A 70377-nucleotide genomic window follows, 5' to 3' on the forward strand; every position below is an offset into this window, starting at 1 on the left:
GACAAGGACTGAGCTCACTGCAGCTGGGGAGACGGCCAGGTATAAATAAAGGACCTCGCCCTTCTGGGGCTTGGTGAGCAGCGGGGGAGAGGCCAGAAGACTCCGGAGCTCTTCAAAGGCTCGCTGGCATTCTTCTGACCACCGAAAGTCTTTCGGCCGTTTGAGGCTCTTGAAGAAAAGGAGGCAGCGCTCGGCTGACCGAGAGACGAACCTTCCCAAGGCGGCGACTCGCCCTGCGAGCCGTTGCACCTCTTTAACTGTCTTCGGAGGCGACATCTCTTGCAGTGCCCGAATTTTCTCCGGGTTGGCTTCAATTCCGCGCTGGGTCACTATGAAACCCAGAAACTTGCCCGAGGTGACCCCGAACGCACACTTCGCCGGGTTGAGCTTCATTTGGTATCTCCTGAGCTTGGTGAATGTCTCGTTGAGATCGGCTATGTGGTGTTCCGCCGCTCGGCTTTTTACCAGCATGTCGTCCACGTAGACTTCCATATTTCGGCCGATCTGATCTTTGAAAATTTGGCTGACCAGCCTCTGATAGGTGGCTCCAGCATTCTTCAGGCCGAAGGGCATCACCTTGTAGCAGTAGGTGCCCTTGTCGGTGATGAAAGCCGTCTTCTCCTCATCTTCCGGCGCCATTCGGATTTGATTATACCCTGAAAAGGCGTCCATAAAAGTTAGCAGTTGATGCCCTGAAGTGGAGTCGATGAGCTGGTCGATGCTTGGGAGGGGGAAGCTGTCTTTTGGGCAAGCCTTGTTCAGGTCGGTGTAGTCCACACACATGCGCCATTTCCCGTTGGCCTTCTTGACGAGGACTACGTTGGCGAGCCAGTCCGGGTAGGAGACCTCCCGGATGAAGCCGGCTCCGAGGAGTTTGTCCACCTCCTCGGCCGCAGCTCGTTGCCGTTCTGGGGCGGAGCCTCTTTTCTTCTGCTTTACAGGCCTGCTAGTTGGTTTCACCTGGAGTCGGTGGACCATGACCTCGGGGTCAATTCCCGGCACGTCCGCGGGCGACCAGGCGAAGACGTCAGCATTGTCCCGCAGGAAGCTGACGAGGCGATCCCTCTCGCGGGCGCTCAGGCCAGAGCCGACCTGCACAGTTAGCTCGGAGAGATTTTGTTGTAGTGAAACTTGAATAAGAAGCTCACCGGTCTTTACTTGCTTCTTCCAGAGGGTGTCCCTCGCATCGAGGGTTTCTATGGGCAATGAGGGGCCCGTTGGCTGAATTGTCGCCTCGGTCGGTTGTTTTACTCCGTGGGCCGCCGTGTAGCATTACTTGGCGACCAGCTGGTCTCCGCGGACCTCGCCTACTCCTTGGCCGGTGGGGAACCGCATGAGCAGATGGCGGGTTGAAACCACGGCTCGAAGGGCGTTTAGCCCTGGCCGCCCAAGGATGGCGTTGTAGACCGAGGGCAGACGGACCACCAGGAAGTCCGTCCTCACAGTGCTCTCTCGGGGAGCGAGGCCAACTGTGACAAGGAAGCTGGCCTCACCTTCAACCGGGACCGAATCTCCGGTGAACCCGACCAGCGGGGCGTTGATTCTCCGGAGATGTCCTTCTGTCAACCCCATTTTTTGGTAGGTATGATAATACAAAATGTTGGCTGAGCTTCCATTGTCAACTAGGACACGCTTTACATCAAACCTATTTACAATCATTGAGATGACCACAGCGTCATCGTGAGGGGTCTCAACCCCTTCTAAGTCCTCGTCCGAGAACGAGATGACTTCATCAGTGCGTAGGCGCTTCGGGGGTGCTCCCTGGGCGGCCGTTCCTGCCGAGGCCCTCCCAATCATGTTGATGGTGCCGGCAATGGGCCTGTTGTCGTCCGAATTTTCAGACGGTATGGTATTCTCCGCCGGCCTCCTTTCTTCACGTCGGTTCCTCACGAACCGGTTGAATACTCCCCGACGGATGAGCGCTTCTATCTCGTCCCTGAGCTGGAAGCAGTCCTCCGTGTCGTGCCCACGGTCTCGGTGGAAGCGACAATACTTTCTGGGATTACGGAGAATTCCCGTGTCTCGCATAGGAGGCGGGGGTCGGAAAAAGTCCCGACCCTCGATTTTCATCAGGATCTCGGCCCGGGGAGCATTGATGGGTGTGTAGTTCTCGTACCTCCCTGGGTACGTCTGAGGCCGTAGCGGGGACCTCGGTCGGGGAGGTGTCCTCTGCTGAGGTCGTCCCTGCTGATGGGGCGGGCTCCTTAATCGAGGGAGATTCTTTTCATGGCGGGGGGATCGGCTCCTCTGTCAGCCGCACTCCTCGCGGCGTTTCTTCTGCTTCTTTGAGGCGGGCTCAATTGCTCCCCGCCTAGAGGCGACTGCCTCCTCGGCCTTGGCATACTTCCGGGCCCGGGCCAACATCTCAGTGAAGTCGGCCGGAAAGCTCTTCTCGATAGAGAAGAGGAATCGATAGGAGCGAACCCCAGTCTTCAGAGCCGACATGGCTATCGACTGGTCTAGCTCGCGAACCTCCCACGTGGCGGCGGTGAAGCGGTCCAGGTACTCCTTGAGGGACTCCCCCTCTTTCTGTTTGATGTCGAGGAGGGAGTCTGACGTCCGTCGCTGGCGCCGGCTGGCAGCAAAGTTGGTGGCGAACTGCCTGCCGAGTTGCTCAAAAGAGGACACCGTGTTCGGCTTCAGTCCAGAAAACCAAAGCCGAGCGGTCCCTCGGAGGGTTGCTGGGAAGGCCTTGCAAAGTATGGCCTCCGAGGACCCCTGTAGGGCCATGAGGGCCCGATAGCTCTCCAAGTGGTCGAGAGGGTCGGTGATTCCGCTGTAGGGCTCCACCTGAGGCATTTTGAACCTCGCGGGAACCGGCTCATCCTCGATCTGGCAGGAAAAGGGGGACTTGGTAGTGAACTCAAAGTCTCCCTCTTGCCTCGCCTTCTTGCTGTGGAGCGCCGCAATCTGGCGCTCCAGATGCTCAACTTTTCGGTCGAGCTCCCCCGCCCGCGGAATTGTTGCCGTGGTTTGCACCGGCTCACGGCGGTCCGGGGCTGACTCAGCCTCAGAAGGCTGGAGTCTTCTGTTGAGATCTTCCCCCGGTTGCCCTCTCTGGGGGGAAGTCCGTTCTTCGGTATTGGCTCTGGAGGAGCCATGTAGATTCTGGCCGGAGAAAACCGGGCCGTTGGGAAGAAATTCCGGCGGGACCTGGGCCCGCAGGGGAAGCGTTGGTAAAGCTTCCTCGCGTCGCAGGCCCTGAACGGCGGCGGCCAGGGCCTGGACTTGCTGTACTAAGGCATTGAACTGTTCCGGCTGGACTTGAGGAACTGGGTCAGCCGGAGTTGGAGAATTCTGGACGGAGCGTCCAGGACTTTGCGGGGGACGCCGGGAGACGTTGGAGGCTCCCTTACTTCTCAACTTTATGACTGCTACTCGGGCCCTTCCTCTGGCGCCAACTGTTGCTGGAAATTGGACCCAGGGGCAATCTTCGGTCGAGGAGAGGGAGCGGCGAGTCACCACGGCGGGGCGGCGACCAGTCGGCGGGCGGCGTCCTCCGTTTGGGGTGGCCGGGGAGAGGGAGCAGGAGGTCCTCACGGCGGGGCAGCGATCCGTCAGCGGGTCTGGGTGCCTGCAGACAAACCGGTGGCCGGGTTTTCCGGCGCCGGCCCTCCGACGCTCAAGTCAGGGAGGGGGCAAATAGTGTAAGGAGGAGATGAACAGTGTTTGTAGGGCACGGAATTTCCCAACCCCCCATCCTGAGAAGCCAAGGCTCCCTTTTATAGGTGGGGGTCGGTTTACCTGTGATGTAACAGGGCGAGGCCATAGCACGGCTCGGCATGTGGCTCAGGTCGGCGCACGGCCAGGCGAATCATTGTGCTGATGTCAGCGGTGGGGGCGTCGTGCGACCCGAACCGGTACGCTACCAAGCGAATTATTGCATTAGTGTCGGAGGTACGGCCGAGATCAGAGACTTATCAGGATTGACCAGACTCTGCTGGGCTAACTTGCCGTGGAGAGTTGAGAGTCCGTAGATGACAGGAGCCATACGCATTAAATGTGGAGTAAGCCGGAGATCCGCATTAATTGTGGAGTAAGCTGGAGATCCGCATTAATTGTGGAGTAAGCCGGAGATCCGCATCGATTGTTGAGTGAACTGGAGGTTTACAGTGGCCATGCGCAATAAATGCTGAAGCAGTGGCAGGGTATGGTCCTCAGTTGGACCTCGGAGGAGTACGGTCGTAGTAGGTGGCTAACAAGGGTAGACCTTGAGCACCAAGATTTTCCTAGGTCGGAAGTCTCGAGGTCGGATGTCTTGGGGTCGGGCGTTCCGAGGTCGGACGCCGACTTCGGCTGTTCAGGGTCGGCGATTGTGCGGCTTCTTGGGGGCATTCGTGTCACTTGGGGAAAAATCTTATTCCCCCAACAAGTATGAATGAGGACAGAAGAGACATGTCATTAACGGAAAAGGATGCGTTCTAGAAGCCGATTGGGCGAAGGTGGACATCAAGCTGTAGCGCTGAAAAATTACTTCAAAAATGGCGCCTCTTGACCTGGTGGAGGTGGATGAAACTTAAGTCCTAGAAGCAACAAGTCAACCGCAAATAGGAGTCAGCTGATGAATACTTATGTTTCGATGAACATATGAGAGAATTCCAAGCCCACAATGAGACCAAACATCCCCTTCGCCAGTAGACTCACGGAGAGGTGGAGGTCGCACCCCTCCATTAGCAATCATCACCAACGTGCGTTCAACTCCAAACATGAGACTCCAAAATTGACCAACTCCCTCTCACCTTGTTCCGACTAAAATTCAACAACTCCAACGAAGGAGGAGTAGCCGCCCAAATAAAATACTCATCGGGCAAAGCCTTTCGTTGTCACCGGAGCTCCGCCTCTTCCTATAAGACAGCCTCACCTTTTATGACCATCAAAAAGTTCGCCCTTTCTCTCCCACCATGGCTTCGGGATTCATAGCTTTCCTCGTCCTAACCACTTCCTCCTTCCCCTTCATCTCCAGAGCAGGAGCTTATAGGGCTGCACCGGCTGCAAGCCCCTCTTCGCCGGCTGGTCCTCCCGTCCGGGTTCCGGCCTGTGTCCCATCTGCAGCCATGGCCCCCGTCCCTCTCCCATCGTCGGCCATCAAAGCGGGCTACTGGCCCTCGGGACTCAACTCCACCTCCCCACCCTCCTCGATCAACCTCTCCTACTTCACCCACATCTACTACGCCTTTGTCGAACTAGATAACACCTCCTTTGAACTCGTCGTCACCCCCTCCGACGCAGGCATGCTCGCCGACTTCACGGCCACCCTCCACGCTCACGATCCCCCAATCAAAGCCATGCTCTCCATCGGCGGCGGTGGCGGCGGAGGCGACACCTTCGCCAACATGGCCACCAACTGCTCCACCCGCTCCGCCTTCATTAGATCTACCATCGCCGTCGCCCGCGAGTACAACCTCGACGGCCTTGACCTCGACTGGGAGTTCCCGGCGAACCCCGAGAAAATGGCCAGCCTCGGCGACCTCTTCATGGAATGGCGCGACGCAATCTCTCGCGAAGCGGCCGAGACTGGCCGACCGAGCCTGTTGCTCACGTCAGCCGTGTACTTCGCGTCGCACTTCTTCCTCCCAGGCGACACACCTAGATCTTATCCGGCCGACCAGATGGCGGTCAGTCTGGACTGGATCAACGCTATGTGCTACGACTACCATGGCTCCTGGGACACGTCGGAGACTGGGGCGCCTGCGGCGCTGTACGATCCAAACAGCAACGTGAGCACGAGCTATGGACTCACGTCGTGGGTGGAGGCTGGGATTCCACCGACGAAGGTGGCGATGGGTTTGCCATTATATGGCCGGACGTGGAAGCTCAAGGATCCGGCAGACCACGGCATCGGCGCACCGGCAGTAGGGCTCGGACCGGGAACTGATGGGGTGATGTTGTACTCGGAGGTGGTGGATTTTAACACGGAAAACAACGCGACCCAAGTGGATGATGAAATAACGGTGTCTGTGTATTCTTACGCCGGGACGAGTTGGATCGGCTACGATAACCCGTGGTCGGTGACGAGGAAGATAGAGTTCGCGCAGGAGCACGGCCTCGGCGGGTACTTCTTTTGGGCGGTCGGATACGACAAGGATTGGAGCATCTCTCGACGAGGTACACAAACGCAAGGCGACAAATGCCCTTTTCAATTTTACAATTTGTATTGGAAATATTATTCTACGTTGTGCAGAGATGGTAGGTTTTTTTTTATTTTTTATATGAATAACTTTTTAAAAATTTAAATTTACGTAAATACCTTTTTAAAATTTATATTTATTTTTATATCCTCGTAAAATACTTTTTTGCACAAATACCTCTAATATTACCGTTCTTCTAACACCATTAATAAAAACAATATTTATTTTAATTAAAAATAAAATAAATTTATGAAATTACTTATTTGTTCTCCATCACGAACGTTTTATAAATATTTCTTTTTACACATCTACCTATTAAAGATATTTTAGTTATTTTAATTTGAAACTCTTAATTTTTTAACAGAATTAGATGGTGTGGGTATATATATGCAAAAATAAGGATAAAAAAGGGGTAGAATAGCAAAATAAGAGTTTTATAAAAGTATACATTCAAATATTAATTTTGGAAAGGTATACATGAAAAATTTTATAATTAGAAGAGTATTCATATAAAAAAACCCTTTTTTTTGTCTCTAGCTCTTGAGAACTTGCCATCGTGCCCATAAATTGCACCTATATTTGATACATTGAGAAAAATTCTGTGATCGACTCGTGTCCCTCAATTTTAGCTATCAACTGTTTGTTTCTTTTACTAATTTTAGTAGACACGTGTCGATGATCAGGGTTAAGATATGCTTAATGGTGGGATTAGCGGCTGACATCTAATCTAGCACCGTTGTGTCGATGGCTTGTAACCCATCTCTCTTTTTATGCACTAACTCATAGCGTTTGTTGTTGGCAGCATGGGATGCATGGCAGAGTTGAGAGACGGCCTTCCTTCCGCATCTTCTTCAGCCATTGTTCTCTCTCTCCATTGGCTTGATGTAATAAGTATTTATTTGCTTAACTTTGGCTTTACCCCATACGTATCTTTGTTTCAATCTCTTTTAATAAAAGAACTTTGTGCGGTGCCAAAAAAATAAAAATTGTGATTTATGCTTGGAAATTGAGTTACAATTTTTCAAAAATTCCGAGGGGTTCCAACCCTACATCCTACTTTATACTTGGGTCTCCTCTTCTCTCTACCTAAACCGACATCCAAGCTAAACCTAACAATATGAAATATGCATACTAAGAAACAGAGGCTTAAAACAAAAGGTTTACACCCTTTGCCATCAAACTCTACCTCATGCCTCAAATAGCAAGTGGTGATACCATCCATCCATACTAATATTTGGTGATAATTAGATCACAAAAGTCCATGCAACATTGAGACAAGAGTCTCTCTTTCATGCTACAGAAGGATTCACCTTTCTTTACACAAATCTACCTCTGGATCATTTGCTTGTTTTGAGATTTCTACCAACGGATGAATGACAGAGTTTGGAGTGGTTTGAGATTTGCGCAATGAGTGATCCAACAATAATTTTGTATGATGAGTATTAATCATTCTTTCGCGCGAAATAGAAAAGAAAAATAATATTAAGTGACCCACAAAGAAGTACTTAGCAAGTATTTAACATTGTTTCTCTGAATCTTAGCACACCAAAGTTCATCTTTGAATTTCTCAAATTAACCATGTGTAAAACTAAGGACCGTACAGTACTCTCTCCAACATGGCTTGTGAGTACATAGCCTTCTTCCCTTTAGCAACCCTCTTTTTTCTCCTCCTACCTGCCATGAGCAACTCTTACGGTGTTGGATCGTCCACAAGCCCCTTTGTTCCCTCTATTCCACTAAAGCCAACCCTGGTTCGGCCCCTCTTCTTAGCGATCGAAGCCGCCTACCAACGTACCTATTACCACTCCTTTCCCTCCTTCGTCCATTGATCTCCCCTACTTCGCTCACATATTCTATGCTTTTGCCCAACTAAATGATACCTTCTTTGAACTCATCATCACCCCCTTAAATGTTGACTGTGAGGATATGTATGGATATACATTTAGTCCTACATCGACTATGTACTATGCAGATTTTGAATATATATATATATAGGACTCGGCGAACCCAGCAGTGTTCCATGTAGGCCGACACAGCTCCTTCCAATGGAGAGAGATATGCTCTCGAGCCCCCTTGGCAATCCCGGAAATCAGCTGGGAGATTGAAGATGGAAGAGCCATGGATGCCTTGAGCGACTGCTGGCTAACTGAGGTACCATTGAGTAGATGGCCTACTTTCGTTGACCCCGACGAGTTAGAGGGATGTAGAGTCCATGACTTGCTTGCCCCAGGAGAGCGCGCAGTTGGCAGAGAGGGTGCTGGCGGTGCCGATCCCGACAAGCGAGACGGAGGATAGGAGGGTGTGACACAGCACTGGCAAATCAGAGGTGCGGACTCAGGATCTCCTCAGGTTGATCAAGAGGCCTGCAGCACGGCAAATCGAGGGGAGATGAATTTGGCAGCTACACCTTCACCCCCGAGTGGCTCTGTTTATCTGAAAGGTTGCATGGAGATGTCTGCCCACTAGGGGGTGCTAGCCCGGCGGGGGATGGACATCTCCATGGGATGTGGGGTATGTCAGGAGGCAGAAGAGACTATCCACCATATTCTTTTCAGCTGCCAGCGGGCTAATCGGATCTGGGAGTGTGTGCCGGCTTTCGTCGCCTGCATCCGTGATAGTCATCGATGAAGGATTTTCTAATATTCCTGGCAGAGTCCTCTCGGCGACCTGGACTTATGAAGTAGGAGATTAGAGCAACTTATTTAGCGTACTATTGTTGGCTAGATAGGAATATCCAAGTATTTGAGGAGAGTGGAGCACCCCCGAGAGTGGTGGCAGATAGAGCCCTACTCCTAGTGGCGGAGGTCCTTGTTATTACTGCATTGTCGTGTCTTGGGTTGGCCAGAAAAATCTGGAGCTCTCACTATGCTCTAGCAGCGCCCAAGCTCATGCTTATATCCTGGGAGCCCCCACCTCCTGGTTTCCTCAAGATGAACTTCGACAGAAGTGTTAAGGAGGATGGCCGCTGTGGCATCGGCTTCGTCATCAGGGATCAGTAGGCCCGGCTAGTGGCGGCTGGGGGTCGGCGCATCTTCGAGCAGACTATTGCGAGCTCTGAGGTCCGGGCAACCTGGGAGGGGGCCTTCTATGCTAGACAGGTATTGGGGGCCGACAACATCCTACTTGAGGGGGACTCCACTATGGTGATGAGGGGATCATGGGGCCCAGGGGTGCCGCCAGGGGGATGCAGTTGCTGCATAATACCCGTCGTCTGCTACGTGAATGTGTCGCATTTCGGGACACCCACATCTTTAGAGAGGCCAATAGCGCTACGAATTGGATGGCATCCTACGCGGCTCATCCTTCCAAAGATTTTTAGAAGACCTACGACTCTATATTGCCTTCCTTGCATTCTATTTTATTGTCTGACTTCTTGGGTTGTGCCCACACATGGTGTGGGTGAGCTGCCAATATACCAAAAAAAAAGAATATATGTATAAGAGCAAAGAACCCAAATAATATATTCTGACTAGCACTTTTGGATGAAGTATTGGATTGATACAAAATGGTATTAGAATGGAATGGGCCTATAGCCCATGTAGACTAACATTTTTGGGAAAGTCTTGGGTTGTTACAAAATGGTATTAGAGTAGAATGGGCCCATGGCCCATGTGGACCATAAGCTAATTTTGGTGTTTGTGAGTAAATTTAAATGGATTTGGACTCGTTTAGCCTGGTGATAATATCAAAGCTTAAACATGAGAGGAGGACGAAGAGTATGCCTGTAGCCTGCGAGGCCCATGTGGACCATAAGCTATTTGAAGCGTTTGTGATTGAATTTAAATGAATTTGGGCTCGTTTAGCCTGGTGATAATATCAAAGCTTAAACAGGAGGGGAAGGGGAAGAGGATGCCTGTAGCCCGCCAATTTCATTACCACATTATACACCTCGCAACCCTCCTATCAGGACTATGCTCCCTATCGGTAGTGGCCATGGCAGGACCATGCTCCCCACTGGGTGGCCATAGCAACCCTACACGCTCGCACCCGGGTCCTCACATACTTTCCCCATTTAAGCCCTAACATCCTCGTCAGGCTAGGGGTCCAAATCAATTCAAATCTAATCACAAGCACCACGATTGACCTGTAGTTTGACCCATAGTTAGCCCCAATGAGCCCGTGTTGCAGTACTCCCTAGTCCACATGGGCATGGTTCGGTTCCACTTTGATATTATTTGTAGTAATCCAAAACCTCACCCAAAATGACTAACTGGAATATATTATTTGGATTTCTTGATCCTGTATAAATACTCCAAATAACTGTGGGACAAAATACACACCCACATGGATCCTCAAGTACTCCCTATTTAAGGATCCAAATCCCACGTGTAAGGCACGATGCTGCCATTCGGGATGCCACAGCCATTGGCCAGTCCTGCACGCCTCACAACTGTTGTCTACCTTGTATCCCACTTCTTCTTCCCCAGCTATATACCGAGGTTGTACCCAACAGAGATTATTGCCATTGAGTTCGACTGGATCAATGTGATGTGCTTCAACTACTACGGTTCATGGAGCACATTGTTTCGAAGTTTATGCAACGCTCAGCGACCAGCTGAGGAATGTGATCACCAACTATGGGCTCAAGATGTAACTTGAAGTGGGTGTGCCGCCAGAGAAAGCTAGCGATGGTACTGCCATGGTATGGCCGGACGTGGCAGATTAAGGGCCTGATAGAGCACGGGATGGACGCGGGCAGTCGGGGTTGGACCAAGAAATAAGGGGGCGATGAAGTACTTGGATGTAGTGGAATTCAAGAGGGAGAACAACACAACAGAATTCCTATGCTTAGGATGAGTTGCATCGGGTGCGATGATCTAAGGTTGATGACAAAGAAGATAGAGTTTGCCCGAGGGTCGGCCATGACAGGCGATCAGCTACGATAAGTACGGGAACATCTCTCAAGGACGTGAACAAATACGCATACTTCGTTTTTATAGATTGAACTCGTCCATAGAGGATCTCATTGTGCATATTTCTAATGGTATGGTCTCGGGATACATCAAAAAAATAAAGAGCATTTCTAACGGAGGATGATCCCTGCAAACGACTCCTGCACCACTCAACCTATCAACACTAAAGAAGATCTGTCCGTATTAAACTTGAGCCCATCATTAGGCGGAGGGTTCTTTCTTATCCAAAGATCCCTAGTGACAGGTCGGTCTTGGCCCATTGGCCGAGTTTTTCTAGGAAGAAGGGGTTTGGTCTATAGGGGAATGATCGTATGTATACGAGTCAAGTCCACGTCTTAACCAACTCTTTGCACTAAACTCATGCATATTGGCCAGAAAAAAATAAACTATGGATGAGTTTCTCTTTCTATTTATCACATGCCAAGAATTGGATAAAGCTCAAATCTAACGAGATCAGTTACGTACCTTGGCTGAACCAATCTTTTATTTTAGGACTGAGGACCACTCATGGGGTTGTAGATGACGTGCACTTTCAGTTTTCCATCTGGTGTTATTCTTTAAATGGCGGTGAAACCTTATAACTGAACATATACTTTTTCCATTTAAACCCTGGTATCCTTATCCGACTAAAAATGCAAATCCATTCAAATCACAAGCACCATAGTCGGCTCGTAGTCAGCCTCAATAAACCTATGCTGCAATGTCCTTTAATCCACATAGACAATGAGCCGGATTCACTCTGATACCATTTATAACAACTCGTAATCTCTTCTAAAAAGGCTAGCAGATAATATTTTTTGGATTCCTTAGTTTTATATAAGTATCCAATATCTCTTAGACAAATAACCGATTTAAGACCAAACATATGCTTGTACAAATCTTCCACTATAAGAAAATCAGACATTGTTGATGCTTTTTAATGTATATACTGAAACGAAAAAACGTCAGTTGTTTTATTTCCGACGTTTTCTAAAGTATCGCAAAAGCATCAACTTTGCTACCGTCGAAAACCAACTTAACAACGCATTTTGTTCGCATAGTAGTTATAAAATATGCCGATGCTTTTTAAAAGCATGGGCGATGAAACATCTTATATCAGCAACGCATATTTACGTCTCTAATTAACAACGCAAATAAGCATAGCTAATATACTTTAACGAAAGCGTGTAATAGTTAATTTTTTAAAAAAAATATTTAAAAAAAATAAAACTCTGTATATAAATATATACACCAAACACATACACAACAGAAGTCATATAATAACACATGTCACGATCAAACTGATCTTTCGAAATATTCATATTATCAAATATGATTATATTTACATTCTCAATTTACATTTATAATGTGGTTCGAAAAATATACAAAATATACATATAAAACACCTAAATAAATAGTCTAAGAGCTATCAGGGATAGATGGCATCATCATCATCGTCTCTGAGTACTAGAAGCATCAAAAACCTGCAAAAAAAAGATAGAAACTTTAGAAGTTAAGAATATCAAAATTATTAAACTTATACAAAAATACATAATAATTATGTAAAATATTCAAATATATGTAGTTATTTATCTGAGGAGGGATAAACCTATGCAACAAAGATGTAATCTGATCAAGCTGAGCCCTCAAAGATTGTATCTCTATTTGATGGCTCTGCCTCATCTCCTCCATCTCTGTCAGATGGCTCTGCCTCATCTCTTCCATCGCTGCCTTCAAACTACAAACCTATGTCTGGCATCTCAAATATATCTGCTCACTGTAAACAACTGAGTGGGGGTAACTCCAATGTCATAACCCCTCACTCAACCATAACGCTCCGATTCTATCAATTCGACGAACACCTAAACTTCGACATGACTGGTCTTGCCAGATAATGATTACTCCCTGACACGCTCTGCAATAAGGAATGTAGCCCTATCCTATATTTTAGGAAAAAAATAGTCACATATTAATGTTTAAAAAAATGAAACTAATAAGAAATCATTGTACAAATCGATTATCAACACATACAACTATCGCTCTCGACTCCTCCTAGGCAAAGCTGCCATACTTTCTTCCTATTAAAACAACTCCAGCTTCAGTACACTTGTGTTGTAGATATTGTCTTTCTTGAAATTTTTAGCTCTAGCCCATTTTACAGCATAAGAAATTCGTTACATAATCTGTTATTCAAACATCCTGCAAAACAATTATAAACATGCATGGTGTGGTTTAGGAGGTAGTCTGCGTATGCTTTCTTCAGTAACAAGCTCATGAAAATGGAAAAATTCCATTCATGTAAGTAAATATGTGTCAAATCTGTTCTTAAAAAATCATCATGTATAAAACAGATCAGTCAAACTGAGATAAATAGACTTTTCCATTGAAAGTTGAATTGGCAACCAAACTTGGTATTGAATGCGATACAACTATATCATTTCATATTTCAAGAAAAGGGTGCATCTGGGAGGTCAAGTGGTGGTTTAATCCATCTCAAAGTGTAACAAACCACAGAAAAAGGATTAGTAAGATGCAGATAGAGCGATGGTGGCACATAAAGAAAATGATGTAAATGATGCACAATGAGAAATTGAGGAAACAATTTATTTCCAAATAAGAACTAGCAAAGAAAATCACATTTCATCCATATTTGTCATTTAACAATCAAGTGAGATCAATCAACTAGGATATGGCATTGCATTAGAAACAACTTCAAGAAATGCATGGTTGCTATGACTTAAAGTGGAAGGAACTGGTCAAGCTCTTGGACAATTTCCTCAGCGCAAAATATGTGGAGGAAGTGGATTTATAAGCATAAATGAATGGTGAAGAAACAACTGAATGAGAACACAAGCATGCATTTTTTGCTTTGAATAATAACCTGAACGAGTTGGGGTCCTGCTAGCTTCAGAAAAGTAGCATTTGTCTGTGCTGCACATGGACGATCCATCAGTGTCTTCCCAGTTCCAGGTGGTCCATACAAAAGCACTCCTTTAGGTGGATGAATCCCTAATTTCTGAAACCGGTCTTTGTGTGTCATTGGCAGCACAATGGCTTCAACAAGTTCTTGGATTCATAGACACCAATAGAAGCATTTAGTAGCAGATACAATAAGGAAATAAGAGTAAGCATTTCTTAGGTAATAACCTTAGGGAGGACTCACGCAAGACTGCAATATCTATAGAAATAAAAATAACTAAGATTGAATCTGAAAGTTAGAATGGCAATTGGCTCTTTAGCAGTGGAATTTCATTACAAACACAAAAAAGCTCATACCTACGTTGTGGAAGTAGGGGTTACCTGCTTCTCAAGGCCACCAATATCATTGTAATCATCAGCTGGCTTTTCATCAACCTCCATTGCCTTTATTCGTGAGTCATATTCCGAAGGAAGGGTGTCCGAGATTAGGTAGCTGTCCTTGTTAACCCCAACCAAATCTCCAGGTTTAAGTTTATCAGGGTCGACTAACCCAACAACAGGAAGGAAGATGGTCTGAAATCACATAAAGAAGTTGTCACCAATACTTAATCACCTAATTCCATCAGATGGACGAATTTTTCAGTTGATAGAAAGCATCAGAATCCAAGGTCATGCCAAGTCCAAAAATCATGTCCTTCAAAATATAAACAAGGTGGCAATCTGACGACTGACTTTCAATTAGTAAAATAAAGAGAAACTTTAAAAGTCTTGTTGCTGAAAATTGGACCCGGGGGCGACCACGGGCTGAGAAGGAGGAGTTCCGGCTGGTGGTGCATCGACGGGCGGCGTCCTCCGGGGATCCTGCAAGAAGCCGGTAGCCGGGGTTTCCGGCGCTGGCCCTCCGATGCTTAAGTCAGAGGGGGCTATTGTGAAGAGGGAGAGAATAATTTCTGAAATTCTCAGAGTCCCCGATCCCCCGTTTAGTAAAGAGGTTTCCTTTTATAGGGGGTACAGGATTACCTGTGATGTGACGGGGCGAATTAAATGAGTTACCGTCATGATTGAGCACGATCGTGTGAATTAATGCGCTGCCGTGGAGGGCTGGACTGGAGCCAATGAGTTGCAGTGGGTGACTGGGCGTAGTTGAGTGAGTCAACTGGCTGTCGTGGAGGGCTTAAGATTTTGAGTAGGTCGGAGATCCGTGGAGGCCGTGTACATTAATTGTTGAGTAAGCCAGAGATCTGCGGAGGCCATGCGCATTAATTGTTAAGTAAGCCGGAGATCTGCGGAGGCCATGCGCATTAATTGCTGATAGTCGCCCAAAGCATGGTCCCTGGTTGATATGTCGTGGCATGGCTGGCGAGCGGAGCATGGCGCGGCGAGGTTGTCGCAGGGCGTGGCCGCAGCATGTGAACGATAAGGTCGGCCTTCTGAGGTCAGCTCGGCGTTTTGAAGTCGGGAATGTCGAGATCGGGCGCCTCCAGGTCGGGCGTCTCGGGGTCAGGTGCCCCCAGTCACGTGCTGGCGATGCGTTCACGTGTTTCGGGACGATCCATTTTTTCCCCAACACTACCCCCGACTTCTGAGTTCGAGCCGCTTACGAGCTCGGGCGAGGGAAATAGTTGCCTTTATTGTACTAGTGGGGGCCAGATAGCTTTAAATTATTCCGTCGTTTCACATGCTTCGGGGCGTCTTTAATGAGAGAAGACGGGGCGACGTCCTTTCGCTTTTCGAGGTTGCTTCACGTCGTGGGCTCATGATGAGGTTGCGAGATCCGACGGGACGCCGCCTCGATTCCGCTTTTGAGGTGCCGATCCAGGTTGGTACGTCGCTTCAATTTTCGGAGCAGACGCGTGTCGCGATCTGGACGGAAGGCGGGATCCGGTCTTGCTGATCTGGGCCGTTGGGAAGGTCTATATAAACCCCCTAACTTAGCCCTAGAAAGTTCTTATTTGGCCGCCACAGTTGCTGCTCTCCTCTTCTTCCTTTGTCTCCTTTCTTCCTTTCCCAGTCACGACTGTGTTTTCCTGGCGGCGCCCTGAGGCGGTTTTCGGCGACTCCACAGTAGGTCACTTTCTCACATTGGCTCGGGGGATTTTTCTTCTTCTTTTTTCTTCCTCCTTCATCCTTTGTTTTCTTCATCGTCTTTCTTTCTGGAATGGGTCGCGGTACAGGTGAGGTCGGGTCTAGCCTGACCGAGGAGCAACTGGAGCTGGTCCGCTCCCGATTTTTCCTCCGGCTCGGGTTTCGTCTCGAGCTTGCGGGATCGGAGGATCGGGTAATGAGACCTCCAGATTGGATCGGGATGTACATTGAGACACTCTGGGCCGGCGTTATGTTCCCCCTACACGAGTTTGTGAACGAATTGCTGGTGGCATACCAGCTCGTCCCAGCACAACTCACTCCGAACTCGTGGAGGACCATCATCGGGTTCCTATCCCTTTGCCTTGCGCATGGGATACCGACCTCGGTGAACGTCTTCCGCTGGTGCTTCATGTTGAAGTCTAACCCGGCAGATGGAGAGTGGCTCTACCTCGCCTTTCGGAGTGGTAGGCCATTCTTCCGAGGTGCCCCTTCCTCCATTCATGAGTGGAAGAAAAAAATTTTCTTTCTTTCCTCCGAGTTTTCGTGGGAATTTGACCCGAGATGGGGGCAGCCCCGGCTGAAAGCCCTCAATAATCTCCCCCAGCTTTCGGCGGACGAGCAGAGGATTCTCGACGCTCTGCATGGCTTCAGAGGAAATATCCTTCTGACCGACCTCCTAAGCGAGGAGGCCTTGGTGAACGTCAGCTTGAGCTCGGCGCGCCCCAAGGGTAAGAGCAGTCGCACTGCTCCTTCGTTTTGGTGTCTTTTGTCTTATTTGTTTCTTTCCCTCTTTTTTTGTGCCCATCTGACACTTGAAAAAAAATTTCTCTTCAGACGTTGCTAACATGGTGACCAGCAACACGGCCCTCTTCACTCGGCTCAAAAGGAGGGTGGCCGAGGCCGGTGGGGCTCATCCCGAGCCGAGGAAGAAGCCCAGATCAGCCTCGACTTCTGCTTCTACCGAGGCAAGGGGCCCTGGGGTCGGAACTTCCAGATCCGTCCGGGAGGAGACTCCAGCTGCTGAGTTTTACGCGAGCTTGGGTTCTAGGAGGGCAAGGGATTCGGCGCCTCCAGCCTGCCCCATCCCCATTTCTCAGCGGCCGGGTCGGCAAGTTGTCCGCCTGTGGCGCTCGGGCCCCGAGCCGAGCAGGGGCCCTGGGGTCCCGAGCGCATCTCGTCCTGTTGTTCTGAGCCCGGGCAGGCCAAGCTCGTCGGGGGCCAACGTCCCGAGCTCGTCCGGGGTCGGAGATCACTCTGAGAGGGGGTCTGACGACCCAGAGTCTCCGATCCGTAAGGGCGATTCGGTCCTCCATGACAGCAAGGTCGCGCGCGAGGTATTTCGCCGCGCATTGCTCCCAGCTAATTGGGCCGAGTTCGAGGCCATCGATCCCGGGAGCCTCGTCGATCAGACCTACTGCACTGCCGTCCGAGTAAGTCGTCTCCTCGCTTTTGCTTTTTTGACTTGATCGTTGACATCTCCTTGACCTTTACCAACTTTCGTTTTCTTTCTTTCTCCTCTTCTTTTTTTTAAAGCACCTTCATCAGCTCGACATGTTGGTGCTCATCGCATCGGAGTGCCAGAGTGAGGCTCGGAGGAGCCAAAGGCAGCTGGAGGGGGCCGAGAAGAAGCTTGCCGACTCTGAGGCCACACGGTGGGAGGCCATCGCGCAGATGGAGGCCGCCGAAGCCGAGCGACGATCGGCGGTAGACCAGCTCGAAGAGGAGAAGGCCTCGCACGCTTTGGCGAGGTCGAAGTTGTGCGCCTCCAAGGCGCGTCTAGCCGAGGCCCGCTCCGAGGCCGCCGGCTACAAGTATGAGGGGGGCTTCTCCGCCTGAAGGTCGAGCAGCTCGAAGCTCGAGAGAAAAGGGCGCTGGAACAGGCCCGAGACGCAGTGGTACTCTTCAAGGAGTCAGAAGAGTTCCGCGATCTGATGGAGGAGAAGGCCGTGGACGGATTCCTCCGCGGCTTCAAGAACTTTCGGAGGCAAATGCAGCGGTTTTGCCCCCAGCTCGACCTCAAGAGTATTCGGCCAAGAATGGGAGTCGGCGTAGAGAGCGAGCTCGGAAGCCTCGACGATGGGACCTGCGACGTTCCTGCAATTCTCGAGGCCGATCGGGAGGCTGTCGAGGCCGAGGCTGATGCGGCCAAGCAGGCGGCGCGGGAGATTCCCTCCGGGGAAGCCACCGGGGGTGCTCCCGAGGCCACTGGTGAAGCCCAGTCCGAGGCCGCTGGGGAAGGTCCCGAGACAGCTTCTGCCGAGGACCCCCAAGTGATCGTTGTGGACGACCCCGAGGTCGATACTGAAGCAGCCGCTGCCCTTTAGGACTTAGCCTCCTTTTTCCTTTCCTTTTGCTTGTTCTTTTGTAAACGAGGTCGACCTTTGCGGCCACTATCCGGCCAGGTGAGTCAACCTCAAGGTCAAGTTTTGTACTCAACCCTCGGGCTTTTATCAATGAAATATCCTCTTTTCAGATTCTGCGAGTATTTGTGCTTGCTTCTATTTGCATAGTTGATAAACTTTTATTTTCACTACTTGAGTTGGATTCCTGTCTGGCGCATTTCACCAAGTCTTCGAGCTCGACTAATTCTTTAGACCTGGCTCTGGTAGAATTCGGTAGAATTCGCTAAGTCTTCAAACTCCGCTTTTGGAGGAATTATGCTAAGGCTCTAGGCCTAGACTTTAGGAGGACTCGCTAAGTCCTTGTGCTCGGGCTTCGAAGAAGTCCTGCTAAGCCTTTAGGCCTATCCTCTGGAAAAATTTCGCCAAATCCTTGGGCTCGGCTTCCAGAAGAAGCTTGTTGAAGCTTCAAGCTCGGGCTCAATGACAACATAGGCCGAGGCTGGGCTATCGTCGGAGCTTTCATGCTCTTTGATTTCGAACTCGGCCGAAGCGTCATCAGGTAGAACTCGAGCTCATGGCCAATGACTCGGCATTTCCGAGCTCGGCCAGGGCATCATCGGGCAGAGCTCGAGGTCGTCGTTGCAGGCCGTCTCGGCTTAAGTCGATGTTCGGACTTGGCCGAGCCTTCGTCCGGAGGAGTATGGAGTAGGTGAAGATCGAGCTGGAGATTGGTGGTAAGGAGCTTCCCGAGCTTGGTCGGAAGATTATGCGCGAGGTCGAAGGAGGCTTGGCCCGCTGTCGACTTGATGTTGTCCGGCGGTGCTTTCCGACGTCGAGGGAGCTTGGGCTCGCTATCGACTCAACGGAACATCCCGACCTTAGTCGGAGGATCATGCACGAGGCCGAGGGAGCTTGGGCTCGCTGTCGACCCCGCTACGCTTTCCGAGGTCAAAGGAGCTTGGGCTCGCTGTCGACTCAACGGGGCATCCCGACCTTAGTCGGAGGATCGTGCACGAGGCCGAGGGAGCTTGAGCTCGCTGTCGACCCCGCAACGCTTCCCGAGGTCGAGGAAGCTTGGGCTCACTGTCGACTCAGCGGGGCATCCCGACCTTAGTCGGGGGATTGTGCACGAGGCCGAGGAAGCTTGGGCTCGCTGTCGACCCCGCTACGCTTCCCGAAGTCGAGGGAACTTGGGCTCGCTGTCGACTCAGCAGGGCATCCCGACCTTAGTCGGAGGATCGTGCACGAGGCCGAGGGAGCTTTGGCTCGCAGTCGACCCCGCTACGCTTTCCGAGGTCGAGGGAGCTTGGGCTCGCTGTCGACTCAGCGGGGCATCCCGACCTTAGTCGGAGGATCATGCACGAGGCCGAGGAAGCTTAGGCTCGCTGTCGACCCTGCTACGCTTCCCGAGGTCGAGGGAGCTTGGGCTCACTGTCGACTCAGCGGGGCATCCCGACCTTAGTTGAAGGATCGTGCACGAGGCCAAGAGAGCTTGGGCTCGCTGTCGACCCCGCGACGCTTCCCGAGGTCGAGGGAGCTTGGGCTCGCTGTCGACTCAGTGGAGCATCCCGATCTTGGTCGGGGGCTTTGATGGAGATCGAGACTGAGCTCGGCGTCAACGTAGCGAGGTATCCCAAACTTGGCTGGGGCATCCGAGCTTAGTCGGACACTCGAACTTGGTCGGCCATCCGAGCTTGGTCGGACATCTGAGCTTGGTCGGGTATCCTGAAGTTCATAAGCGTCCCAATATCAGGAAGAGTGGAATAATTAAAGGAGAGCTGCAAATAAATCAACATAAGAAGGGAACGAGAGTTGTGTTTCCAATCGTCGAGGACCCCTGGGGGCTCTACTGATAATACATCCGAAGATTTTCGAAATTCCAACTTCGTGGAATGAGGGTCCCTTCGAGAGACTCCAACTTGTACGCTCCGGGCCGCTGGACTCGAGCAATCCGATATGACCCTTTCCAGTTCGAGGCGAGCTTCCCCTGCTCGGTAGGCTGAGAAGCTCCAGCTCTCCTGAGGACGAGATCTCCCACCTTAAAAAGCTTGGCCTTTACCCTGGAGTTGTAGTACTGTGTCGCTTTCTGTTGATACCTCGCCATGCGGACTCGGGCGACCTCCCTTGTCTCCTCAATGAGGTCCAAGTTGCCCCTGAGCTGAGAAGAGTTGGAGGCTGCGTTGTAGTGCTCTACTCTTGGTGAGGGGAGTCCGACTTTCAGGAGGTGACAGCTTTCGTTCCGTACGCCAGGTTGAAGGGGGTATCGCCAGTGGAAAGTCGAAATGTAGTCCTGTAAGCCCAGAGAACATTGTAGAGGTCTTCGACCCATTGCCCTTTGGATCGGTCGAGCCTAGCCTTGAGCCCCTAAAGGATGGTGCGGTTTGTCACCTCGATTTCTCCATTCGCCTGTGGATGGACGACCGAAGTGTCAGATATAAGGATGCGGGGGAGTCCAAATCTGCAAATTATTGACTTCCAGACAAAGTCCCGCATCTTCAGCTCGAAGATCCGGACCACTGGTTCGGTTTCGACCCATTTGGTGAAGTAGTCGATGGAGACAACCAGAAATTTTCTCTTCCCGGTGGCCAGAAAAAATGATCCCAGGATGTCAATCCCCCATTGGGCGAATGGCCAAGGGGCACTTATCGAGGTCAGCAGGGCCGAGGGCCGGCGCTGAATGTTGACATTCCGCTGGCACCGATTGCACCTTCGGACAAAGTCCGATGCGTCCTTTTGAAGTGTAGGCCAGTAGTATCCTTGGCGCAGGATTTTGTGGGCCAGTGCTCGGCCTCCCAAGTAGTTCCCGCATATCCCTTCATGAACCTCTCGCATAGCATAGTCCGTCTCTGACGAGCGGAGGCATCTGAGGAGGGGAGAGGTGAACGACCTGCGGTAGAGCTTGCCTTCATATAAGATGTATTTGGAAGCTCGACGCCTAATTTGGCGAGCTTCAAGCTCGTCATCGGGGAGGATTTCGTTCTGCATATAGCTGACGAGCTCGTCCATCCAGCTCGGCTCGGTCTCGATGCAGAGGGTTGGCTCGGGCTCCTTTGTGCTGGGCGTTTGGAGGTATTCGAGTACTATTGTCTTAGAGAGCTCGCTCATGCGGGAAGTCGCCAGCTTCGACATTGGTCTGCCCTTAGGTTCTCTGTTCTGGAAATGTGCTGGATGTTGAAGGAGCCCAAGATGGATGTGAGGTCTCGCACCTTTTGGAGATATATCTGCATCGATGGCTCTCTTGCTTCAAATTCTCCCAAAATCTTGCTCACGACCAGTTGGGAGTCACTAGAGACCTTCAAGTACTCCACTTTCAGCTCCTTTGCCAATTTGAGCCCGGCAATGAGTGCCTCGTACTCTGTTTCATTGCTCGAGGCAGGAAACTCGAAGCGTAGAGCCTGCTCCGCGACTTCCCCATCTGGGCTAGTGAGAATGAGGCCTGCTCCGCTACCCCCCAAGGTTGAGGAGCCATCCACATGTAGAACCCATGGTTGCATCGGGGTCTCCTCCGCTGACGCGAGTGCGAGCTCGGGATCATCCGGCAAAGTGCACTCCACAATAAAGTCAGCAAGCGTTTGGGCTTTGATCGCCGGCCTCAGACGGTATTCAAGATCAAACTCCCCGAGCTCAACTGCCCACTTCGTAATCCTTCCGGCGCGATCCGATCGTTGTAGAATTTGCTTCATAGGCTGGTCAGTCAGTATGGCCACAATATGGGCCTGAAAGTAGGGTCGGAGCCTTCGAGCCGAGATGACCAGGGCAAAGATTGTTTTCTCCAGCTTGGAATATCGAGTCTCAGCATCCCTTAGGACTCGGCTGGTATAATACACTGGTCTCTGAAGCTTATTCTCTTCTCGGACAAGAACCGAGATTACAGCGACCGGGGAGACGGCCAGGTACAAATAGAGGAGCTCGCCCTGCTGGGGTTGTGAGTAATGAAGGAGAAGCAAGAAGGCGCCTGAGCTCTTCAAAAGCTTGCTGATATTCCTCCGACCATAGGAAGTTTTTCGGCCGCTTGAGGATTTTGAAGAATGGGAGGCACCGCTCGGCCGACCTGGAAACAAATCTTCCCAGAGTTGCGACCCAGCTAATGAGCCGTTGTACCTCCTTGACCGTCTTTGGTGGCACCATTTCTTGTAGCGCTTGGATCTTCTCAGGGTTTGCTTCGATTCCACGCTGGGTTACTATGAAGCCGAGAAATTTGTCCGAGGTGACCCCGAATGCACACTTGGCAGGGTTGAGCTTCATTTGGTACTTCCTAAGGGTGGAGAATGCCTCATTGAGGTCAGTTACATGGTGCTCTGCTGTTCGACTCTTCACCAGCATGTCGTCTACAGATCTGGCTGACCAGTCTTTGATATGTTGCTCCGGCATTCTTCAACCCGAACGGCATCACTTTGTAGCAATAAAGGCCCTTGTCTGTGATGAAGGCTGTCTTCTCCTCATCTTCTGGTGCCATTCAGATTTGATTATATTTTGAGAAGGCGTCCATGAAGGTCAGCAACTGATGTCCCGAGGTGAAGTCCACGAGCTAGTCAATGCTAGAAGAGGAAAGCTGTCCTTTGGGCATGCCTTATTCAAGTCGGTGTAGTCCACGCACATGCGCCACTTTCCGTTAGCTTTCTTCACGAGGACTACGTTGGCGAGCCAATCTGGATAGAAGACCTCCCGGATGAAGCCAGCCTCGAGAAGTTTGTCTACTTCCTCGGCCGCTGCTCATTGTCGTTCCGGCGCGGAGCTCCGTTTCTTCTACCTCACAGGTTTGCAGGTCGGTTTCACCTGGAGTCGGTGAACCATGACGTCGGGGTCTATCCCAGGCATATCCACGGGCGACCGGGCGAAGACGTCCATATTGGACCGGAGGAACTTGATCAGGTGGTTTCTTTCGCGAGAGCTCAGGCCGGAGCCGACCTGCACGGTTAGATCTGGGCAGTTTTCTTTTAAGGGGATTTGGGTAAGAAGCTCACCAGGTTCTACTCGTTCTTTCCGGGGGGCGTCCCGCACTTCCAGGGTTTCGATGGGCAGCGTCTGATCTAACGTTCGGGTTGGCGCCTTGGCTGATTGTTTCGCTTGGCTTGGTGCTTCAGCCGGTTGCTTTGTTTTGTGAGTCGCCATATAGCATTACTTAGCTATTGACTGATCTCCACGAACCTCGCCTACTCCTCGGTCGGTGGAGAACCACACAAGTAGGTGGTAGGTCGAGACCACAGCTTGGAGGGCGTTAAGCCCTGGTCGTCCAAAAATGGCGTTGTAGGCCGAGGGCAGGCGGACCACAAGGAAATCCATCCCCACGGTGCTTTCTCGAGGGGCGAGCTCGACCGTGACAAGAAGGCTGATCCCATCCTCAACCGGGACCGAATCTCCGGTGAATCCAACCAGCGGAGCATTCATTCTCCAGAGCTGGCTTTCTGTCATCCCTATTTTTTGGAAGGCATCATAATACAAAACATTCGCCGAGCTTCCACTATCAACCAGACACGCTTTACATCAAATTTATTTATAATCATGGAGATGACCACAGCGTCATCATGGGGAGTCTCAATCCCTTTTAAGTCCTCGTCCGAGAACGAGATAGCTTCGGAAGTACGTGGGCGCTTCAGAGCGGTTTCTCTCCCAGCTGGCTCTTCAGCCGAGCTTCCTTCGGCCGAGCCTCTCCCGATAGTGTTGATGGTGCCGGCAATAGGCATGTTGTTTGGATTTTCAGGCGGCGTGGCATTCTCTACCGGCCTTCTTTCTTCACGTCGGTTCTGCATGAACCGGTCAAGTACTCCTCAACGAATGAGTGCCTCGATCTTATCTCGGAGCTGGAAGCATTCCTCCGTGTCGTGGCCGTAGTCCCGGTGGAAGCGGCAATATTTTTTGGGGTTGCGCCGAGCCCCTGTCTCCCGCATCGAGAGTGGAGGTCGAAGATAGTTTCGGCCTTCTATCTCCATAAGGATCTCTGCCCGAGGTGCATTGAGGGAAGTGTAATTCTCGTACTTTCCCGGGGGCACCCATGGCCGAGGTGGGGATCTCGGTTGAGGCGGGGACCTTGGTCGAAGCTGTGCCCGCTGTCGAGGTGGACTCCTTAGTCGAGGCAGGTTCTTATCTCGGCGGGGAGACCGGCTTTTCGGGCGGCTGCGCTCCTTGCGGCGTCTCTTCTGCTTCTTTGAGGCCTGCTCAGTCGTACCCCGCCTGGAGGCGATAGCCTCTTCAGCCTTCGCATACTTCCGAGCTCGGGCCAACATCTCAGTGAAGTCGGCGGAAAAATTCTTCTCAATAGAGAAGAGCAACCTGTAGGACCAAGCTCCAGTCTTTAGCGCTGACATGGCTATCGACTGGTTGAGCTTGCGAACCTCCCAGGTTGCGGCGGTGAAACGGTCGAGATAGTCTTTGAGGGGCTCTCCCTACGTTTGCTTGATATCAAGAAGGGAGTCTGACGTTCGCTGCTGACGTCGGCTGGCAGCAAAGTTGGTGGCGAACTGCCTGCCGAGCTGTTCAAAGGAGGACACGGTGCTCAGCTTCAGCTCGGAGAACCAAAGCCGAGCCGTTCCTCGGAGTGTCGCAGGAAAGGCCTTGCAGAGCACGGCCTCTGAGGACCCTTGGAGTGCCATGAGGGCCCGATAGCTCTCCAGGTGGTCGAGGGGGTCGGTAGTCCCATTGTAGGGCTCCACTTGGGGCATTTTGAACCTCAGTGGGACCGGTTCATCCTCGATCTGGCAGGAGAAGGGTGACTTGGTGGTGAACTGAAAGTCACCCTCGCGCCTTGCCTTCCTGTGAAGCGCCTCAATCTGGCGCTCGAGCTTCTCGACATTCTTGTCGAGTTCCCCACCTTGGGGAACTGCCACGGTGGTCTGCTCTGGCGCTGGTTCGCCTGGAGCTGATTCCGTCTCCGAAGGCTGTGGCCTTTTATCTAAGCTCCTCCCTAGCGGTTCTCTCCGGGGAGACGCTCGGGTTGAGCCTTGATAGCAGCGTCGTTCTCCATTGTTGGCCGTTGATCCGTCTGGAGGGAGAACCGGCTGGGCCTGAACCTACGGAGGCGGCATAGGAAGAGCCTCCATACACTGCAAGCCTTGGACTGCTGTGGCCAAAGCCTGAACTTGCTGTACCAAAACATTGAATTGCTCCGGTTGGACTTGGGGGACTAGGTCCGCCGGAGGTCTTGGTGGTGAGATCTGGACAGAGTGTCCAGGGCTTGGTGTGGAACGCCGGGAGGCGTTGGAGGCTCCTTTGCTTTTTAGCTTCATGGCCACAACTCGGGCCCTTCCTCTAGCGCCAACTGTTGCTGGAAATTGGACCCGGGGGCGACCATGGGCTGAGAAGGAGGAGTTCCGACTGGTGGTGCGTCGACGGGCGGCGTCCTTCGGGGATCCTGCAAGAAGCCGGTGGCCGGAGTTTTCGCCGCCGACCCTCCGATGGTTAAGTTAGAGGGGGCTATTGTGAAGAGGGAGAGAGAATATTTTCTAAAATTCTCAGCCCCCGGTCCCCCTTTTAGAGGGAGAGATTTTCCTTTTATAGAGGGGTACAGGGTCACCTGTGATGTGACGGGGCGAATTAAATGAGTTACCGTAATGATTGAGCACGATCGTGTGAATTAATGCGCTGCCGTGGAGGGCTGGACTGGAGCCAATGAGTTGCAGTGGGTGACTGGGCGTAGTCGAGTGAGTCAACTAGCTGTTGTGGAGGGCTTAAGATTTTTAGTAGGTCGGAGATCTGTGGAGGCCGTGTACATTAATTGTTGAGTAAGCCGGAGATCTGCGGAGGCCATGCGCATTAATTGCAGACAGCCGCCCAGGGCATAGTCCCTGGTTGATATGTCATGGCATGGCTCGCGAGCGGAGCATGGTGCGGCGAGGTTGTCGCAGGGCATGGCCGCAACATGTGAACGGCAAGGTCGGCCTTCTGAGGTCGTCTTAGTGTTTTGAAATCAGGGATGTCGAGATCGGGCGCCTCGAGGTCGGGCGCTTCGGGGTCGAGCGCCCCCAGTCACGTGCTGGCGATGCATTCACGTGTTTCGGGACGATCCATTTTTCCCCCAACAAGTCTAAACATCAATAACTCTAGATAGGAGCAGGAGAATAAAACTGGATAGCATAACACATAAGTGCGCACATTATCATAATTATATAATGAAAAATCAAAAAAGATGAGGATAAGAGTTCCCTCATCAAGGTTATATATATATTCTTTTTGGATAGGTTCCATCATCGCATTGCCAAAGTAAGCTAACTTTGAATAGGTTCAGCCAAGACCATTCGATATTTCAACATTCAAGTCTACATTTAGGAGGCAAGATGAAGCAGAACTTACGCTCCATCAAGGGAAAAATAAGTAAAATATGGATAAATGAGGGCTTCTAGCTTACTTGTCGTGTAGAAGTTTTTAGAACAACACATTTTCCCTTTCTTTGTGAGTCTAGATCAACATTTGCACCATCTTCCTCGGCCTCATCTTCTGGATTCATCTCCAAAATCTAAAGATACCACGAAGGTCAGTTAAAAAAAGAAACAAATGATATGATTAACAATAAGGCGCATGAAGTGCAAAAGTTAATGTCGTAAAATAACGAGATTAAACTGTTTCCATCCTTCAAACCGCTAATAACATATAAATGGAAGCCCTGATTATCTAGGTGAAATATATTTGAATCTAATTATGAAATTTATGACAGGATCATCCAAAAGTTCATCATATAATGCCAATGAAGAGGGCTACGAGTCAAGAAGACAGTGAAAATCCATACTTCTTTTTCTTTTCCTTTCTTGTGCTAGAGTTTCAGGGTTTAATACATTGTTATCCTTCAGATAAATTGTACAACCCCCCCCCCCCCCCCCCAAAAAAAAAAAAAAAAAAAAAAAATCAAACAAAAGTAAAGAAAGAATGAAAAGGGGAATTAAAGGCTTGGAGACGAAGGGAACGCAGGGAGCAGAGAAGAATACCTCGACGATGTTACCAACGAGATAAGGGAGCTGCTTGTTAAGTTTTATCTTTTCCTGGTTCTCCTTTATCTTTTCCTTGAAGGATTCCAACTCGAGATTCGTCCGCTGTAACTCATCCTGCCGCAGATCACAGGATTGGAAAAATCAAGAACAACAAAAATTCTAATTTCTCGCAGAAAGAGCGTGTCAAGAGATGGGAAAGAGGAGGATAGAAGGGGACAAGAAACCCTAGATTGTTTGGGGAAAAGGATGGGATCTTGATTAGGGTTTTACCTTGAGGATCCGGATCTCATTGTCGAGGAGGCGAGAGGCCCTGATGATGTCGTCGGTGGTCATTGAGGCCAGCTGATCGTCTTCGAAACTGTCCTCCATCATAGCTGAAGCCATTGGAGAAGAGTGAGGAGCAAGAAAGAGATGACAGAGACGATGACTGGTGGACATAGGGAGACGAAGCTTTGCATTTTATAACACGTAACGTCGGCAATCGCATTGCCGACTTTATATTTCTTTTTCAACCCCTTCATTAAAGTTGCAATTTTCGCTTGCCGATTTCGATTTACATGCATTATTATAATTACGAAAAAAATCCACGGCTCACGTTGTTCTGTGTTTCGTTTTGCGAAGTCGGCGTTGGCTGGCGAGTTCATGACTCGCTTGGTGGAAGAGGAGAGGGAAAGATCCGGTCAAGAAATATCCCAAATTTAGTTGAAATTTTAAAAAAATAAAAAATTAGATTCTATATAGCAATAAGATTTTTATATTTTATAAAAAAATATATGGGACATGAAAAGGTTTAATTTTTATTAGTGAAAATTGAGATATTTTTTTTCTAAAAATGCCCACTTTTAGATAGAATGAGATAAGATTTTTTTTTTATTAAGGACATAACAAATATTCTATACGAGCCATTTTGAAATATATCACTTTTTCATGGCCAACCAAATATGCAAATTTTCAGGCATTAGCTTTCCAAAAAACATATTTCAGTAAAAAAAATTCTTTCCGAACCAAACAAATATTAAATAGTTTATAGTCTCTGTTAAATTAGATATGACGAGTTATACATGGTTTATAGTCTTCAATTAAATATTAATTATTTATAAGTCTTGGAATTACAATCTTTCTATGAAGGGTAAGCTTAGTCGACGACCATAATATACATATTTGAATGCAACCCAGCAGAGGGTCTTTGTAATTCATTAAAAAGAAGCAGTGAATCGCATGCCCTGGGCGTGACCAACGCCTTAGGAATTTAAACTACCAACCTGTGTCAAAGATGCAGTAAAACTAGAGAGTTGGCAAGGTACTTAGACTGGGGACGTCTATCACTGGTATCCTAGAGATTGGGAAGCAGCAAGGTACCTTGAGATATCTTGGGATCCTGATCACAAGTTGGTGCCTCCATAGGGTGGACTGTTTTCCCATAGAGCTGGGTATCAGACGTAGGCTAGAGAGTTGGCAGGTAGGTGCTCTGTCTATGATGGACAGAGTTACATTGGTACGGTTAGTCCTGAGCTCGATCCCTATTTATCTGTTATCCCACACTTTAGTGCCTCTCGCAGCTTTGCGGTGCATGGAGCGACTGCTCAGAAATTTTCTCTAGGGCAGCATGGGGGCAGCAGTGGTGTTCATCTATCGGCCTGGGATACCATCTGTCAGTTGGCCAGCAGTGGTGGGTTGGGGATCCACTCCTTGATTGAGCGTCGGGAGATCCTTGCGACCAGGCTGTCAGTCAGGTTTTTTTTGGAGCCGGAGAGTCTTTGGGGTTCTTTGATGAGGGCCAAATATAGGGCTCAAACCGACCCAACAGCTTTCCATACCGGTCGACGCAGTTTCTTTATTTAGAGAGAGATCTGCGCCCATGCCCCGGCGGTTCTCTCAAAGATCAGATGGAAGATCGAGGATGGATGGGCTATCGATGTCTTAGAGGATAGCTGTCTCTATGAGGTGCCACCGTGTGGCTGGCCTACCCTAATCGACCCTGTTTGGCTGGAGGGATGCAGAGTCTGTGATCTATTTATCCCAAGTGGACGAACATGGGATGAGGACCTCATCCGATGGGCATTTGGGGAGCAGCTGTCTGAGCGAGGTTTGTCATTGCCGATTCCTGTAGGGAAGGTTGCAAACAGAAGGGTCTGAAGAATGACAGGAAGGTCAGAGGTAAAAGCCCAGGAGCTACTCGGGGTGGTCAGGATAACTACGGCTCAGCAGATTGATGAGGGCTGGATCTAGAGGCTTCGCATCACCTCCGAGTTGCCCTGTTTGTCTAGAAGGTGGCATGGAGGTGCCTGCCTACCAGAGGCGTGCTAGCTTGGCATGGGATGAGCATCCCTCCAGAGTGTGTGGCCTGCTCGGAGGTGGAGGAGTCTATATTCCATATCCTCCTCGGATGTCCACGGGCCGGTCAGATCTTAGGTTGTGCCTCCGGTTCCCCTATCCCTCGGAAGGGGTGAACGTCGATCGAGGATTTTTTGTACTTCCTAGAGATCTCTTCATGGAGGCCCGACCTTAAGGAGCGGGGGATCAGGGCTGCCTATCTTGCCTATCATTGCTGGCTAAAAAAAAATGTCCGAGTTTTCAAGGATAGCAGAGCACATCCGAGGGCGGTGGCAGACAAAACTCTACTTCATGCGGCAAAGGTTATTCGATCCACTATGCCATCATCTCTCGGAACGGGGGGGAAATCTGAGGCTCCCATTCTACTCCTATAGCATCCAGGACTGTATTAGTCTCCTAAGAGCCCCATCCCTTGGCTTTCTTAAGGTGAACTTTGATGGTAGTATTAGTGGAGGAGGAAGCATTGGAGGTGTAGGATTTATCATCAGAGACCATGATGCTAGACTGATAGTGGCAGGAGGTCGGTGGATCTTTGACATGTCTGTCGTCAGTGCCGAGCTCAGAGCCGCATGGGAGGAATTCACCTATGCGATGCGTGTGCTGAGGACTGACTGCATCCTCCTCGAGGGAGACTCGGCCACGGTGATCAAGTGGATCCTCGGTCGAAAGGGATGGTGGTGGGCCGTTGCTCTACAATATCCGCGGACTCCTACATGAGTATAGTTCCTATCGGGCCACACATGTCTACAGAAAGGCGAATAGTGTTGCTGACTGGGTGGCCTTTTATGCGGCTCACCACTCTGGAGGTTTCACCTGGGAAGACCACGTAGGTGTGCCTTATCCTTTATACTATCTTCTCTTTTCTGATTTTGTTGGTTATACCCACACCCATCGCGTGTGAGCCACCGTTGTCCCAAAAAAAAAAAGGAAGAATGTCACGATCTAAATGCCATACCCTCCTAAACATCATGATGCTAACCAATTGCTGGATTAGTTGCATCAAATTGTAACACCAAGTAATGGTCCCAGCTTAATGTAAAATATATTGAACCCCATATCCTTTTATAGTTAATGCAACTATAAGCAAACAACGGGCCCAGTTGACTATAATCCTCATCTTATTAAACCCGTCACTTATTCGCTACGTACGTACCTCCAGCACCATGTCAGTCCTTTTTTTTTTTTTTGCTAAAATAGAGGAAAAGGGGGGAGGAAGGGACAAGCCCACCCCCGCGTAGCAGCCCCCACTGGGCCCCCCACCACACCAGGAGAATGTTCGATGCGGACAAACCGGGTCGTATGTTGGGCACGCCGACCTATTTTACTTATACCCTCCCCACCCGTGAGCCAGCTCGGTTACCCGACCCGACCCTCCGTGTGAGTACGTCACACCTGGCACCACCCAGGCTACCAGCCGACCAGTAGCACTTTCAGACCCCATGTCCAGGCGTAGAGCATTCGGTCCCCAAATTTAATCGACGCCCGCGCGTTTCGAACCTGGAACCACTTGGTTGGAAGCAAACGCCCCGTTCCAACTGGGCTACCATACAAAAGACATTGTTTCATTATATTGGCATTGGATGTTTGTTTGCTTTTTACTTCTTAGCCAGGGAGAATATCTCCTTCCTTTATTAAAGCCATCATCAGCCCACCACATATCGAACAGAATCATAAAGGCAATATAATATAGTATGATGTTGGACCTTACTACGTTCGCATGGAACCATCCTCAAGTTTATTGCTCCCAAGTAGCACCACAACAGAATGTTCTCTTTTTTTTTTCTTGTATTCTCACTCCTTTATTACCTGGGAAAAGAATCAAGAAAGTTGGAGGTAAAATTTCTGTTGGCCACTTATAAATAGCTACTGAATGATTATGTAGCATTCTTTCCTATGCTGGTACTAATGTCGGCATATTAATAATGATATAGCATGATAGATGAAAAATTTTATTTTGATGATACAAGCGATGATGAGGCATACAACATGTGCCACAATTAAATTTTTTGTCCAAAAGTGTCCACTCGCTAAGTATCGTATCATCACCCATATAGCATAAATTATATTTTTGATCCTTTAAGTTTCACAAATATTTTTAAACGGTCTTTATAGTTTAAAAATCTCTAATTATGTCCATCGAATTTCAAGTGTGATTGTAGCCTTTCGGCCGATTTCGACCAGTTTCTAACATCAAAAATATGCGGGGATAAAATGCCACATCACCAAAATAAAAATTTCTACCTGCTTTGCTATGTCATCACCCATATGCTTACATTAGTGTTAGCAAGGAAAAGAACACCACATATACATCACATGCATGTTGCAACTTTTTATTTTTAGAAATTGGCTAGAATTGGCCTGAAGGACGAATTAAAAAAACAAGTAAAATTCTAAGGATTTAATTAAATAACTTTTAAAAAATAAAAAAAATTGCATGCATGAAGATAGGCCATCTGCCTATATTCTCTCTTCTTTCTCATTAAGCCACTTTCTATCCATTCTCTTCCTTGTCAAGCCATTTCTTTCATTCCTGAGGCCTTCCTTCTCTTTCCTAAATCCCCTTCTCCTCCTGTAGCTATGATCATGGTAGCTGCGGTGAAGTAGGCACGTGTATCAACGTCTAAGCCCACAGTAAACATATGATGAGCCCGCAAGTCTAGGATAAATCTCTCTCCCTTTATCAAGATCAAATAAACTTACAGTGTATACTGGTGAACACCATACTCTAAAAACTATATATCGATTTATCTAAAGATATGTATTGAGATGCCGGATAACTATTTTGTATTGGACGAGAGGAAATGCCTCATGAGGAAGAAGAAAGGATGTGGGCAGATGGCCTCTATGTTCAGGCATGATTTCCTTTCTTTTTTTGTTTTTTTTAAAGTCATGAGAGTGACACATTTTATTGGTAGGAGAAATCTTGTTCTAATTTGTTTTTTGAGTTTCCTCTTTAAGATGGATGTTTAAGGAAATGTGGCAAAATAAAAAACCCAATCTATTCGATATTCGCTGGTGCACATACCAGAGGATTTTTGTTTTTGAGATTTTGGGGTCGCCCCAAAAGTTCCCACATGAGTGTAGCATGCGGCGGTCAATACCCATCTTTTCTTTTTTTCCCCTCTTTTTCATTGTTGGGGCGCATGGAGATGGTGCCTCCCACTGCTAGCACCCGCATATGCATGGTCTTCAAGATCCCACGCATGCACCTGCATAATTTTACCGAAAAAATATATTCTTTTAAAATATTTCGCCCTCACTCGCTCTCACTATGCAAGATTTACATATTCAAAATTATTTATGGTAAAAAATTATTTCTGCCAGATTTTTTCTGCTTAATTTTGCAAAAAAAAACTCTATTTTTTTTAAACAAATTGCCAGCCTCACTCTCTCTCACTATTCAAATAACCCATTTTTTCCTAAAATTTTAAGAATTCCAATTATTTTTTTACTATTTTTAATTACACATATATTTATTATATATATATATATTTAATTTTATTTTATTTATATTTTATTTTCGAATATTCATCTATTCTTATGCTCATTATATTTTTATTGTTTTATATAGTTTTGAATTTATGCTTTTATTTTTTAATATATATATTTGCTATAATTTATTTTCATTTTCATTTTATCTTGTTTTTATTTTAATATACTTTCTTATATCCTCTTATATATGTACTTTCATGTTTATAAGTTCTTATTTTGTTCCAATCTATGTTCTATTATTATTTTTTAAATATATATATATATTTATTTATTTATTTTATGTATCTTTGATTTTATTTTATTTAGACTTTATTTTTGGATTTATGTTTGTTCTTATGCCCATTATATTTTTGTTGTTTTGTATAGTTTTAAATTTACACTTTTATTTTTTAAAATATTTATATTTGTTATAATTTATTTTTATTTTGTTTTGTTTTCTCTGTTAATATATTTTCTTATATCTCCTTTTACTTCACTTTCTAAATTTTCTTGTTAATATGTTTTCATTCTTATATACGTGCTTTCATATTTATAAGTTCTTATCTTATCCAATATATTTTATTAATAGCATTTATTTCATTAATAACATATTGCCGGTGGCAGTGACGGAGGAGGAGGGCAGTAAGGTTCGCGTGGGACCATGCGAAGGCAGCACAAGTGAGAAGGAAGGCGGCCTTGAGGAAGTTGTGGGATTGGAGAAGGGAGTGGAGGATGTAGGAAATCTATTGTTTGTCCTACTTGTACTAGGATTCTATTCTTAGTTTATCTTTGTTTTCTATTCCAATACTAATTGGAATAGTTTGTCTTTTAGTGGTAGTCATACTTTAGTTAGGTTGAGCCTTAGGTTTAATATATTTGAGTTGTTTTTTAGTTGGAGTATAATATTGATACTTTCATTTTTTAGTGGAGAGAATATGGTTTTGCAAATAGGGGAAAAGAGTTGAATGAAAAGCGGGAGAGAATTTTTTTTGAACGTATGGAGCCTGTTAACTAAGGCATTTTTGTGAGAGGAGTTGAAGTTTCGGCCTTTATTTTTTTTGAATAAATTTATTTTCTCTCCCAATGTTTTTCTTCCTCTATTATTTTTTTCTTGCAAGTCTTTGCAAATATTTTTTGTGTTCGATATTTGTTCAAGATTTTGAGCTAGGATGTTCGATCTACTTTGAGTAACATGCCGTTCTACAGAGGATGTGAGAGCTGATGAGGGTGACAGGGAGGGCGGGAGGCAGTGGGAGAAGAGGCAAGGAAAGATGGCAAGGCCATCAAGCTTATTGGTGGAGAAGAGGGTGGAGCAATCAAGGAAGAAAAAGAGGAGGAAAGAGTGATGCAGGACAACTGCAGAAAGGAGAGGAAAGAGAGGAGAAGAGGAGGGGGAAGAAGAGAAGGGGGAGAAGAGGAGGAGGGAGAAGAAGACAAGGAGGCTAATTTTTATTTATCATTCATCAAAAATCTAAACATGAGGGTGAACCCATATAAATAGGATCACAAAATAACAAATAGATCCCTACAAATAAAACAATCCCGAAAAGGTCCTAAAATGACAATTTGCAAATAAACCCAAATGACAATATGCAAATAAATCCAATCAACATAAAATAAATCAATCTAAAATAAAATCAGGCTGGCTGAATCGGCTGGGATCCGCACCAACTCTCCTCAGGTGGAAAGAAGTCGACCTCGACGAAAGTGGCTCGGTAAAGCCTCGGTAGTACTCCAACAAGTCGAGGTCAATCGACGGTCTCTCCTCGTGCTGGATCCAAGTATAACCGGACTTTGGTCGTCCACGCCAACGAACCAGAAAACGTTGGATGCCTCCATCACTGTCAAAAACTATTTGCTCGGCTAAAATAGAATCAATATACTCTTTTTGTGCTCGATGGAGGATAAAAGGAAACGAAGATGGCATGGAATCAATAATAGGATAAACATCGGGCGCAGGAGAGTGTGCAACAAAAGAGTCTTCAGGGATTGCAACCAAATCTTTAATATTAAGAGTAAGGCTATGACCAAAATCAAATGGAAAGTCAATGGCATAGGCGTCAGTGCCATCCTTGTGCAACACCCTGAATGGTCCAATGCTAAGAGACTGCAATTCCTTAAGACAAATCATTACGTAACCCCAAGTTTGAAATTCTTTAGCATGGAAATCAGCTTGCATCTTATATTGAACAGGACATGCATGAATGCCCTTATAGATTTCCTGATACAACTTATGAATGTGTTGTGTAAATGCATATGCAAGCTCAGAAATCCTAACATCAGTTTCGATGGGTTGTGCGAGGGCATATCCAACTATACTCATGGTAGATTGGTCAGACTCGCTACCTGACTGTGCAAGCGAGCTAGGTGTAGTGTGGGTGCATCCTAGGGTTTCAGGTTTGTCATCACTCTCTTCCTCAATGTCCTGAATGTCATCGAGGTTTGGTTCATAGATTTGCTCCTCTAAGTCATCTATGTCACCTCCCTGATCTTGCTGAGCAATAACGAAAATTTCGTTAGCACATTGGGAGATAACGTGTCCAAAACCTTGGCATTTGTGACACCGAATTTTGGAATGTGTTTTGGGAGGCTCACCAAGGATTCCCGTGCTATTAGTGTCTCGGCCTGGGACATGGGCAGGAGGAGGGGGCTTATGAGTAGTGGACCCTACAGGAGGTTTGGACCTTAAGGAATTAAGGCCCGTAGGAGTACTCCATGTGTCAGGGCGCCTTACAAATGTGGACTTAGTGTTCCATCGGTTACGGAGATCGTCTTGGTAGTTAAAAGGCAGGTATTTTTCTTTAAGTCTCTCTTTCATCTCTACCCAATCAGTTATTTCATGTTGTTGTCTCCTAGCTAACAGTTGTTCAGTGTTTTGCCAAAACAGCTTAGCTCGACCAAGGAGTTTCATTCTAGCGAATCGAACTTTTTTATCCTCGGACAGATTGTACCACTCAAAGAAGTGGTCCATTTTGTGTAACCAATCGGAGAAGACTTTCGGGTCAAGACGACCATCAAAAGTGGGGGCTTCAACCCTAATGCCTCGCATTACATCTTCATCAGGGTCACGAGGTACTCTGGGTTCTACGGTATGTCGGTGACCTCTATCAATATGAGGAATGGGACCAGGTCCATTAGGGCGAGGATAGGCATAATGGTGACCTGGAACAGACCTATTATCAAAGTTGTCCTGCCGAACCGAGCCTTGTTGTTCTAGGATTTATTCTTGGGTGTCGTCCTCTTCAAGTCCCGGTATATGGGGAGTATTAGCTCTTTGGGAACCAATAACCCTCTGAAGTGAAGCCTCAATTAAATCGAGTCGGGCATTAACCTGGGTGGACATTGTGGTTAAGTCATGAATTTGGGCATTGTTTGCTTGAACTTGGGCATTGGTATTTTGGACTTGAGCATTAGTTTTTTCGACTTGGGCATTAGTGTTTTGGACTTGAGCATTAGTGTCTTGGATAGCTTTTAATAGGGCTTCGATTTTGGAATCCATGCTTAATTGGGACTCAGGATGAGATGCGTCACGACCACTACGTAGATGCATAAAATGAATGACAAAATGTATGATCCGACCAACTATAAATGTTCCTAAGTAGACCTAATGCATGAAATGAATTCAAAATTGCAAAGTAGATACTCAATATAATCGGAAGCTAACTCAAGCAATTGAAATTGGCTTTGAATTACGTAACAAATTCAGATAAGTAGTTGCAGTCAAATAGTACTAGTTTTCAGTGTGTTGCAGGGTTGCACAGAGCCTCAAAGAACTTCCAAAGATTAGGTAGCCCTACAATTAATAACAAAGATAGGCCACTACTAGGGTTTTGGTGTTGTTTGGAGTGAATGTGTTGAATTGTTAGGAAGCAATATCAATAGAGCACATAAGAGTTAATTAATTCTAAATTTAGACAAATAAATAAAATTTGTAGTAAGGGAAGAAACCTGACCTAGGTTGGGGTGACGACCAGAAACGCTGCACAGTAAGTAGGCTTGTCAAACGGCTCCAGTTGGGGTTGATCTCAGCAACACGGCAGGTCGAAATGGGCTCTGCAGTGGCGTTGCAGGCCGACGGGCTTGGGCCTGTGAGGAGGAAATCGGATTGGGCGCTCGGGAGGGGCAGTGCCCCTTTCCTTGGATCCGGATGAGATCGGCGACCGGGGATGCACGGGAGCGTGTGGAAGCGGGATACGATGGAGCGTCGATGAGTGATCTGGCCACGGACGGCGACGCCGAGATGCAATGGAGCGTGGCGGCTGGCGACGGGGACGCAGGCGGAGCTGAGCGCGTCCTCCTCTCTTCCGTGCTTGGGTACGGCCACGGTTGGCCGGTGGCTCAGGGAGATCCTCTTCGTCGGGTCGCAGGGCGCGCGGTTGGTGCTCTCGGTAGCGGTTGGGACGGCGTTGGAGGTGTCGGACGTGCGCGGGGTGGGGTGGGGGAATCGTCTTAGGGGCTTTTCCCTTGGGAGGATGATGGCCACGTGAACAGGGATTCTTTTTTCTTTTTTTTTTCCTCTCGTCCGTAGCCTGACCCACGGCAGCCCAGAAAAGAAAAGGGTTTTGGCAACAGAGGCAAAACCGGGTGCTATGATACCAAAGCTGATGCAGGACAACTGCAGAAAGGAGAGGAAAGAGAGGAGAAGAGGAGGGGGAAGAAGAGAAGGGGGAGAAGAGGAGGAGGGAGAAGAAGACAAGGAGGCAAATTTTTATTCATCATTCATCAAAAACCTAAACATGAAGGTGAACCTATATAAATAGGGTCACAAAATAACAAATAGATCCCTACAAATAAAACAATCCCGAAAAGGCCCTAAAATGATAATTTGCAAATAAACCCAAATGACAATATGCAAATAAATCCAATCAACATAAAATAAATCTAACTAAAAGTAAATCAATCTAAAATAAAATTAGGCTGGCTGAATCTGATGGGATCCGCTGAGCTGGCTGGATCCTGTGGCGACCGGCTGACCTGGCACTAGTGTCCGCACCAAAGAGTGGATGAGGACGAGAGTATTGACAATTGGTGAAGGGCGGCAATGGTGGGCTCCAGGCTTCAATGACGGGGTGACGGCTAGAGGGAGACCTTCAGCGGCTTGGCAACCGAGGTAAGAGAGGGATAGTTCAAGAAGGAGAGGGAAAGGGGGCAAAAGCCCGTGGGTTTTAGGATTTGTCTTCTTTTAATTTGGTTAAGACTAGAGAGTACCCATCCCTTGAAAATGAAATGCATAGCCAACAAAACCTCACATCGATGGATCTACATCCGTTTGTATTTATCATGAACAAAAAATAACAATAAATATTTGCATTATCATAGCGCTCTTTTGACACTATCACTGGCTACATCTTCTCATGATTTGTGCAGAGGCACATTTTTGATGCCTATCATGAAAAAAATACATACAAGGTGTTGTAGCTTCAACCAATATCATATCCTTATCTTTCTTATTTCTTTCATTGGCATTTCTCTTATATTTGTGTGATTTTGTATCTATATATATATATATATATATATATATATATATATATATATCTAAAAATATTATTGTTATATATTTCTGAAAAAGATTAAAATAATATTTATATTACTATTATGTTTTTGTTTGGTATTTTTTGCTATCGTTGAATTAAAGTTCCTCCACCGGCCAGCCAGTTCATATGAAATTAGAGGCTTGCTCTCCGGATAAGATCAAGGAAGGGTATGAATGAGGACAAAAGAGACATGTCATTAACGGAAAAGGATGTGTTCTAGAAGCCGATTCGGCGAAGGTGGACATCAAGCTGTAGCGCTGAAAAGTTACTTTTTCAAAAATGGCGCCTCTTGACCCGGTTGAGGTGGACGAAACTTAAGTCCCAGAAGCAAAGTCAACCGCAAACAGGAGTCAGCCGATGAATACTTACGTTTCGATGAACATATGAGAGAATTCCAAGCCCACAAGGAGACCAAACATCCCCTTCGCCAGTAGACTCACGGAGAGGTGGAGGTATCACCCCTCCATTAGCAATCATCACCACCGTGCGTTCAACTCCAAACGTGAGACTCCAAAATTGACCAACTCCCTCTCACCTTGTTCCGACTAAAATTCAACAACTCCAACAAAGGAGAAGGAGTAGCCGCCCAAATAAAATACTCATCGGGCAAAGCCTTTCGTTGTCACCGGAGCTCCACCTCTTCCTATAAGACAACCTCACCTTTTATGACCATCAAAAAGTTCGCCCTTTCTCTCCCACCATGGCTTCGGGATTCATAGCTTTCCTCATCCTAACCACCTCCTTCTTCCCCTTCATCTCCAGAGCAGGAGCTTATAGGCCTGCACCGGCTGCAAGCCCCTCTTCGCCGACTGGTCCTCCCGTCCCGGTTCCGGCCTGTGTCCCATCTGCAGCCATGGCCCCCGTCCCTCTCCCATTGTCGGCCATCAAAGCCGGCTACTGGCCGTCATGGATCAACTCCACCTCCCCACCCTCCTCCATCAACCTCTCCTACTTCACCCACATCTACTACGCCTTTGTCGAACTAGATAACACCTCCTTTGAACTCGTCGTCACCCCCTCCGACGCAGGCATGCTCGCCGACTTCACGGCCACCCTCCACGCTCACGATCCCCCAATCAAAGCCATGCTCTCCATCGGCGGCGGTGGCGGCGGAGGCGATACCTTCGCCAACATGGCCGCCGACTGCTCCACCCGCTCCGCCTTCATTAGATCTACCATCGCCGTCGCCCGCGAGTACAACCTCGACGGCCTTGACCTCGACTGGGAGTTCCCGGCGAACCCCGAGAAAATGGCCAGCCTCGGCGACCTCTTCATGGAATGGCGCGACGCAATCTCTCGCGAAGCGGCCGAGACTGGCCGACCGAGCCTGTTGCTCACGTCAGCCGTGTACTTCGCGTCGCACTTCTTCCTCACAGGCGACACACCGAGATCTTATCCGGCCGACCAGATGGCGGTCAGTCTGGACTGGATCAACGCTATGTGCTACGACTACCATGGCTCCTGGGACACGTCGGAGACTGGGGCGCCTGCGGCGCTGTACGACCCAAACAGCAACGTGAGCACGAGCTATGGACTCACGTCGTGGGTGGAGGCTGGGATTCCACCGACGAAGGTGGTGATGGGTTTGCCATTATATGGCCGGACGTGGAAGCTCAAGGATCCGGCAGACCACGGCATCGGCGCACCGGCAGTAGGGCTCGGACCAGGAACTGATGGGGTGATGTTGTACTCGGAGGTGGTGAATTTTAACACGGAAAACAACGCGACCCAAGTGGATGATGAAATAACGGTGTCTGTGTATTCTTACGCCGGGACGAGTTGGATCGGCTACGATAACCCGTGGTCGGTGACGAGGAAGATAGAGTTCGCGCAGGAGCACGGCCTCGGCGGGTACTTCTTTTGGGCGGTCGGATACGACAAGGATTGGAGCATCTCTCGAGGAGGTAAACAAACGCAAGGCGACAAATGCCCTTTTCAATTTTACAATTTGTTTTGGAAATATTATTCTACGTAGCGCAGATGGAATTTTTTCTTTTTTTGATTTTTTATGTAAATACTCTTCTGAAAAATTCAAATTTATGTAAATACCTTTGTAAAATTTATATTTATTTCTATACTCTCATCAAACACTATTTTTGCATAAATACCCCTAATATAACAGTTCTTCTAATGCCGTTAATAAAAAGCACATTTATTTTAATTAAAAATAAAATAAAATTTTAAAATTACTTTTTGTTTTCCATCGTGATTGCCTTATAAATGTTTTTTTTGCACATCTACTATTAAAAATATTTTAGTTATTTTAATTTGCAACCGTTAACTTTTTAACGGTATTTAATGGCATTAGTATATATGCAAAAATAAGAATAAAAAAATAGAATAGCAAAATAAGTGTTTTACGAAAGTATACATGTAAATATTAATTTTAGAGGGATATTTATTCAAAATTTGATATTTAGGAGAGTATTTATGTAAAAAAATAGCTAGCTTTTGAGGTACTGTGCTCCTGCTCATGAATTGCACCTAAATTTGATACATTGAGAAAAATTTGGTGATCGACACGTGTCCCTCAATTTTAGCTATCATCTGTTTGTTTCTTTTACTAATTTTAGTAGACACGTGTCGATGATCAGGGTCAAGATATGCTTAATGGTGGGATTAGCGGTTGACATTTAATCTAGCGTCGTTGTGTCGATGGCTTGGAACCCGTCTCTCTTTTTATGTACTAACTCATAGCGTTTGCTGTTGGCAGCATGGGATGCATGGCAGAGCTGAGCGACGGCCTTCCTTCCGCATCTTCTTCAACCATTGTTCTCTCTCTCCATTGGCTTGATGTAATAAGTATTGATTTGCTTAACTTTGGCTTTACCCCATATGTATCTTTGTTTCAGTCTCTTTTAATAAAAGAACTTTGTGCGGTAGCAAAAAAAAAATTGTGATTTATGCTTGGAAATTGAGTTACAATTTTTCAAAAATTCCGAGGGGTTCTGGCCCTATGAAACATGTGTACTAAAAAATAGAGGCTTAAAACAAAAGGTTTACACTGGGACAGGAATGTCTCTTTCGTGCTAAAAAAGGATTCACACGAGCAGTGCTTTCTAGTCTACATTGGCATGTTCTAGGTCCGCTCTATTAGTGAGATTCGAGATCCTCCTATTGAGAAGGAAAAAATTGTCATTGACCCATAATTTATGCTCTTCCCTTCCTTATTAGTGAGATTCGAGATCCTCCTATAGAGAAGGAAAGAATTGTAAATAAAGAAGAAAAAAATTGTCATTGACCTGTGATTTATGTTCTCCCCTTCCTTGTATTTTTTTCCAAAAACATATTGTAATTACCTCCTATAAATAAAACACACGGCATGCCACACAAGATATGCGAGTTTCTTGCCATTACTCAATTCAGCATTCTCTCTTTCATGATATCAGAGCCTTCTAAATGACACACGTCGTCACCATGTCCTCTCTCTCTCTTCCAGCCCAAACATGCTCCACCCACCACTACTCAAAACACCATTCGTACTACCAACCAACCCAACTTTCCTCAAGTTTCTACCCCGATCAGCATGCACAACCTTGTCACTGTCAAACTCACCACCAACAATTATCTTCTTTGGAAAACTTAGGTCATACCCTACCTACTTGGCCAACAATTGTTTGGTTATGTTGATGGAAGCTTTTCCATACCTCTGCAATACATTCAGCCATCTTTCACCTCTTCATCACTCTCTACCTATGCACTCAATCCAGCCTTTCAATTGTACTTTCAAGAAGACCAAGTCTTCTTGAGCACCCTCATGTCCTCTCTTTCCGACAGTGTCATGGCCAAGATTGTTGGCTTGACAAGTTCTCAGGCCCTTTGGGTGGCTTTGGAGTGCATGTTTTCTTCTCACTCTCAAGCTCGTGTGATACAAATCCGCTACTAGCTTTCGACCATCAAAAAGGGCAACTCCTCCGTTTCTGATTATTTTCAGAAAGTTAAATCTCTTTTTGATGTTCTCGCCGCTATTGGCTAACCTCTTCAAGATTTTGAAGTTGTCCAATATCTTTTAGCGAGACTTGATTCTTTCTATGAATCGCTAGTTACGGCAATCAATACCATAGTTCATGCTATGTCTCTTGAAGATATTTATGGTCATCTTCTCAATCACGAGCTCCATCTTGATCACCTCCATTCCATTGCAGAGGTGAATGTCAGGTCAGCAAATATCACTACATGCAACAATTTCAATCGGAGAAGGTGTGGCCATTCCAATCAGTAGCATCAACGCGCCAACCCCCATAACAACAATCGTGAATGAAGTCGTGGTTGTGGCCAGCCCTCCTCTCCTTGCCCAACCTGTCAAGTTTGCAGCAAACTTTGACATACTGCAGTCCAATGCTACCATCGGTATGATGACACTTATCAAGGTGCCTCTCCTCCTCCTATGGCGACCTATATTGCTACGCCTCAAATTCAAAGAGATCATAGTTGGTATCCAAACATAGGAGCTACCAATCATTTAACCAATGATTTACAAAATCTCAATCTTCATGCTGAGTCGTACCATGGAACTGATCAGATTCAAGTGGATGATGGTATAGGTTTGAAAATCTCTAATGTCGGTACGACTCATTTATCCTTACCTCCATCTGATTTTCGGCTTAATCAAGTTCTTCATGTACTGGAGATTAAAAAAAAATGATCTCTGTTAGTCAGTTTACCAATGATAATAATGTTTTTCTTGAATTTCATTCTGATTATTTTTCTGTGAAGAACGAGTTCACATGGAAGGAGTTGTTCAAAGGCAAGACTAAGGAAGGGCTCTATCCTTTTCCATCCAATTCCATCCAAGCCAATAGCCCTCAAGCTCTTGTTGCCCAACGTGTTCCCTTGGAGGTTTGGCACTTACGGCTTGGTCATCCATCCTATCAAACAGTGAAGCAAGTCGTGTCTCAATTTTCTCTTCCAATTTTCAATAATAAAATTTCTGCCATGTGTGTTGCATGTCAACAAGGGAAAAGTCATCGTTTAACTTTTTATTCATTTGAATCTAAATATGTGGCCCCCTTGATTTAATATATTCCGATGTATGGGGACCCTCTCCTATCATGTCCATTTTAGAAAAAAATATTATGTTTCCTTTGTCAACAATTTCTTTAAGTATGTTTGGCTTTTTTCTGTAGCAAGTAAATCCAATATTCTTCCTATTTTTAAGTCTTTTCAATTACATGTTGAATGGCTTTTTAATCGCCAAATCAAATTTGTCCAAACCAATTGGGGTGGCAAATTTCGAAGCCTTCACGTATTTTTTAATTCCATTGAAATTATTTATCGTATAACTTGTCCACACAAGTCTGCTCAAAATGGAGTTGTTTAGAGAAAACATAGGCACATTGTTAAAACTGGCTTCTCTCTCTTGTCCCATGCCTCCATGCTGCACATTTATTGGGAATATACTTTTTAAATGGCTGTATTTTTAATTATTCGCCTTCCCACTTCTCTCTTAAATTTTGGCACACCCTATGTCAAACTTTTTGGTCAACCTCCTAATTTTTTTACTCTTAGAATTTTTGGTTGTGCCTGTTACCCATTTTTATGGCCATTTAATCATCATAAAATTGAGTTTCGGTCAAAACAATATGTTTTCTTAAGATTTAGTTTGAATCATCGTGGCTATAATTGTCTTGATCTTTCTACGATTTTTTTTTTTATTTCTAGGCATGTCATATTCGATGAAGGAGTCTTTTCTTTTTCAAAATCCAATCTGTTGCTGGTGGTCCAAACCGAGAACGATTGGCACCGCGGTGTGAACGGGGTTCCGTTTGGGTTGCCTTGGTTGGTGTTGATTGCGCTCCACTTTCCACCGGAAAACCTGCAAGCAAGCCTCGCACCACCACTGGGGTAGTGGGGGCCCTCCGACGATCAAGTCAGAGGAGATTGGAGGAGAAGGAAAGATAATAGTAGCAAGTAGGAGAATGCTCTGGAAGTTCTTGCTTACCCTCCCCCTTCTCCCTCCAGCCGCATATATACCAGGCTGGGGGGTCCTTTTGGGGGGTTGGTCATCGTGTAGGCACGATGGAGCTGCCACTGACATGGCCGTTACAGGGCGTCGTGGGGCAGCGCTGGGTACGGCCATGACAGGGCGTAGTGGAGCTCCGCCTTTGTACGGCTGTTACAGAGGATCGTGGAGCAGCGCCGGATACGACCGTTGCTGGGTGTAGTGGAGCAGGAGGGCCGCGGCGTGCCTCTGGGGAATAGCCTGTCGTTGTCGAGAGATGTCCGACTCGGGGTCGGGCTGCGGAGACGAAGATGTCCGACTCGGGGTCGGATTGCTGGATCAAGGGGCAGCCGACTCGGGGTCGGGCTGCGGAGACGAAGATGTCCGACTCGGGGTCGGATTGCTGGATCAAGGGGCTGCCGTAGTCTTCCTGGGCGCGCGTGCCGGTCACGTGGGGCATGGTGGCTAAGTTCCCCCGTAACAGTAGCCCCCCACTTTCGAGCCTGGAACCAGAAGGGGAACGGGTGAAGGGAGTGATGCTTCGAGATTGCCGCCATCCCTCGGAGAGGCGCGCGCGCTTCGAGCTCCCCGCCTTCTTTATGGCGTATGGCGGTTGTTGCTGACCTGGCAGTCTGAGGATTTCGGCGGACATCCTTCCTTAATGGCGTCGATTCGCCTTTGGGGCGCGAGCGACCCTTCAGCAGCCAGGCGTCCTCTGGCGTCACCCACCTTTCCGCCTATTTAACCGGGGGCCCTCCTCCGTCCGCCTTTCTCTTTACAGACATCTTCGAGTTTCTCCTTTGCGCTGCCGTCATTGCCGTCGGACTGTTCGCTTGCTCCTCCTTTGACGCTCTCGGAGCCGTTCTTCCTTCTCTTCCGGTGAGTTGCCCCATTCTTCAATTTAAGGCTCTCCATACTTTCTCCTTTTGTATTAGGGTACTCCAGTCATTCCGGTCCTTTCCCCCTTCCTGACCCCGTCCTGACCGTAGATTCACTGGCCATTAGGGATGGGCGAAGTGAGAGCAGACCGCATTAAGTCGGAGCTGGTCGCTGAAGACCTAGATAGGTTCGTGGCTCGATACCACCTTCCCGAGGCCTGCAATGTTACGCTCCCGGGGCCTGAGGAGAGGATGTCCCATCCTCCTCCAGGGAAGGTTGCCATCAATGAGGGCATTCTTCAGGCTGGGTTTCCGCTTTCCCCCCTCGGACTTAGTTGTTCAGGTGCTTCGGGGTTTAAGAGTGGCGCCGACGCAACTGGTGCCGAACTCATGGCGCGCCCTGACGGCCTTCCAGGTTCTCTGCCGCATGCACGAGGTTCCCGCCACCCTGAATGTCTTTTGGGAATGCTACGGCCTGAGCGGCCACCCCCAGGACAAAGGGTGGTGGTGCTTTGCGGCGCGGCGAGGGTGCGGCCTCGTCAAGGAGGCTCCTTCCTCCATTCACGGCTAGAAGGAGCGTTTCTTTTTCGTTGACGCAGATCCCTCTTGGGAAATCAGGGCTACCTGGGAGACGCCGATGAAGTCCCCGATTGGCCTATCGAGGTTGTCGAGGGAGGAATCCGATGGCGTCGCCGTCTTGAAGGGGTTGGTTGCCGAGGGCCGGCTCCCCCCGGTGGCTTGCCTCATTTCCGAGGATACCTTGGTGAACGTTGGTCTGAGCTCGGTCCCCACTGACCGTGAGCCCGCCACCATTTCTTTTTTAGCTCTTTTCTCCTCTTTCGTCTCGTTCTTTCCTTCAGTTTCTCAACCTCCGACCACCTCGTCCTTTTTGCAGAGATCGACGACGTCATGCGGTCGGACAAGGCAACGGCTGTTGGTAGGACGTCCCTACTGGAAGCAGTCCGGAGGAAGAAACGAGCTCCTCCGAGCGGGGCCCCACCGGCGAAGAAGTCCTGCCGGCATGCGACTCCGATGCCGACAGACGGGTCCGGACCCACCGATCAGGGGGACGCCGCGAGCGCGGACCGGGAGTTGACGCTATATCAGCCCTCCGATGCCGAGACTACCGTTTCTCCGGAGGCATCACCCGGGCGCGCCCGAGATGGACGGGTCGGACGTGATCGGTCCCCAGCCCAGCCTTCGACTCGGTCGGCTCCGGATGATACGAGGAGGGACGCGCCGAGGCCCCGGCCGAGCGGGACCCTGTCAATTCCAGGGGCGGTCCCCGCCCCGAGCATGGTCAGCATGACTCTTCCCCAAGCGATGGGTAAGGGTAAGGCTGCAGAACCACCGTCCGACTCCGGGGAGAAGTCGGGGTCGGCCTTCACTTTCGCCGGCGCCCGAAACCTCATCGAGACGGTACTGCTGGAGAAGGACCGCAGGCAGGTCCGGGAGATGAGGGTCCCTGACATTGGGGCTGCCAGCTGCGTCTGTCTCATGTCGGTGAGTGTTCTTTTGGTCGCTTTCATCATTTATAGGCTCTGTTGATCCCCGCCTGACGCCCTCGTTTTTCCTATCTCTTAGCTCGCCCAGTACATGATCCGCCTGGAGGAGTGCTACGGGGAACAGGCGAGGCTTTTGGCGAGGGCCGAGAGCCAACTGAAGGCCGTAGAGGAGGGAGGTCAGGCTGCGGCGGGGAGGACGACCAGGGACCTCGAGATGAGGCTCCAGGTGGCCGAAGAGCGGGCACTCGGCTTCGTCACCCTCGAGAAGCAACTGTTGGAGGCTCAGGAGCAACTCAAGGTTGCCTCGGGTCTCGAGGGCGAGATCAAGAAGGCGGAGGAGCGGGCCGAGAAGCAGTCCCGGAAGGCTGCCGACTACCGGGAGAGGTGGGAGAAGGCCCAGCGGTCAGCCGACAACGCCCGCAACCGAACCCGGTCTCTTGAAGCCAAGCTGGGCGAATTGGAGTCGGCCTTGGAGAAGTCCCGCGCGAGCGACCAGGAGCTTCAGTCGCGCCTGGAGGAGGCTGAGGCTGCTCGCATTGCTGCCGAGGCGAAGCACAAGGAGGCTCAGGCTGATCTGCTGAGGATCTCCTCCGAGGCGGACGACCGGATTGTGGCGAAGGTCTTGGAGGCGAAGGCTCAGATTATGGAGCGGGCAGAGGCGGCGCTGGCCGAGAAGAGTGCGGAGATCGGGCGTCAGGCGGTACAGGCTTATCGTCAGTCCGCCGAGTTCACCCGTGATATGTCGGAGGCGGTACAGGCCTATCGTCAGTCTGACGAGTTCGTCCGTGACATGTCGGACGCGGGGTCCGACTCCTTTGTCTTAGGCTTCGAGGAAGGCCTGGCAAGGGTGTCGGCTAAGTACCCCGAAATTGACCTGAGTGGGATCTCCCTTCTTGACTCCCCTCCGGCGCCATTGCCTGCTGCTTCTCCAACCGTCTCCCTACCCCCTGCGGACGTGGCCGGCGTTCCCGACCCGGGGGTTCCTCCAAGCTGACCTTCTGTATTTTCGTTCTTTTCTTTGTGTGTTGGCGTTTTGCCAAGTTGTATGGGTCTCGGCCCTGAAACAATGAAAGTTAATGCAAATAGAGTTTCTTCATTTCACTTTCGTCCTTCTTCTTTTTAACTCTTGGTAGCGTCTCGCTGACTCCCGACTCTTAAAATTCTTCTGGTGCTAGGCCAGGTATCTGAGGGCTAGGCCTCAGGGAATTCTTCCGGCGCTAAGCCAGGCATCCGAGGGTTAGGCCTCAGGAACTTCTTCCGGCGCTAAGCCAGGCATCCGAGGGTTTGGCCTCAGGAACTTCTTCCGGCGCTAAGCCAGGCATCCGAGGGTTAGGCCTCAGGAACTTCTTCCGGCGCTAAGGCAGGCATCCGAGGGTTAGGCCTCAGGAACTTCCTCCAGCGCTAAGCCAGGCATTCGAGGGTTAGGCCTCAGGAACTTCTTCCGGCGCTAAGCCAGGCATCCGAGGGTTAGGCCTCAGGACTTCTTCCGGCGCTAAGCCAGGCATCCGAGGGTTAGGCCTCAGAAACTTCTTCCGGCTCTAAGGCAGGCATCCGAGGGTTAGGCCTCAGGAACTTCTTTCCGGCGCTAAGCCAGGCATCCGAGGGTTAGGCCTCAGGAACTTCTTCCGGCGCTAAGCCAGGCATCCGAGGGTTAGGCCTCAGGAACTTCTTCCGGCGCTAAGCCAGGCATCCGAGGGTTAGGCCTCCGGAACTTCTTCCGGCGCTAAGGCCAGGCATCCGAGGGTTAGGCATCAGGAACTTCTTCCGGCGCTAAACCAGGCATCCGAGGGTTAGGCCTCAGGAACTTCTTCCGGCGCTAAGCCAGGCATCCGAGGGTTAGGCCTCAGGAACTTCTTCCGGCGCTAGGCCAGGCATCCGAGGGTTAGGTCTCAGGGAATTCTTCCGGCGCTAAGCCAGGCATCCGACGGTTAGGCCTCAGGAAATTCCGCTCGTTGGTCGGCCAAGGCTGGCGCAAGCCGAGGCGACCGGTCGGGGCTTCAGGCTAGTCTGCTCCCTGGATGATCATCGGTTAGCCTGGCATCCGAGGGCCGAGCCTCGGGAGATTTCCGCTCGTTGGTCGGCCAAGGCTGGCGCAAGCCGAGGCGACCGGTCGGGGCTTCAGGCTAGTCTGGCTCCCGGGATGATCATCGGGTTAGCCTGGCATCCGAGGGCCGAGCCTCGGGAAATTCCGCTCGTTGGTCGGCCAAGGCTGGCGCGAGCCGAGGCGACCGGTCGGGGCTTCAGGCTAGTCTGCTCCCGGGATGATCATCGGGTTAGCCTGGCATCCGAGGGCCGAGCCTCGGGAAATTCCGCTCGTTGGTCGGCCAAGGCTGGCGCAAGCCGAGGCGACCGGTTGGGGCTTCAGGCTAGTCTGCTCCCGGGATGATCATCGGGTTAGCCTGGCATCCGAGGGCCGAGCCTCGGGAAATTCCGCTCGTTGGTCGGCCAAGGCTGGCGCGAGCCGAGGCGACCGGTCGGGGCTTCAGGCTAGTCTGCTCCCGGGATGATCATCGGGTTAGCCTGGCATCCGAGGGCCGAGCCTCGGGAAATTCCGCTCGTTGGTCGGCCAAGGCTGGCGCAAGCCGAGGCGACCGGTCGGGGCTTCAGGCTAGTCTGCTCCCGGGATGATCATCGGGTTAGCCTGGCATCCGAGGGCCGAGCCTCGGGAAATTCCGCTCGCTGGTCATGCGCCTGTCGCTTGCCGCCCGACGGGATTTCTCCGTGGCCAGCTGCGATCGTGTTTCTCCTCCTCTCCAAGCGTCGCCTGGAGAACACCAGATGGGCATTAAATGCTAATTGAGGGGTTACCTGGGAAATCGGATCGCCAGTTGCTGCTTGCGAGGAGTGTCAGTTAAGCGGCCGCGATACGCGCGTTCTTCGAGGCGGATGCGGCCTGGGCGCGAGCGGAGATATGTGGACCTAGGGGTACAGGCTACCCGGAGTGTCCTGCACAAAGAATGCGATTAAGGAGAATAACGCTTAGGAAATCGCGGGAAGATACGCCTCGAGAGCCGGATCGGCTCCGGATTCAATGCGCCCGCATTTATTGGAGCCACCCGCAGCGGAACGACCGGGGGGCCGCAGTTTGGCTATAAATATAGGTGCAGGTGCGATGGAGCCTGCCAAGCCGGAGCTGTTCAGGTTGCCATGGATCGTGGGCCTCCTCTCCGGCGCATGGTTGAGAGACCCCTATCGAAGGAATGGGAGGCGCGCCCTTCGTGACTTCCGCCAACTAGCCGTTTCATCTGGGATCAACAAGGAGGTTCTCCCCGGCGGAACTCCGCTCTAGGCGTTTCATCCGGGATCACGTCTCCCCTCTTTGAAGTTCGGCCTCCCGATTGAGCTCCGCACCAGGCGCTTGATCCGGGACCGCGCCTCCATATGCTCTTCTCCCTTGTATTCCTTCTCTCCCCTAACACTGGGGAGGACCGGAATATCCCTTGGAGGTGGCGTTCCCCTGGAGGCAGCGGGAGCTTCGTCTGCGGCGGCTCCTCGTCTTTTTCGTGAGGCGTGGATGGCGCCTCTGGGTAGGAGCAGTGTGGACTTCTCCTTCGTCCAGTTCTTCTTCATCCGCGCCGGCTCTTCGTCTTCTTCGTGAGACGCCGATGGCGCCTCCGGTTGGAAGCACCCACTCCCGGTGGGATTGCAGCCGCTTCGGATGGAGGTTTCGGGATCCCAGATCTTCAGCTCCTCGGAGTCTCCACCTCTTCTTTACTTTCTTTACACCCTAATTCCCCTCTGAGAATTCCTTGTAATCACACGAGCACGCCATTGTAACCAGAAATTATTGAAATGAAAAGTGTTATACATTTTCGAACTGTCTTTCTGGCATTGTCGTTCTACTGGTAATACATCCGCAGGTTAGCGGAATTCCAGCTCCTTGGAATTTCTCGACCATCTAGGGCCTCCAACTGGTAGGAGCCAGGTCGGTTTACCCAGCGAACCCTATACGGGCCTTCTCAATTTGGCGCTAGCTTCCCACCTTCCGCAGGTTGAGATGCTTTAGCTCGCCTTAGCACCAGATCTCCGATTCTGAAAAGCTTCGGTCGGACCTTGGAGTTGTAATATCGGGCTACCCTCCGCTGATACATCGCCATCCGAACCTGCGCCATTTCCCTCACTTCTTCCAAGAGATCCAGGTTCCCTCGGAGTTGCTCCGAATTGGCCTCGGGTCGGTGCGCGGCCACCCGAGGTGAGGGGAGTCCGAGCTCCACGGGGACAACGGCTTCCGTGCCATAGGTTAGGCTGAAAGGCGTCTCCCCGGTAGGGGTCCGATGCGTGGTCCGATACGCCTAAAGGACATTCTCGAGTTCTTCGACCCAAGCTTGCCCCGTCCGACCGATTCGCGCTTTGATTTCTTGGAGGATTGTCCGATTTGTGACCTCGGCCTCGCCGTTGGTTTGGGGATGCGACACAGATGTGAACCGATGCTCGATCCCGAACTCCTCGCAGAAGTCACGGAAATGCTTGTTGTCGAACTGTCGGCCATTATCCGAGATGAGGACCCGAGGTACCCCAAATCGGACAATGATGTTCTTCTTCACGAACTTCCGGACTTGCGCCTCCGTGATAGTGGCCAGCAGCTCTGCCTCCACCCACTTGGTGAAGTAGTCGATTGCAACAATCAAAAATTTTCGCTGAGCTGAAGCGACGGGGAATGGTCCGAGGATATCCATTCCCCACTGGGCGAAGGGCCAGGGCGCAGTGATTGGTGCCAAGGGGACAGAAGGGACTCTCTGGACGTTGGCGTGGCGCTGGCAGGCGTCGCATTTCCGTACATGATCCTTTGAGTCCTCCAACAAGGTAGGCCAATAATAGCCTTGCCTCATGATCTTGTGCGCCAAGGACCTAGCCCCCAAGTGTGATCCGCAAACGCCTTCGTGGACTTCGCCGAGGACGTAGGCCACTTCCGAGGGGCGGAGGCACTTTAAGAGGGGGGCGGTGAACGAGGTCCGATACAGCCTCCCTTCATAGAGTACGTAGTGGGCGGACTTCATAACAAGTCGCCGAGCTTGATCTTCGTCTTCAGGGAGGATCCCTTCGGCGAGGTAGGCGACAAGCGGGTCCATCCAAGACGGCTCCGGATCAATCGCCATCACCGCTCCAGCCTCGCCGATGCTCGGGGTATCCAGGGTCTCCAGGTAGATCGCCCTCGACAAGTTGTGCGCGTCTGCGCTCACTAAGCGGGACAACCTGTCGGCCCTGGCATTTTCACTTCTTGGGACCTGCTGGATGTCGACACTGCCGAGGTCGGGAATGAGTGCTTGCACCTTCCGGACGTAATTCTGCATGGTCGGGTTCCGGGCTTCGAACTCCCCACGGACCTGCCCGACCACCAGCTGGGAGTCGGTGAAGACCTTCAGGCGCCGGATGCCGAGCTCCTTGGTGAGTTTGAGTCCCGTGACTAGGGCCTCGTACTCCGCCTCGTTGTTGGTCACTGGAAATCCGAACCTCAAGGCATACTCAGCTATCACTCCATCTGGACTGGTAAGGACCAGCCCGGCCCCTCCACCTTCGGGGTTCGACGACCCATCGATGTGAAGCGTCCAAATCGGGAGGTCGAGGCTGGGTGTTTCCGGCGACCTAGGTTCCGCCTCCTGCACCGTGCACTCAGCGAGGAAATCCGCGAGCGCCTGGGCCTTGATGGCGGGTCGGGGCTGGTAGCGGATGTCGAACTCACCAAGTTCTACTGCCCACTTCACCAGCCGTCCCGCATTCTCAGGATTGCTGAGGATCTGCCGCAGCGGTTGATCGGTCAAGAGGGTGACAGAATGGGCCTGGAAATAGGGGCGAAGCCTCCTGGTCGCGGTCAGCAACGCGAAGGCGATCTTTTCAGCCTTCGTATACCGCGTCTCGGCATCCCGTAGGACCCGGCTGATGTAGTACACAGGCTTCTGGAGCTTTGCCTCTTCCCGAACCAGTACCGCACTGACTGCGGTTGGGGAGACCGCCAGATAGAGGTAGAGCATCTCCCCTTCTTGCGGCTTGGACAGCAGAGGAGGAGACGCCAAGTATTCCTTGAGCTGGTCGAATGCTGCTTGACATTCGGCCGTCCAGAGGAAGTCTTTCGGGCGTTTCAACACCTTGAAGAAAGGTTGGCAGCGTTCGGCCGATTTTGCCACAAATCGTCCGAGCGCGGCGACCCTCCCAGCGAGCTCCTGAACCTCCTTCACTTTGGTCGGAGGGGACATATCTTGGATGGCCTTGATTTTGTCCGGGTTGGCTTCGATCCCCCGCTGGTTGACAATGAAACCGAGGAACCTCCCGGCCGAAGCGCCAAAGGCGCACTTCGCTGGGTTCAGCTTCATGTGAAACTTCCGCAAGGTGGCGAAAGTCTCCTCCAGATCCGCGATGTGCTGGTTTGCATGGCGGCTCTTCACCAGCATATCGTCCACGTACACCTCCATGTTCCGGCCGATTTGCTCTTTGAAGATTTTGTTGACGAGGCGCTGGTAAGTGGCGCCAGCATTCTTCAGACCGAAAGGCATTACCTTATAACAGTACAGCCCCCGGTCTGTTATAAAGGCAGTTTTCTCCTCGTCCTGTGGAGCCATCATTATCTGGTTGTAGCCGGAGAAGGCGTCCATGAAAGACAGCAGCTGATATCCGGAAGTCGCGTCGACCAGTTGGTCTATCCGCGGAAGCGGAAAGCTATCCTTGGGGCATGCCTTGTTCAGGTCGGTGTAGTCGACGCACATCCTCCACTTTCCGCTCGCCTTCCGGACAAGTACGACATTTGCCAGCCATTCGGGGTAGCTGACCTCCCTTATGAACCCTGCCTCCAAGAGTTTGTCTACCTCCTGGTCGACCACTCGGATCCGATCCGGGGCACAGTGTCTCTTCTTCTGTTTTACCGGTCGGTGGGTCGGGTCGACGTTGAGGGCGTGAGAAATGACCTCCGGGTCGATCCCAGGTACATCGGCCGCCGACCAGGCAAACACATCGACATTGGCTCGGAGGAATTCCACCAACCGGGCCCGAGCTCCCAGGTCGAGATTGGCGCCGACCCGGATCGTCCTGTCCGGGCGACCTTCCTCGAGGGGAACTTCGATCACACCCTCGGCCGGCTCCCCGTGCCGCAAGGCCACCTCGTCTCTGGCGTCGAGGGACTCGACGCTTAAGGCTTCTACGGGCTTCTTCCCTTTGAGAGTTGCTAGGAAACATTGCCTTGCGGTCGGTTGGTCACCTCGGACCTCTCCAATCCCGGCCGCCGTGGGGAACCGCATGAGCAAGTGGTACGTAGAGACCACCGCGCGAAGGGCGTTCAGTCCGGGTCGTCCGAGGATGGCGTTGTAGGCCGAGGGAACACGGACGACCAAGAACCCGAGCCGCACCGTGGCTTCTGCGGGTGCAACGCCCGCAGTCACAGGCAGCTCAACGACACCTTCGGCCGAGATAGCGTCACCAGTGAATCCTATGAGGGGGGTGGATGTTTTGTGCAACAATTGTCTGGACAAGCTCATCTTTTGGAAGGCCTCGTAAAACAAAATATCAGCTGAGCTTCCACTATCCACAAGAACACGCCTTACATCATAGTTTGCCATAGTGAGGGAGATCACCATGGCGTCATCGTGGGGGGTCTGAACCCCCTTTACATCTTCATCATAAAAAGTGATTACATTACCGACCCTCTGCCTCTTTGCGATGGCTGCCCCTGACGCTTCAGTCGAGCCCCCTGCGTTCCTCTCGGGCCGGGGGCAGCCCCCAGTGATAGTGTGGATCACGCCCGCGACGGGTCGATTCTGCTCCCGAGGCTCCTGAGGGGCCGGATCGGCCGGACGCGGGTCTGCGGGGGGACGTCGGTCGTTCACATATCGACCGAGACGCCCTCGGCGGATGAGAGCCTCGATCTCGTCCCGAAGCTGGAAGCAGTCTTCGGTGTCGTGGCCGTGGTCCCGGTGGTACTCACAGTACGCCCGAGAGGGCCTCCTCCCAGGAATCTTCTTCATCTGTCTCGGAACCGGGAGGTCCTCCCGCCCCTTGATTTCCATGAGAATCTGGGCCCGGGGAGTCAGGAGAGGAGTGTACCGGTTGAAACGTCGGGGCGGAGAACGAGGGCGTAGGGCGCCGTGGTTCCTTGCCGGCGACAGGCTCCTGCGCCGACGTTGAGGCGTCAGGCTCCTCCTCTGGCGTGCCTCTTTTCGCCTTTTCTTCCCGAGCTTTGGAGGGATCTCGGCGGCCTCCTTGCTCCGGTGGACGGCCGCCTCCTCGGCGTCCGCATACTGGTTCGCCCGGGACAATAGCTCCGAGAAGCTCCGCGGCAGGCGTTTGTCCAGGGAGAAGGTGAGTCTGCCCTTTCGGAAGCCACGCTTCAGGGCTGAAAGAGCCACTTCCTGGCTCAGGTTCCGGACTTCCAGCGTAGCCTTGTTGAAGCGGGTAAGATAATCCCGCAAGCTTTCTCCCTCGTTTTGCCGGACATCAAAGAGGGAGTCGGAAACCAGTCGCCGCCGGCTACTGACGGCGAAATGGGTGATGAAGAGGCGAGTAAACTGGTCGAAGGACTGGATTGAGTTAGCCTCCAAGCCGGCGAACCACGCCCTTGCCGGGCCACGGAGGGTCGCCGGGAAGGCCTTGCAGAGGAGAGGATCTGATGCTCCGTGGAGGAGCATAAGGGTCCTGAAACTCTCGACGTGATCCCGCGGGTCCGCCGCCCCGTCATAGGGCTCGATCGCCGGCATTTTAAACCCCGGCAGATTCGGGGTCCGCAGGATCCTCGAGGCAAGCGCCGGCTGGGAGGAGATCTCCAAGTCGGTGAAGGGATCTTTGGAGTGGCCCTTCAGGACCTGGAGTTGTCGGTGGAGATCGTCCACCCGCCGGTCCAGGGAGCGCGACCGATGGGTGGGGGACAAGGTGCACCGAGAGGGGGACCGACTGGAGCGCGGGTTCCTTGAGGACTGGGGGGTCTGGGAATGCGCCCGGGCCCGCCTCTCGTACCCCGCGCAGCTCCGATGGGAAGGTCCCGGCAGAATGGACCGTGCTCGAGAATCTTCCTTGCGCCGGCGCTCCTCCCCATGGGAGAGGAAGGAGCGCAGGTTGAGGACAGGTGAGCGCTCAGGGAGCAGCGGCTCCTGGGCCCGCTGCGGCGCCCGAGACATCACACCCTGCAGGTTCTGCACTGCCTCCGCGAGGGTGCGAACCTGCTGGGCTAACTGGTCGAACTGAGCGGCTTCGACCATCTGAATGGGGGGTGGAACGGTGGAGTGTTGCTGAGAATGTGTTGGAGACGCAGCGGCCTCCCGGCCGGAGGCGCGAGAGGCCCCGCGACCGGAGGCATTGGAAGCTCCACGACCACCTCGCCGTGCCATTACGATCGCTCTGAGATTCGGTCCCTTCCTCTAGCGCCAACTGTTGCTGGTGGTCCAAACCGAGAACGATTGGCACAGCGGTGTGAACGGGGTTCCGTTTGGGTTGCCTTGGTTGGTGTTGATTGCGCTCCACTTTCCACCGGGAAACCTGCAAGCAAGCCTCGCACCACCACTGGGGTAGTGGGGGCCCTCCGACGATCAAGTCAGAGGAGATTGGAGGAGAAGGAAAGATAATAGTAGCAAGTAGGAGAATGCTCTGAAAGTTCTTGCTTACCCCCCCTTCTCCCCCCAGCCGCATATATACCAGGCTGGGGGGTCTTTCAGGGGGGTTCGTCATCGTGGGGCACGATGGAGCTGCCACTGACACGGCCGTTACAGGGCGTCGTGGGGCAGCGCTGGGTACGGCCGTGACAGGGCGTAGTGGAGCTCCGCCTTGTACGGCTGTTACAGGGGATCGTGGAGCAGCGCCAGATACAACCGTTGCAGGGAGTAGTGGAGCAGGAGGTTGCGGCGTGCCTCTGGGGAATAGCCTGTCGTTGTCGAGAGATGTCCGACTCGGGGTCGGGCTGCGGAGACGAAGATGTTCGACTCGAGGTCGGATTGCTGGATCAAGGGGCAGCCGACTCGGGGTCGGGCTGCGGAGACGAAGATGTCCGACTCGGGGTCGGATTGCTGGATCAAGGGGCAGCCGACTCGGGGTCGGGCTGCGGAGACGAAGATGTCCGACTCGGGGTCGGATTGCTGGATCAAGGGGCTGCCGTAGTCTTTCTGGGCGCGCGTGCCGGTCACGTGGGGCATGGTGGCTAAGTTCCCCCGTAACAGGATCCAATTTTTTAACCCTAACTTCATCCTTTACTCAACACTTCTATTCACCGCCGCCACTGTTCACAAGCCCTAGAGCCGACTCCTAGAGCGTCTCCGGCCGACCTTAAGGTTTTTCCCGTCCATCTTCCTCGCTTCTTTAGGTTCCTTCCTCTTTCCTAGGTCAAAATGCCTCGTAAAGCCGTTGTCCGGAAGAGACCCCAACCTGCGACCGGTGCCGAGCGGCGTTCCAAGGCTCGGAACGATCCCGCGAGGCCACAACCTCCGGCTCGTTCCCCACCGAGGGAGGTTCCCTCGAGGCCGTGCGCCGGGAAGGCGGTCTCCACCGGGAGATACGTCGATTTCGACTATCTCTCCCGGGAGGGCTTTACTATAGGAGAGAGACTGCGGGCCCAGGGCTTAGAGTATTTTTGTTCCCTAGATCTCCCCACATAGCCTGGCCTAGTTAGGGAGTTCTACAGTACTGTACATAGGGGCGATGGGGGTATCGAGGGCACGGTAGCCGGTGTCCCATTGTTCATTTCGGAGGATATCATTGCTCAGGTCCTCCATCTTCCACAAGTAGGGGTGGCTCCCACACACCCCGAGGATAGGACTGAGGCCCTTACGGCCATTCTAGGACATCCACCTCAGTCCCCCTTAGATGAGGTGTCCGCTAGCTCACTTTCAGTTGAGATGCGGCTCCTCTTGAGTATCATCTCTAGGTCCCTCTTCCCGAAGACTGGCCGCTTCGATTTTGTATCTGAGAGAGACCTAGCTCTTATGTTCTACATCCTCCAGGACACCCCAATCAACTTTTCCAAGATGATGTATAGATACCTATGTGAACCACTAGATAGACCTAGGCTCACCCTCCCCTATGGCATGATGTTCACTCTTCTGTTTAGGGAGGCCGAGATTCCCATTCCTGAGGGAGAACCCTCTCGCGCATTGCGATGGACAGATCGCATGCATCCGGGAACCCTACACAGGATGGGGTTTCGGAAGGTCGAGGGAACCTGGGTTAGAAAATCATCCACCTCCACACATACCACCAGACATTCCCCCAGTCCTGACCCAGACTCAGACTATCCTACCTTTCCCTCCACCTCTGCTCCCACCACCTCTGCCGGACCCTCCTCCTCAGCTCCACCTACTCAGCCCATGGAGGTCCGGATCTCTCCTGAGCAGCTCCGGGAGTTGCGGCAGGAGATAGTTAGAGATCTCCGGGACAACCTGCTTAGGGAGCTCCGAGGTACAGTGACTGCTCCCTCTCCTGCACCTTCTTCAGCGTTGGTCCCTTCCCTGTCAGCCGTGACTGAGATGACGGCCCATGTGCGGGAAGAGATCTACAACGTCAGGAGCTTGATTCAGGCCCAGTTCTCCAGTATGAGCGATGTCACGAGCACCACTCGGAAGATGCGCGATGACATGCGACACGACATGGGAACCACTACCCAGGGGGCCGAGCGATTGGCGAATGTGCTCATCGCCAAGCTTGACACACTTCAGCAGTCGGTGACCGAGCTCGATACGACACATAGCAGGGCCACCTCGGCCATTATCCGACAGCTCGAGCACGTCACCAATGCAGTCACACTACTTGCAGAGCGCATGCCCCGGGGAGCCGCATCCTCCTCGAGGAAGCCTTAGATATCTTTTTGTATTTTGACATGTATTATTTTTGCTTTACTTATTGTATTCACAAATGTATTTACATACACATCAATACAATGAGTAGACATATTCTCTTCAATTTTGTGCAATTTGCTCTCTAAATGATTGAGTGTTATACTCACTTCCTTTTTGATACGATGACAAAAAGGGGGAGAAATATTTAATAGATATGTAAATGGAATCAACATAAAAGAAATCAAAAATTAAAACATAATTTGTTCTTAGTGGATTTGGTACCTCGCGGCTCATTATCTCTCTGTTGGCGCTCCTAATGGAGTAATCTCCAGAATCTATTCAAGAGATATTCGGAGATTAGTTGAATCCTACTCAAGAACAAATTGACAGATTTTCCCTCTAAAAATCAAAAATTTCTGTTCAAAAACTTCAATGCATTAAAAGGAAATTCAGAGAATCAAAACAAAGTAGAATGCATATGTTGAGGGGGAGAATCTGAATTTTTAAGAAAGTCAAATCATTAAATATATATAAGCCAAACAATTGAGTGCATGACATGAAGGCTTATATAATTCCAAATGAAAGGGGGAGCTTTAACTCCAAAATTTATTGTTTCACACCTTTCAAGTTTGGATAAATTAAAAAACCAGACACTTGAATTCATTTATAGATTTCATTTCCTTGTTTATTGAGCAATTCACTTTACATATACTCAATGTTTTGTCATCATCAAAAAGGGGGAGATTGTGGAGTGATTGATTAAAACCCTATTTGATTTTGATGAGCTCAAAGCATTTGAGTATATCTTTTGTTTACTAATGAATTCAATTGAGTGTTTCAGTGAAAATCTTATCTAAGTGTTTCTAGACTTGGTTCAAGATATTTTGGATAAGTTAAGAAGTCAGTTTGAACCAAAGTCTGAGACTCGAGTCGACTCCGGGATATTACGAGTCGACTCCAAGCGTATCAGAATCACTGGCACGGGCTCGAGTCGCCTCCGGATCATTACGAGTCGACTCCGACTGAGAACTGACAGACGAACAGAAAGACTCAACTCAAAACCTGTCAGCGAGTCGACTCCTGAAGTGCGCGAGTCGACTCCGATGATTACCGAGTCGACTCCGGAGTAGTATGAGTCGACTCCAAGGAGTTACAGACAGAAAAGTCAGAGAGCGATTTTCGACCCTGAGATTCGAGTCGACTCCTGTGGAACGCGAGTCGACTCCGATGGTTGGCAGGTCGACTCTCAGTGGTACACAAGGCAAAAGTCAGAGAGCAGTTTTCGGACTCTGAGATCTGAGTCGACTCCCGCAATGCGCGAGTCGACTCCGAGACAGCACGACCCCAAAAAGACAGAAGACCGAATTATTGTCTCTGGGAGCCGAGTCGACTCCCAGACAGCTCGAGTCGACTCCAAGGCAGCGCTACATCAAAAAGGCAGAAGGCTGTGTTTCGAAAACTGAGAGCCGAGTCGACTCCGAAACAGTTCGAGTCGACTCCAAGACTGGACGAGCCAAAAGACAGAAGATCGGGAGTTCGGGCTCTGAGCGCCGAGTCGACTCCCAGGATTGTCGAGTCGACTCGAGTGGGCCAAGTTGAAAAATTAGCTCCATGGACTTCATGGGATGAGCCGACTCCGAAAATGGCAAGTCAGCTCCAGAAGTTGGCGAGTCGACTCCGGGTTAAGTCGAGTCGACTCCCAGTCGCGGAGGTCACTTTAATTCAAATTCGGAACAGTTGCCGAGCCGACTCCAGAAAAGCATGAGTCGACTCCCGCTACAGCCGAGTCGACTCCAGATCGCGCGAGTCGACTCCGACCCCAACGGACATATTGTCAGGATGTGCAGAGTGTGCAGAACGGGCAGAAAAAGGTGTCTAATGGCTAGTTTCCGTGGGGGATGGCTTAAATAGCCACAGAGGACTGTAGCAAGGCAGAGAAGCACCATTCCACTCAAAGAAATCTAGCATCCTATCTCTGCCAACTGGTTTTCAATAGAAAAGAAGGAAGAGCGCCATTAACTCCATCCAGCTACCTCTTCCCAGCATTTAAAGAAGTCTCCTCCTGCCTTCAAGTCGACCAGACATTCAAGAGGAGACTCATAGTTCAAGAAGCCCTACTCTACTCCAACTCAAACGTGTTTGAGGGCTCTTAACTTCTCTCTAGTTTATATTGCTGTATATCTGTTTTTTAGAAGCTCTGTTTTTTTGTTTGTCCTTGTTCTTTCCATCTTGTCTTTGCTTGATTCAATCAGGGGATTGAATCAAGAGTGTAGAGGTTGGTTGGTGAGCCGAGGGTAAAACCAACGTGTAAGGGTTCGATTGTGATCCCGGAAAAACAATCGGGGTGGTTCTAGTCGGTGAGCCTGGGAAAACCGACCGAGTTCGTTGTGAGCTCATAAAACAACAAGTTGGGTTGTGAGCTTGTAAAACAACCGGCTGTAATCCAAGGGGTTATAGTGAATTCCCAAGTGAGACTTGGGGAGTGGACGTAGGAGGAAGGGTTAGCTCCGAACCACTATAAACATTGTGTTTGTGATTGCTTGTGTCTCTCTCTCTCTCACTCTCATTTCACTCACAGCACATAGCAACTAATTAATCATCTTGCAAAAGTATTAATTAGTCATCCACAAACGTTTTAATTGCAAAATTATTTTAAAACCCAATTCACCCCCCCTCTTGGGTTGTCTATCTGGGCAACACACCTTATTAGCTACAAGACACTCCTGCAATCAAGATCAAGAATATGCTTTAGGTATCCAAACTATGTTGGGTCCTTTAGGGTTAGCACTTGATGTTCCTTTTGGAACCCAAACTTTCTTGGATTTTAGCTTATGATTATTACTCAATTTGTTGTAGCTAGACTTTCTATAGTTACACTCATATGCTTTATATCCTAATTTATTGCAGCTATGACAAGTTATATTTTTATTTTTGGCTTTCACAAATATGTTCTTTAAATATTTTTGTTTCCTATTTGTTTTATATCCTAATCCAGCTTTATCACATACAGCTTTTTGACTATCAAGAATTATATTTAATTTAGTTGAGCTAAGTGTAAACTTGTCTACTAAGGATTTGTATTTTTCAGCATCTTCCTTTAACTTGACATTTTCAGCAATTTGAATTTTGGTTTCATTGGTGAATCTCCTACTTAATGTTTCATAGTCATTAGATAGTTTTTGCTTTTCTTTGATAAGAGATTGATTTTCATCTTTTAGAACTTTATTTTTATTGATTAATTTCTTGTGTTCTTCCATGAGTTCTAAAAATGCATCATGTAACTCTTCTACTGTAAAATCACATTCAAGTTCAGAATCTACCTCATCGTCATTGGCCATATGACAGATTTGGGCCATCTCTTGTTGATCTTCCTCTTCCGAACTTGACTCCTCACTTTTACTCCATTCAGCCATGAAGTTTTTCTTCTTAAGTTTTCTTGCCATCCACTTCAATTCCGGACAATCTATCTTGAAATGCCCGGGCTTGTTACACTCATAGCAAATTGGTGTTTTCTTTTTCTTTTCTTTGTTCTTACCCTTTTCTTTGCTTGAGCTACCTTTGAAGAAGGGCTTCCTTTTATGAAATTTCTTCTTTCCTCTCATGAACTTTCTGAATTTTCTTCCAAGCATAGCCATTCCTTCTTCATCATATTCCTCCTCATCATCAGATTCTTCTGATTCATTTTCCTGTTTTGGAGTAGTAGACTTCAAGGCAATGGTCTTTCTTTTCTTGACCTCATCTTCTGAATTTTGCCTCATGGTCAACTCATGGATCATGAGTGATCCTAAAAGTTCTTCCAATTGCAATGTATTGAGGTCCTTTGCTTTTTGAATTGCTGTTACTTTGGCCTTCCAAACTCTTGATAGAGATCTGAGATTTTTTTGCACTAAATCAGAGTTAGTATAAGACTTTTCTAAACTTTTTAGCTCATTTATGATTTCTGTGAATCGAGTAAACATTTCAGTTATGGACTCAGTGGACTCCATTTTAAACAACTCATACTTATGAACTAATATATTTATTTTTGACTCCTTGACTTGATTAGTTTCTTCATGTGTGACCTCCAGTTTATCCCAAATTTCTTTCGCAGAGATGCATGTAGATATTCTATTGAATTCACTTACATCTAGTGAACAGTAAAGTACATTTATTGCTTTTGCATTTAGTTGCGCTAGTCTTCTATCACTCTTATTCCAATCCATTTCTGGTTTGGAAATGATTGTGCCCTCTATACTAATTATGGGTGTATGTGATCCTCTAGTTATGATATTCCACAATTCATAGTCTAGAGCTTGAATGAATATCCTCATCCTAGCTTTTCAGTATGTGTAATTTGAGCCATTAAACAGAGGAGATCTATTTGTGGATTGCCCCTCACTCATAGAACATCCTACTTGGGTTGTCATGATCTTTGTCTCTTGATTGTGAGATCAACAAATACTATGTGAGCACCTTACTCTGATACCACTTGTTGCCCAAGATGACAAGCCAAGAGGGGGGGATGAATTGGTTTCCCTAAATTTTTTACTATCTTAATTGAGTCAATTGATGAGTTAGTGAAGTTAAGACAATACACAATGCAAACACACAAGAAGTATAGTGGTTCGGTGCTCTCCTAAGCACCTACGTCCACTCCCCAAGCGACCCCTTGGGAATTTACTATAATTCTGTGGATTACAGTTGGATTGTTTTTCGGGCTCACAATCCAAAAATCTTTACACTTTGATTTTTCGGGATCACCAAAAACCTATGTTGGTTTTACGGGCTCACCAACGAACCTTCACAATTGGTTTTACAGGTTCACCAATAAACCTACACCGTTGGTTTTACGGGCTCACCAATAAACTTTTACAAGGTGATTAAAAAGAAGAAGAAAGTTGAAACTCCTAGATGAGCAAATATAACTATTATAAGCTACAAAAAAGAGTTTAGAATATAGTTATCGCTTGATAAGACTTCTCTCTTCTTTGTCAAGAATGCTTCACTCTTCAAGGATGGATGGAGCTCTTAATGTCTCTTCGAATCTGCTCAACTACTTCCTTTTGACTCTTTGAATGAAGCACTTGGATGAAAAAAATTAGGGCTCTTGTCTTTCTTATGTAAGCCTTGATATTTTGCAAAAGAATACTTTCTCTGATGAATAGTGTCACTTTAAATAGTTTTCCTCACCCATTGGACACCCTCCATTAGTTAGATTTCAAAAACTAGCTGTTACTTACTGTTGGGAGGACAAAAAGTATGTCTGCAGAACTAGCCGTTATGCTTCTGCCCGTGCTGGGGTCGACCCAAACTTTCCTGAGGTCGACTCAAACCACTATTCATCAGACTTGGGGTCGACTCAATTTTTACTGGGGTCCACCCAACTTTTACTGGGATCGACTCATGCTACATTGGGGTCGGCCTTCTCAGGAAACACAGAACCTTATATTTCAGCCATTTTTCACTGGGGTCGACTCAACTCTTTTTGGGTCGACTCAAGGTGCAATAGGGTCGGCTCAAGGTGCATTGGGGTCGACCCTCTTAGGAATTTCAGAGACCCAGTTTTTGAATGACACAGCCTTGGGGTCGACTCATGTTCAGTTGGGGTCGACTCAAGGTGGGGTCGACTCAAGTTACATTGGGGTCGACCTTCTCAGGGATTTCAGAGACTTGTTTTCTTGAGGCTTGAAGATGGGGTCGACTCAACTTTCACTTAGGTCGACCCAAGTACTGTTCATCCGTGCCATTTTTGCAGAAATGTGCCCGATGGTTTCTTGATGTGCCGGGGTCGACTCCACCCATCTTGGGGTCGACTCATTCCACACTTTGCTGCAACTTAAGGTTAGATTCATCCATATAATCAATGAAATATACTTCAAGCAATTTTGAATATATATCATGGTGGTGCTACATACTCTAAACAATGAAAATTACTATTGTCCCCTTAGGAGTATGTTTCACTTGAAACTTTGCTAAATTTGAATTTAGAATTTACTATTCCTTATCTATCGCAAATTTTATCTCATTGGTAATCATTGAAGTACATCTTGATCTCATTCTTCTAATGTACCATGGGTGACAAACTTAGTAATGATGTATCATATTTTCTAGTAATTTTTTAATTAGATATTCCCTTAATGGTTGTGTTAATCATCAAAATACCACTATCATCCTCAGTTGGACCCTAAGAGATAGGACCGAAACTTGTCCAAAGCAAATCTACAGCTAGTAATTCTTTCTCAGTAGTAGTGTAGTTCAATTGTGCATCTGAGAGTGTCTTACTAGCGTAGTAGATGACATGAGGTAACTTATCTAGCCATTGCCCTAAAACTGCCCCAATGGCATAGTTATAAGCATCACACATGAGTTCAAATGGAAGTGCCCAATTGGGAGGTTGTATAATAGGTGCTGTAGACAACTTAGATCGGAGCTTGTCAAAGGCCACTTTACATGCTTCATCAAAGACAAAGGGTGTATCCTTGGCAAGGAGATTGCACAAGGGACTAGAGATTTTGCTGAAGTCTTTAATAAAGCGACGGTAAAAACCAGCATGGCCTAGAAAAGAACGGATTTGTTTCATAGATTTAGGTGGAGGAAGATTAGAAATAAGATCAACTTTAGCTTTATCCACCTCAATACCCCTTTTGGACACAATGTGTCCCAAGACTATATCCTCTTGAACCATGAAATGGCTCTTTTTCTAACTTAGCATTAGATTAGTCTCCTTACATCTTTTCAGAACTAGGGCTAAATTATTGAGACAATCATCAAATGAGAGGCCAAAAACTGAAAAATCATCTATGAATACTTCCAGAAATTTTTCTACCATGTTAGAGAAAATTGCCATCATACATCGTTGAAATGTCGCGGGCGCATTGCATAGTCCAAATGGCATTCTCCTATACACAAATGTCCCAAATGGACATGTGAAAGTGGTTTTCTCTTGATCATCGGGATACACGGCCACTTGGTTATATCCAGAATAACCATCTAAGAAACAGTAGAAACCCTAACCGGCTAGCCTTTCTAATATTTGGTCAATAAAGGGCAAGAAAAAATAGTCCTTCCTAGTCATGGAGTTTAACTTCCTGTAGTCAATGCAAACACGCCAGCTAGTTGTTGTGCGTGTTGGTTGAAAGTGAATCCTAGGTTCTTCGGTATTAAGCATGCTGAATTTTTTTTTTTTTAAACTATGTGTTGACCCCCTAATGGATTTTGATGAATACAAAACACTAGAGTATAATTCCATTTATCTTAACAATTTACTTGAGAATTTTAGGTGTTTAATTAAGAATATTGTTAAAAAATGTCTAGGCAAGTTCCCATAATTTTTATGAATTTATTGAAGAATTTTTTTAAGTTAAAGAAAACAGATCAGGGACAGCCGAGACGTCTCCAGTTTGTCCCAGAGACGTCTCTGGCACAAACAGGAAGAACTGGCACGTCGGGAGACGTCCCCGGCACCTGGCGAGGCGTCTCGCAGGGTCGGAGTCGACTCTCTCAGTAGCGGAGTCGACTCTCTCAGTGGCGGCAGAAAGGCTGATTTCAAGAGATGCGCGCGAGCCGTCTCCACAGGACAAGGAGTCGTCCCCGCAAGTAAAAAGCAGACTTCCCGAGTCGTCCCCGAGGTAGCGGAGTCGGCTCTCTCAGGGTATTCCAGAGGATGTCTTTTTCAGTGATAAGGCAGCGGAGACGTCCCCTGAAAGAGCGGAGTCGACTCTCTCAGAGAATTCCAGAAGACATGTTTTTCGGAGATATAACGGCGGAGTCGTCCCCAAGGCAGCGGAGTCGTCCCCATGCAAAAAGCGCAAACAAGCCGAGACGTCCCCGTAAAGCGCCGAGGCGACCCTCTCAGAAAAACAGAAAAACAAGGATTCAAACCGTTCATCATCGGAGTCGCCCCCGTAAAGCACCGAGTCGACCCCAAACATCGTCAAAAGTAAAATCTTACAGCCGAGACGTCTCGCGATGAAGCGGAGACGTCTCCGGAGCGCCTGGGACGCGACTGACAACTTTTGCAGGTTTGGTTTGAATTTCAAATCTCTTTAACTTTATCTCTAACGGCTATATTTGCTTTTTGGGCTATAAAAGGGAGCTCTTAAGTGCTTTCCAACAACTTCTCAAAAATCCAACACAAGATCATTCAAGAGAGAAGAAAGAAAAAGAGGTTCAAGGGAGTTAGTGCATTCAAGTGAAGAAATCAAGTGCCTTCAAGCTTCCCAAGTGATTTCGTGCTCAACTACTCTCTTCCGCTAGGCATTCAAAGCTCACATTCAAGCCAACGCGATCCACATCGGAAGAACCACCATTTTCCACGCTTCCAACGGCTAAAAGGGTTCTTCCGGGTTTCATTGTTTATCATTGTTATATTTGCTTATTTAGAGCTTTCAAATCTTTTGTAAAACTTTTTCAATATTGTGCTTGTTCCAGTCAAGAGACTTGGAACAAGGAAAAGGCGTCCCAAGCCTAGGTGAAATTGGGGGTTTTAGGGTTCGTTGTTAGCCCGGTGTAAAACAACGAGTTGGGTAATGCACTCGCAAAACTACCGTACTGTAATCTTGGATTATAGTGAAAATTTCCAAAGGTGCTTTGGGGAGTGGATGTAGGAGCAGTGAAAGCTCCGAACCACTATAAAAGCTTGTGTTTGCGATTGTCTGTTTTCATACCTTTATTTTTACTTTAGCTCATACATTTGTGTGTTTTATTAGACAAAAAGCTTTAAGACACCCAATTCACCCCCCTCTTGGGTGACCATCTCTGGGCAACAAGTGGTATCAGAGCGGGTGCTCTGTATATTTCTTGAAGACCTAACCGTCTTAGCTAAAGATCTAGATGGCAACACCCTTCAACAATGTTTCTGCTGAGGGGCAGGCAACCAATAGACCTCCACTCTTCAATGGGACAAATTATACCTATTGGAAGACTAGAATGAGGATCTTTATTCAAGCACAAGATTATGCCTTGTGGAGGGTTATAGTTAAGGGACCACAAGAACCATCTCACATGGTTAATGGCATTCAAGTTCCCAAACCTGAGGAGGATTGGGATGAGAATGATAATAGGATGGTTCAACTCAACTCTAGAGCCATGAACTCATTATTTTGTGCTCTAGATGTGAATGAGTTCAATAGAGTTTCAACCTGTACTTCTGCCAAGGAAATATGGGATAGACTTGAAGTTACCCACGAGGGTACAAATCAAGTCAAAGAATCTAAAGTGAACATTCTAGTTCACAAATATGAACTATTTAAGATGGAACCCAATGAAACCATCACATGCATGTTCACACGTTTCACCGACATAATAAATGGTTTAAAGAGTTTGGGTAAATCTTATACTAATCAAGAACTTGTGAGCAAAATTCTCAGGTCTTTGCCGAAAGCTTGGGAAGCGAAGGTCATGGCGATTGTAGAAGCCAAAGACCTCAACACATTGGCACTCGAACAGCTATTGGGCTCATTGATGACGCATGAGCTGACAATGAAGCAACATGAAGAAGATGCGCCAAAGAAGAAGACAATCGCACTCAAGGCTACTTCGAGTGTGTGTGAAGAAGAAAGTAGTGAGAGTGAAGAAGAAAGCGAAGATGAGGACTTGGGTTTAATAGTAAGGAAATTTAAGAAATTCATGAGAAGAAAGAAACCCTTCCCAAGAAAAAAGTTTGGAGGGAGAAATGATTGGGAAAAGGAAAAAGAAAAAGAAAGAGACCCAATCATATGCTATGTGTTATGGGGGAATTGAGCCGCCATGCCCCACGTGATCGGCACGCGTATCCAGGAAAGCTACAGCTGCCCTATGATCCAGCACTCCGACCCCGAGTCGGACCTCCTCGGCTCCGCAGCCCGACCCCGGGTCGGCTGCCCTATGATCCAGCACTCCGACTCCGAGTCGGACCTCCTCGGCTCCGCAGCCCGACCCCGGGTCGGCTGCCCTATGATCCAGCACTCCGACCCCGAGTCGGACCTCCTCGGCTTCGCAGCCCGACCCCGGGTCGGCTGCCCTATGATCCAGCATTCCGACCCCGAGTCGGAGATCTTTTGATAACGACAGGCTATTCTCCAGAGGCACGCCGCGGCCTCCTGCTCCACTACTCGCTGCAACGGCTGTACCCGATGCTGCCCACGATCTCCTGTATCAACCGTACAAAGCGGAGCTCCACTACGCCCTGCCATGACCGTACCCAGCGCTGCTCCACGACGCCCCGTAACGGCCATGTCAGTGGCCATTCTATCGTGCCCCACGACGACAAACCCCCCTGAGAGACCTCCCAGCCAGGTATATATGCGGCTGGGGGGAGAAGGGGGGGGGGGTAAGCAATACCTCCCAGAGCACTCTCTCCCACTTGTGATTATCATCTCTCCTCCTCCAATCTCCTCTGACTTGACCGTCGGAGGGCCATCACCACCCTGGTGGTGGTGCAAGGCTTGTTTGCAGGTTCCTTGGCGGAAGGTGGAGCGCAACCAGCACCAACCAAGACAACTCAGGCGGAACCCCGTTCACACCGTCGTGTCAATCATTCTCGGTTTGGACCACCAGCAACAGTTGGCGCTAGAGGAAGGGACCGAACCTCAGAACGATCGTAATGGCACGGCGAGGTGGTCGCGGAGCTTCCAATGCTTCCGGTCGCGGAGCCTCTCGCGCCTCTGGCCGGGAGGCTGCTGCGTCCCCAACACACTCTCAGCAGCATTCCACCGCTTCTCCTCCCATTCAGACGGTCGAACCTGCTCAGTTCGACCAGCTAGCCCAGCAGGTTCGCACCCTCGCGGAGGCAGTGCAGAATCTGCAGGGTGTGATCTCTCGGGTGCCGCAGCGGGCTCAGGAGCCGCTACTCCCCGAGCACTCGCCTCTTCCTCACAACCCGCGCTCCTTCCTCTCCCATGGAGAGGAGCGCCGGCGCGGGGAGGATTCTCGAGTGCGGTCCATTCTGCCAGGACCTTCTCATCGGAGCTGCGCGGGGTACGAGAGGCGGACCCGGGCGCGTTCTCAGACACCCCAGTCCTCGAGGGGCCCGCACTCCAGTCGGTCCCCCTCGCGCCGCTCCTTGTCTCCCACCCACCGGTCGCGCTCCCTGGACCGGCGGGTGGACGATCTCCACAGACAGCTCCAGGTCCTGAAGGGCCACTCCAAAGATCCCTTCGCCGACTTGGAAATCTCCTCCCAGCCGGCGCTTGCCTCAAGGATCCTGCGAACCCTAAACCCGCCGGGGTTCAAAATGCCGGCGATCGAACCCTACGACGGGGCGGCGGACCCACGGGACCACGTGGAGAGTTTCAGGACTCTTATGCTCCTCCATGGAGCATCGGATCCTCTCCTCTGCAAGGCCTTCCCGGCGACCCTCCGCGGCCCGGCAAGGGCGTGGTTCGCCGGCCTGGAGGCTAATTCCATCCAGTCCTTCCACCAGTTCACCCGTCTCTTCATCAGCCATTTCGCCGTCAGTAGCCGGCGAAGACTGGTCTCCGACTCCCTCTTCGATGTCCGGCAGAACGAGGGAGAGAGCCTGCGGGATTATCTCACCCGCTTCAACAAGGCAACACTGGAGGTCCGGAATTTGAGCCAGGAGGTGGCTCTCTCAGCCCTGAAGCGAGGCTTCCGGAAGGGCAGACTCACCTTCTCCCTGGACAAACGCCTGCCGCGGAGCTTCCCGGAGCTGTTGTCTCGGGCAAACCAGTATGCAGACGCCGAGGAGGCAGCCTCCCACCGGAACAAGGAGGCC

The 70377-nt window shown here is 49.4% G+C and overlaps 3 protein-coding genes across 4 annotated transcripts; 2 read left to right on the forward strand and 1 right to left on the reverse strand.

Moving 5' to 3' along the window:
- Window positions 1-4800: 4800 nt before the first annotated feature.
- Window positions 4801-7123, forward strand: LOC120107855 (nod factor hydrolase protein 1-like). Its single transcript, XM_039121353.1, has 2 exons — window positions 4801-6105; window positions 6931-7123. Exons 1-2 carry the CDS (start codon window positions 4902-4904, stop codon window positions 6951-6953), a joined length of 1227 nt encoding a protein of 408 aa, XP_038977281.1. The 5' UTR covers window positions 4801-4901; the 3' UTR covers window positions 6954-7123.
- A 5506-nt stretch (window positions 7124-12629) lies between these two features.
- Window positions 12630-27730, reverse strand: LOC120107856 (26S proteasome regulatory subunit 6A homolog). 2 transcript variants are annotated; one of them, XR_005509473.1, is made up of 7 exons: window positions 27555-27730; window positions 27282-27398; window positions 26708-26815; window positions 14321-14512; window positions 13902-14086; window positions 13052-13219; window positions 12630-12960 (listed from the first exon to the last, which is right to left on the reverse strand). XR_005509473.1 is itself a non-coding variant. In XM_039121354.1 (5 exons), the coding sequence occupies exons 1-5, from the start codon at window positions 27720-27722 to the stop codon at window positions 14057-14059; spliced, it is 615 nt and encodes a 204-aa protein (XP_038977282.1). In that variant the 5' UTR covers window positions 27723-27730; the 3' UTR covers window positions 13611-14056. The 2 variants fall into 2 exon arrangements, 1 of the variants encoding a protein (XP_038977282.1); XM_039121354.1 differs by lacking the exons at window positions 12630-12960; window positions 13052-13219 and having other exon boundaries at window positions 13611-14086.
- Window positions 27731-39212: 11482 nt separating this feature from the next.
- LOC120107852 (nod factor hydrolase protein 1-like) lies at window positions 39213-41518 on the forward strand. Its single transcript, XM_039121349.1, has 2 exons — window positions 39213-40527; window positions 41337-41518. The coding sequence occupies exons 1-2, from the start codon at window positions 39324-39326 to the stop codon at window positions 41357-41359; spliced, it is 1227 nt and encodes a 408-aa protein (XP_038977277.1). The 5' UTR covers window positions 39213-39323; the 3' UTR covers window positions 41360-41518.
- The last annotated feature ends 28859 nt before the right edge of the window (window positions 41519-70377 follow it).

Source organism: Phoenix dactylifera, unplaced genomic scaffold, assembly GCF_009389715.1.
Source record: "Phoenix dactylifera cultivar Barhee BC4 unplaced genomic scaffold, palm_55x_up_171113_PBpolish2nd_filt_p 001044F, whole genome shotgun sequence".
Classification (NCBI taxonomy): domain Eukaryota; kingdom Viridiplantae; phylum Streptophyta; class Magnoliopsida; order Arecales; family Arecaceae; genus Phoenix; species Phoenix dactylifera.

Coding starts and splice junctions, on each gene's coding strand:
- LOC120107855 (XM_039121353.1), top strand. CDS start 4,902: ATGGCTTCGGGATTCATAGCTTTCCTCGTCCTAACCACTTCCTCCTTC. Junction 6,106..6,930: donor TTGGAGCATCTCTCGACGAG/GTACACAAACGC, acceptor TGTTGTTGGCAG/CATGGGATGCATGGCAGAGT.
- LOC120107856 (XM_039121354.1), bottom strand. CDS start 27,722: ATGTCCACCAGTCATCGTCTCTGTCATCTCTTTCTTGCTCCTCACTCT. Junction 27,399..27,554: donor ATGAGATCCGGATCCTCAAG/GTAAAACCCTAA, acceptor GATCTGCGGCAG/GATGAGTTACAGCGGACGAA. Junction 26,816..27,281: donor TCGTTGGTAACATCGTCGAG/GTATTCTTCTCT, acceptor TGGTATCTTTAG/ATTTTGGAGATGAATCCAGA.
- LOC120107852 (XM_039121349.1), top strand. CDS start 39,324: ATGGCTTCGGGATTCATAGCTTTCCTCATCCTAACCACCTCCTTCTTC. Junction 40,528..41,336: donor TTGGAGCATCTCTCGAGGAG/GTAAACAAACGC, acceptor TGCTGTTGGCAG/CATGGGATGCATGGCAGAGC.